The sequence below is a fragment of the Cetorhinus maximus genome, chromosome 16 (assembly GCF_964194155.1).
Source record: "Cetorhinus maximus chromosome 16, sCetMax3.hap1.1, whole genome shotgun sequence".
NCBI classification, from domain to species: Eukaryota; Metazoa; Chordata; class Chondrichthyes; order Lamniformes; family Cetorhinidae; genus Cetorhinus; species Cetorhinus maximus.
Window position 1 is genome coordinate 81,311,469 of NC_135894.1, and position 72,089 is coordinate 81,383,557.

General features: G+C 42.5%; 2 protein-coding genes across 6 annotated transcripts in view; both read left to right on the forward strand.

Moving 5' to 3' along the window:
* Positions 1-6,919: 6,919 nt before the first annotated feature.
* Positions 6,920-43,939, forward strand: LOC144691759 (interleukin-10 receptor subunit beta-like). Of its 4 annotated transcripts, XR_013579203.1 has the most exons (8): positions 16,577-16,748; positions 24,912-25,035; positions 26,091-26,278; positions 26,388-26,551; positions 30,304-30,448; positions 35,463-35,620; positions 38,227-38,283; positions 43,070-43,204. XR_013579203.1 is itself a non-coding variant. In XM_078560198.1 (7 exons), the coding sequence occupies exons 2-7, from the start codon at positions 24,947-24,949 to the stop codon at positions 43,229-43,231; spliced, it is 906 nt and encodes a 301-aa protein (XP_078416324.1). In that variant the 5' UTR covers positions 6,920-7,244; positions 24,912-24,946; the 3' UTR covers positions 43,232-43,939. The 4 variants fall into 4 exon arrangements, 3 of the variants coding, with proteins under 3 accessions (XP_078416324.1, XP_078416323.1, XP_078416320.1); XM_078560198.1 differs by lacking the exons at positions 16,577-16,748; positions 38,227-38,283 and adding an exon at positions 6,920-7,244 and having other exon boundaries at positions 43,070-43,939; XM_078560197.1 differs by lacking the exons at positions 16,577-16,748; positions 38,227-38,283 and adding an exon at positions 12,278-12,410 and having other exon boundaries at positions 43,070-43,939.
* An 8,917-nt stretch (positions 43,940-52,856) lies between these two features.
* LOC144691758 (interleukin-10 receptor subunit beta-like) overlaps positions 52,857-72,089 on the forward strand; it is a 23,343-nt gene continuing 4,110 nt past the window's right edge. The window contains exons 1-6 of one of the 2 annotated variants that reach the window (XM_078560192.1): positions 52,857-53,097; positions 59,501-59,624; positions 62,900-62,956; positions 64,359-64,534; positions 66,916-67,079; positions 71,266-71,401. In XM_078560192.1, the coding sequence (XP_078416318.1) occupies positions 53,043-53,097; positions 59,501-59,624; positions 62,900-62,956; positions 64,359-64,534; positions 66,916-67,079; positions 71,266-71,401 (712 nt within the window). In that variant the 5' untranslated portion in view covers positions 52,857-53,042. The remainder of the gene's footprint in view (positions 53,098-59,500; positions 59,625-62,899; positions 62,957-64,358; positions 64,535-66,915; positions 67,080-71,265; positions 71,402-72,089) is intronic. The other variant, XM_078560193.1, reaches the window with a different exon arrangement.

Here is a 72,089-nt window from a genome sequence, read left to right on the forward strand (position 1 = left end):
TTTTGGAAAGGGCGTTTAAACATTTGTATCAATTGTAATTTTCTTCAATAATAAGAAATACTGGTCCTTGTTATCTGATAACCCTTGATCCGGAAGCAGAACCAACAGGAAGGAATTTAAGATACACACAGCCATGTGCCCAGATACAGAGAAGACAGAAGAAGAAGCTCCTGCTGTAAAAGAAAAGGAGAGCTAAAAGCAGGACAGCTGGAGGGTGAACGCCATCAGCACATAGGTGCAGTCACAAAGAGAAAGCAGACAGAAAGAGGAACAAAGGATTCATGTGTGGAGAAGCCCCTCGTGTTAGTGTCACATGAGCTGGGACATGTCAATGAATTTTAATTTAAAAATTTACTTGATTTATAAATCCTTCATGAAACCTCATCCCGCCCATGGATGAAGTTTCATGATAAATGCAAAGACCGCCTGGGCTCTTCGCTTGCCCGCCAACTTTAAGGTTGGACAGGGAGCTCCGTTAATTATTTTAATTAGTTTTTAAATGGCCTTTAATAGGCCTTTGACAGTTCGGTGGGTGCACAGCTGACTCCGGTGTGTGCCTGCCGAACTGAAGATCTGAATGACGCGCGGTGACGTCGGGACACCGACGTCACTGCGCGTCATTTTACGCATCGGTGAGCGGGGCCCGGCCCCACACGCCAACCCGAAGATTCTGGCCCTGGAAAATTAAATCACGGGCGACCAGAAGAAAGTCACCCCCTGTATGTGGAAATGACAGATTCTGTCATGAGCTGCTCCCCCAATCACAGGTTATTTCTCTTCCGCACTTGCTGCTGATCAGCACTACTGGTGGTGAGTAAGGTCCAAGGACCGGAATGACGGCGGTGAGAGGGGTGGCTGGGCCGGGGGAAAGTGAGATGCAAGGCAATGCCACCGGGCCAGGGGAAGCTGCAAAGGGGGAGAGCAGAGTTTTGTGCATTGTTACAATCCCCAGCTGAGATTACGCCAGACAAGCCTGATCCCAGCTTGATAGATCCTAACTTTTATTTTGTTTGTTTAGATATGTGGAGAGTAGCTACTGAACAGTCACAGGAGTCAGCTGATGAACTTTTAACAAAAGAATAAAACATTTATTCAACAAGAAAAGATGAACTATATTATAATACCCCTTCACCCACAACTATGGCCTGTAACTTCCATGCTCCCCAGTGTCGGATTTGGGAGGAGTACCCCAGAGATGCATTGGGGAATTCCTCTGGCAAGTTCCCAGGAAAGGTTTGCACGGCAGTTGCCCAGGAGTGCCAACTTCTTCTGGACAATTGCACTGTGCTGGGAACCATCCAAAAATAGGATTTAAATCGCAAACTTTGGATGGTTCCACTAGGGAATAGTTACCCAGAAAAAGTTAGAAGAATTAAAACCTTTTCTAACTTCTAGGTAAGTATTGTAAAGACCCAGAATGACCCCACGGGACTCCTGCCATCGCACCAAAGCTCCGACAACCCCACCTTACTCCCACACCAACCTCATCCCTATCCCCCGACATTGGATCCCCACCCCCGACCTTTGAACCCTCCAACCTCCTCCAACGATCTCGGACTCCCCCACTCCCATGTCTCTGGACTCTCCCCAAACCCCCCGACCTCCAGATCTCTGGACCCCCCCCACCCCCGCACCCGATCTCCGGACCCTCCTGACCTCTGGACACCCCCGCCCCATGACCTCTGGATCTCCATACCCCACCTTTCTCTCTGCCCCTCATTCTTAACTTCACTTAATGGCCTTTTCCCACGTTCCTGTCCTTCCTTTGACTAGAACTTCTGCTTTGGACTTTCTCCTGTTCCACTCCCCTGGATTTTTGGGGTTTTTCTTTAGCATGGGACTGGCTATCTGTCTCCTTTATTCCAGTCTTAAGATTTTCGCAAGGGCCGCTTTTTGATTTTCGGTGACGACTTTTTGGTTTTCAGGGGCGCCTTTTTCGTTCTCATTAACTCCTTTAGTAGATGCTGCAGTTACGTAGTAACATTACCTCCTGTGTTTGTATTGGCATATGGGGTACAGTAAAGTCCCACATTCGCGGGGATTATGTTCCCATGAAACCTCGCAAACTGCAAAATCACGTACGATGAACATACTTAACAATGGGAGTCAATTAGATAGGTTCCAGCCTATTTTACATGAAGGATCAAAGGCAATAAAAACAATTTTTTTTCATAAATTTAAAGAGAAACCTATTGCAGCTATACAAACAGAGCTTAGACTTGCCGTCTCCACTCTAAAATGAAACTAGATCCCGGGTTTCACCTTTTTAAACCCACAAATGGAAAAAATATAAATTAAACTTAAACTTAAAGCTACAGCTTATCCCTAACACACTCAAATACAGTTCCTAACAGTATGTATGTTAACAGCAAATGTTGAGACAAATAGTACAAATGGGTTAGGGAGAAAAGTGAGAATGTTTCTTGAGATGGAGGGATAGGGGAAACATTTGTGAAACTAGGATACAACTCATCCAGGGAAGGCTATGCTTTTTGGGCTCCAGGCTTTGTCCTATGTCTCCTAAATGAATTCTGTGGCACCCCTTGACTATCAAATTTTATTTTGACCCATTTAACAGCAGCTTTTTCTGCTATCTTTGATTATTCTACCCCTAACAATGAAATACCATTACAATCGCCACACCTCATTTCAGCTTCCTCTCCCTAACAGCTGCTTAACTACAATGTTAAAAATGCCCCTAAATTTATCAAAAACAATAACATATCTGAAGTTGACTGTGGGCTTAGTGAAAGCTGTTTGTGGCTGAACACTAGTTAAGAAATATTTTCAAATCTCATTAATTTCAGTTCTCCATTTTATAATCAAATACTTTCAATATAAGAATTTGTAGAATCCACATTGTGCTCCTAAATTGGGCATGGTGATTAGTGACATTGCTTTCATTACCATAATCTACAGGGTTGTTCTCATGCTTTAAATAGTTTTCAGTGACAGAGTCTGTGTCTTTATCAGCTCTACAAACAATAGGCGGAATTTTCCGTGCATCATGGCGGCGGGCGTGAGCGGATAATATGGCGGGAAGGCCGAGAATCGGTTTCGCGACGTCGTGAAACCAGTTGGCAATTGTCCGCCCCGCCTGCCAGTGTTGGGCCGTGTTTCCTGCCGCTGCACTTTGGGAACTTCATTGTACTACATCTGCAGATCATTATAGGCCCAGCTCATCGGAATTATCCCCCCACGCTGGATCATCCGAGCACGTCGGCGACATGCTTCACAACTGAACAGAAGCGATGTGCATTTGGCGAGCTGCACTTCACTCAGGATTTTAAGGTTTTTTGCCTCCCTTGCTTCGGGCAGCATTTGCCATCAGCAGCTCCGGACTTCGCAGGCAGCATCGCATCACTTTCAGGGGGCTCGTGGTAGGTCTCTACTTACAGCCGTAAGGCCAGAATGGCTTTTCAACAGCTGCATGGCTATGGCTTGCTTGGGGAAAGGGGAGATGTCACATCAAGCAAAGGAAGAGGCTGCAGGGCTAGGGCGTTACTGGGGAAGGGGGGGCGCTATCCCAGGGTGTGTGTGCGGGCACATGTTGATCTGTGCAAGTGGCCTCAAGAGGGTGAGGGCTGAGGAGGCAGTCTCCAGAGGAGATGGGGCCAGATGGAGATGTGAGGGTGTGTGTGAGAGAGTAAGTGGTGATGTCCCTTGAGTTGGCAGTGAGTGAGATGAATATGTGATGGCCTTGTGCGTCTGTGAGTTTAGAGTAATGAGATGTTTGCCTCACCCTGGCGGCATGGATGAGATCATTCATCCTCTTTTTTCACTGGATGGCCAACCTCATCTGTGCAACATTGGCACTGACCACCACTGCCACCGCCTCCCAAGCCAGAGTGGGGTAGAGAACATCCCGGCAGGCCTCAACAGTGTCTAGAAGACGACCCAGGGATGCGTCACTGATTTGGGGGGTGGGGGGCTTCAGCCTTCTTGCCTTTCAGGGCTATGTCGTCTGTGCAGCAGTCCTGGGCTGGAAGCACTGAGAGGTGTGCATGTGGTTGCACTTTAAATATGGCACCCGGCCTGAGGAAGAAGTGAAGTGATGCTGTGATGAGTGAATAAGAGCCTGCCCACCATTGAAATGGCATGTTTCCTGGAAATGTGTGATTTATGAGGTGGGATTGGGACGATACGGCATGAAAAGCCGCCATTGCGGCCAGTGGGTAAAACGTTCTTTTTCCTGCCTGCTACCACACTTAGAGCAAATCTGGGATGATTCCATCCAATAACAATTCATCAAAATGTGGTTTCATCTGCAGATATTGCGGATACCAAACGCAGATTGACTGACCGCCTATTGGAACACCTCCGTTCAGACAGAAAGCATAACCCCAACCTTCCAGTGGTCTGCCATTTTGATTCTCCACCTTCCTCTCACGCTGATATATCTGTCCTTGGCCAACTGCACTGTTCCAGTGAAGCTCAACACAAGCTTGAGGAAGAGCGCCTCATCTTTCGATTAGGCACTTTAGAGCCTTCTGAATTAAACATCGAGTTCAACAGTTACAGACCAAAATCTCTGCACCATTTTGCCTTTCTTTTGCTTGATTTGTTTTTTTCCAGTTGGGAGCACACCTGCTCCAGGCCCGTCTTTTGTTTCTTTGTTTTTTTCTTGCCCCATCACCATTCTCTTTGGCCCTGGAAGACTAACTCTCCTGCCATTCAATTGCTCCTGCCTTTCACCCAGTCCCTATCCTCTTTGCCCTTATCCCACCCACTCCTTGCTCAAAATTTACCACACCTCTAACTTTCCCCAGTTCTGATGAAAAGTCACAGCCCTGAAACGTTAATTCTGTTTCTGCACTCTGTTTATGGCAGTATCTGTTAGAATACTGTTAACCTGTCCTATAATACCAAGTATATCCATACATATATGTTTAGTTTTACCTTTGTATTAATTAAGAGATCTTTATGCCTTGCAGGTGCAGATAAAATTAGGAAGGGGGTAGTAGGAGAAGTAGTTCAAGTAAAAGGTAGTTAATGGGTAATATGACTAGCTAAATTAAAAGATTGCAGAAATCAAAGAACAGAACAGCATGCAGAGGCAACAGTCTAGGTATCTAAATTGGAATGTGATTAGAGAGTAAGGGAGGACTGGTTAAGGTTGCGGTGAGGGGGTGGGTGAGGGCAGTCTTCATCCAGAATCATTAGGCCTTCACGGACACTACATGTCTACAGGGTAAAAAGTGCTCCTTTGTTTTGCAACAGCTGCACTGATAACAGATTTAGCAGTAGAAAATAAGTGATGTTAGAGGTTATTAGATCAGATGCAGCCATAACCTGCTAAGTACAGCATTTTCTGTTTTTATTTCAGATTTCCAACATCCGCAGTATTCTGCTTTTTGAATGATGTGTTAGCGAGTTCACGCACCTTAAACTAAATGTCTGGAAGGATTTTCAATTGAGTTAACAAACAGCTCTGAAGAGAAGTGAAAGGAGCTTCAGGGAATACCAACCTACATTTCTATGGTGATCCTCAGGTTAAGATAAACATTTCCGTGCACTTTAAATGAGGGAGATGTTTCTTCTTAAAGTCTGAAGGATAGAAGAAAGGCAAACAGAAATTCACTGGCGGCCAAAAATATTGTGAAAGAAAAGTGTTTTTTGAAAAATTTTAAAGCAGGCACTGAAGTAGCAAGATGGAGAGATTTAGGGAGCGGATCCTAGGGCAGGGGAATAGTGGCTGAAGCATCAACAAGAGGTGCTGCAGGATCTCACCAAGCCTCCTTAGACAGCACCTTCCAAACCCACAACCACTACCATCTAGAAGGACAAGGGCAGCAGCCACATTGGAACACCACCACCTGGAAATTCCCCTCCAAGTCACTCACCATCCTGACTTGGAAATATATCACCGTTCCTTCACTGTCGCTGGGTCAAAATCCTGGAACTCCCTCCCTAATAGCACTGTGGGTGTACCTACACCACATGGACTGCAGTGGTTCAAGAAGGCAGCTCACCAACACCTTCTCAAAAGCAATTAGGGATGGGCAATAAATGTTGGCCTAGCCAGCGATGCCCACATCCCATGAACAAATTTTTTAAATCTGCACTGATGGTGCACTGGGGAACAATTAATAATCTGGTGACAGAGGAGGAAAGGGTATCCTTGGGTGTGCACGCCTGGAGAAGATTAATGAGGTAAGTAGGCCATGGATTTGCAATTAATTGTCCAATTAATGGGATAGCATGTACTCAAGGCCTTGGCTATCTTCTAACATCATTTATTTTCTACTGCCAAATCTGTTATCAGTGCAGTTGTGGCAAAACAAAGGAGCACTTTTTACATTGTAGACATGTAGCATCCCTGATGGCCGAACGATTCTGGCTGAAGGCTCCCCTTCATCCTGTCTTGAACCAGGAGACCAGTTCCCCCTTACTATTTAATCACACTCCAAATGATACATTGGAACATAGCTGCCTCTGCTTGCTGTTCTCTTCTTTGATTTCTGCAGTTCTTTTAATTTAGTTAGCCATGTTACCCATTAATTCTCTTTCATTTGTCCCACTTCTACAAACTCTGTCCTAATGCTATCTTCTCCAGCTAGGCATCACAGAACAGTTACAGCACAGGAGGCCATTTGGCCCATAGTGTCTGTGCTGGCTTCTTGTAGGAGCAATTTACCTAGTGCCCCTCCCCCGTAGCCCTGCATATTCTTCTTTCTTAGATAACAATCCAATTCCCTTTTAAATGCCTTGATTGAACATGCCTCCATCATACTCTCCGGTAGCCCATTCCAGATTCAATTGCTCGATGTGTGAAAAAGCTTTTCCTCTTGTCATCATTCCTTCTTTTGCCAATGCCTTAAATCTGTGCCCTCTTGATCTCAATGCTTCCAACAATGGGAACAACTTTTCCCTATCTACTCTGTCCAGAGCCCTCATGATTTTAAATACCACTATCAAATCTCCTCTCAACCTCCTCATCTCCAAGGAAAACAGTCTAACTTCACCAATCTATCTACATAACTGAAGTTCCTCATCCCTTGGACCATTATCGTGAATCTTTTCTGCACGACCTGGGAATGGAATCAGAGCAAAGCGGAGACAGTCAGGAGATGGGAGCACCTTAAACACAGCCCGGGGATTGGAGCACAGCCTCACCTACCTGGGGGTGAAGCCGGAGTGGAGCAGAGACAGTCGGGAGTCGGGAGCAGAAACAGTCGGAAGCGCCCTGTTTCAGCTGCTGAAGAAACTGAGTGAAAAAACAATTGTGACATCACAGGAAATTAGTAAGTTGATTGGCCAATAAGTACTTGGTGTAAGGGACAGTGTGTTAATAGATAGCTTAAGACACCACAGTAGAGGTAGATTTATAAATAAAAAGAACTAAAACTTTAAAATAAAATACTTTTAAAATATTAAAATAATTAAAATAAATACCTAAAACACATACCTGTGTAATTAAAAAACATATAATTTTGAGTTGTAGGTGATACTATCATTTAATAAGCACAGTAAATTGTAGTATGCATAGGAATTATTCTAAGTTAATTAATTAAGAAAATAATTAAAGTATATTAACTAAATAACATAAGTAACAATGGCAGGACAGGTGTTATGTTGCAGCTGTGGAATGTGGGTTATTTTGGACACCAAGGCAATCCAGGACAAACACGTCTGCAGAATGTGTAAGCAGCTAGAGGAATTCCAGATCAGGATTATTGATTTGGAAATTGAACTGCAGACACTGAGCAACATAAGCGAGGGGGAGAAATACCTGGACACTTGTTCCAGAAAATAGTCACACCTCTTAGAATAGGATCGTCTCTTTCAGTCAGCAGTGAGGGACAGGAGGAGGTGATCGTGAGTGAGGCAGGTAAAGAGACTAAGCAGACAGCAGTGAAGGAGCCTCAGACTTTGCAATTGTCAAACACGTTTGAGGTGCTTGCAACCTCTGTGGATGAAAACAAGGTCTGCAGGGTGGATGTGTAGACTGGCCATGGCACTATAGTGGAGGAAACTGTTCAAGTGGGGTCCACAAACAGGAATGTAGTGGTAGTAGAGGATAATATAGTGAGGGGGATTGACACTGTTCTCTGCAACAAAGAGCGAGAGTCCAGGAGGCTGTGTTGCCTGCCCAGTGCCAGGGTTCGGGATATCTGCTCAGGGCTGGAGAGGAACTTACAATGGGAGGGGGAGGATCCAGTTTTTGTGGTCCATGTAGATACCAACGACATAGGCAGGACAAGGAAAGAGGTTCTGCATAGTCAGTTTGAGGAGCTCGGCACCAAATTAAGAAGCCAAACCTCAAAGGTAATAATCTCCACGTTATTACCTGAGCCACGTGCAAACTGGCATAGGGCAAATAAGGCTAGAGAGATGAACGTGTGACTTATAGACTCATGTGGGAGAAGTACATTCCGGATGGTGGGGCACTGACACCAGTACGGGAGAAAGCGGGGGCTGTACCATTGGGACGGTCTATACTCAAACCGTGCTAAGGCCAGTGTTCTTTCGAGCTGCATAACTAGGGAAGTAGAGAGGGTTTTTAACTAAATAGTGGGGGCAAAAGATCAACTTTGGGAAGATGTGATATATCAAAGAATAGAGACAAGGCAAGAGAGGAAGGTATTAATTTGGGAAATGATCATTTAAACCACGACAGGAAAGGACAGAGTACAAATCTAAGAGTAAATCAGCAGATAAGGCTAGTGGCTACAAAAATAATAACTTAAAACTCTGTATCTGTATGCACTAGCATTCGAAACAAAACAGATGAACTGAAGTGCAAATAGAGATAAATAAGTATGATCTAATAGCCATTACAGAGACATGGCTGCAGGATAACAGATTGGGACCTGAATATCGAAGGGCATGTGACATTTAGGAAGGAGAGAAGGCTAGGCAAATGTGGGGGGGGTGGCTCTGTTAATGAAAGATGATATTAGCACAATAGAGAAGGATGACCTACATTCAGGAAACCAAGATGTAGAAGCGGTTTGAGTTGAGGTGAGGAATGATAAAGGCAAGAAGTCACTTGGTGGAGTGGTATACAGGCCCCTAATGGTAACCATACTGTAGGGCGGGGTATAAAGGAAGAAATAATGGGAGCTTTTCAGAAAGGTACTGCAATAATCATGAGGGATTTTAATCTACATATAGACTGGACAAATCAGCTGGGCAAAGATAGCATAGATGACAAATTCATAGAATGCTTTTGGGAGAGCTCCTTAGAACAGCATGTTCTGGCACCAACCAGAGAGCAGGCTATACTAGACTTGGTATTGTGTAATGAGATTGATTAATTAATGACCTCATAGTGAAGGCGCCCCTAGGTAGCAGTGATCATATGATCGAATTTTACACTCAGTTTGAGGGAGAAGAGTGGGTCTAAGACTAATATTTTAATTATGAGGGCATGAAAGCAGCACTAGCGCAAGTGAACTGGCAATTTAGGTTAAGGGATAGGTCAATAGGGATGCCGTGGCGGATATTTGAAGGGATATTTCAGGATACACAGAATAGATACATTCCAATGAGAAAGGAAAATTCCAAGGGGAGGACCCACCATCCGCACTTTTAACTAAAAAGTTAAAGATAGTATCAAACTTAAAGGAAAAGCATACAATTGCGGGTGACCAGACGGAAGATTGGACAGAATATAAAAAACAGCAAAGAATGACTAAAAGATTAATAAGGAGGGAAAAATTAGAGTACAAGAGAAAGCTAACTAGAAATATAAAGACAGATAATAAGAGTTTCTAGAGATATTTAAAAAAGAAAATAGTTAACAAAGTGAGCACTGGTCCTATAGAAAGTGAACTAGGGAATTAATAATGCAAAAAAGGAGAGGGCAGATGAATTGAACCGGTACTTTGCATTGGTCTTCACTACAGAGGATACAAGTAACATCCCAGAAAAAGCTGTAAATCAGGAATTGTAAGAGAGGGAGGAACTCAAAAAAATTACAATCACCAGGGAAGTGGCACTGAGTAAATTGTTGGAACTACAGGGGCAGGAGGGTAGGAGCAGGAACAAGAGGGGTTGATTATAGCGTGTGTGTGTGTGTGTGTGTGTGTCTGTGTGGGTGGGAGAGCGGCTGATTACAATGTGTGGAGGGCGGGGGGAGAGGGGCTGATTACCATGTGTGGAGGTGGGGGAGAGGGGTTCTGATGGATTTCATCAGAGCTCTGAGATGCAGAGGGATCTGGGTGCCCTAGTGCATGAATCACAAAAGGTTAATACTCAGGTACAACAAACAATTAGGAAAGCTAGTAGAATGTTATCATTCACTGTAAGGGGGATTGAATGCAAGAGTAGGGAGGGGCAGAATCATTTGCGCTAAGTGTTGTAGCAGGTGGGTAAAATGACGTTTTACCTGCCAGCCATGATGGTGGGTTTTCACACCCAAACCCGCCGCATTATTTATGCATTCTTGGGAAACACACCATTTCCATGGCGGGTGGGCTCTCATTCACCCACTATGCCATCACCTCGCTGCTTCATCTCACCAGGCGCACATTTAAAGTCCAGCTTCCAGCCCACAATTACTACAGGAAAGATGTCTACAAGAGGCAAAAAGACTGCAGCCCCAGGTTTAATGACGCATCATTGGAAAGCCATTTGGACACCATGGAGGCCCACCGTGATGTCCTCTACCCCCACTCTGGCCGCAGGATGGGCAGCGGCATCACCAATCCAGCAGTGGCAGCGGTGGTCAGTGCTAATGCAGATACAGGATGAATGATCTGATCCATGCAGCCAGGGTATGGCAACCATCTCAGCACTCTAAACTCATGCACTCAAGCCCATCACACATTCACTGGCATCTCTCACTGCCAGCTCAAGGGACATCACTACCCATTCTCACACACATACCCTCACATGTACATCTGGCCTCATCTCCTCTGGAGACTGCCTCCTCAGCCCTCACCATTTTGAGGCCACTTGCCCCCCACCCTACCACACACCCTGGATTACCCTCCTTCCCCAGTACAGCTCTTATCCTGCAGCCTCTTCCCTTGCCTGAGGCCACCTCTCCCCTTTTCCCAAGCAAGGCCTTGCCAAGCCACCCACATATGGCTGATCTGGTAGGTAGAGGCCTACTCGTGAGCCCTCCTAAAAATGATGTTAAGCCTGGTGCTGATGACTGCGAATGCTGACCGAAGCAAGGTAGGCAAACAAACTTTGAAGTCCCGAGCGAAGTGCAGCTCGCATCCCATAAAATGAATTTTTTTTTCATTTGTATGTTCGTACTAATACACATCTTTCCTAAAGTTTGACACCCAGAACTGAATGCAATATTCCAGCTGGGGCTGAACCAGTATTCTATACAAGATTAACATAACTTCCTTGCTTTTATTCTCTAAGCCGCTATTAATAAAACCTAGGATGCTGTATGCTTCATATACCCAGATCCCTCTGCTCCTCCCTTTATTTTATTTTGTCTCTAGGCATTATAATGATCTATTAATTAATACAAAGGCAAACCAAAATATATGTGTATGGATATACATGACATTACAAGTTAACAGTATTCTAACAGATACCGCTCCTAATTAAACACACCTTGATTAACAACCAGTGAACATAAAGGAATGCCACCAGATACCCTAGCAGCAGGGAGAATCATTGTGGACCAGTCTCACATCCATAAGAACATACGAATTCGGAGCAGGAGTAGGCCATTCGGCACATCAGGCCTGCTCCACTATTCAATAAGATCATAGCTGATCCAATTGTGGCCTTAATTCCACTTTCCTGCCTGCCTGCCTCCATAATCCTGGACTCCCTTGTAGATCAAAAATCTGTCTAACTCTACCTTGAATAATGACTCTGCCACCGCTGCTTTCTGATGTAGCAAATTCCAAAGACTAATGACTCTCTGAGAGACAAAATCATTCTCATCTGTTATGAAATCCATTAATTCTGTGTGCTTTGTAAGTTAGCAGTCTGTGGAGATTGTAACAGTTAAAGTAGAGGGTGTTCCAATGCTTGTTACATTTGTTCTTGCCGAGTAACAAGGGCAGGACCCCCTTGAAATGTTTTGATAGGTCACCAGATCCGTTCAAGTGTCAGGGAACAGCACTTCTTGAACAGTCAGTAGGAGTCAGTTTTTTTAGTCAGCCAGGAAATGTCCCAGATGTAAAGGACAAAGACAGGGACAGGAAGAGGTCCCCGTTAAGTAAAAAAATGTGAAAAGGGCTACAATTAGCAGACTTAAATGAAGTGGGCCCAAAAGATCCATGAAGGCAGCCAATGACTGGTGACTCCATGCTGTTGGCCACTAGGGCAAAAGTACCCCTTTGCAGCTGTGGTGTTCTGCTTGGCACAGCTGAAGAGTTACAACTGTGCTTGTGAGCTAATGTTTGGGAATACTCTGGGATCCAGGGGAACATAATCTCGAAAGGCAAGACTAAAACCCCGCAAAATGGGCTGTCATTGAAGCCATCCAGGTTGGTGACTTTTTGGACAGAATCCTAAGGCAAGATCTTCAATGGTGGAGATTGAAAACCTTTGTGAGAAAGATAAGGTTTCAGTGAGCTTGGATGGCTCACAGTGTGACAAACATCTGGTGGGTTGTTAAGAAATCCATGGAATTGGGTTTGGTCGCATCTGTCATCTATTGTTTAGTGTGGTGTGTTCATCCACAGTTTGCCTGTTATTTCGCATGTAAGTCATACTTACTCAATGTTAGAGTATAAGATAGATATTGTAAATTGTTTTATCTTTCTGAACTTGTAAAGTTTATTTTTGTTTGTTGCAAACCCTTGGAATTGTGGCTTTATTCACTTAGTAAGCGTCTTGAAACTCAAACTTCATCCGCTTTAAACAAAACGTTATTGGTCCCTAACTGGATCTTCCCCCCACAACCTAGGGTCTGGCCACACTTTTATCTTAAATGGGAGACTTTTTTTGAAACTGTCCCTCCAGTTCTAGATTCCCCCATGAGGGGAAACATCCTTTCAGCATTACCCTGTCAAGCCCCTCAGAATTTTATATGTTTCAATAACATTATTTCTGATTCTTCCAAAGAGTATAGGCCCAACCTGCTTAACCTTTCCTCATAAGACAATCTCTTCATTCCATGAATCAACCTAGTGAACCTTCTCTGAACTACTTCCAATGCAAGTATATTCCTCCTTAAATAAGGAGACCAAAACGATACACGGTATCCAGGTGTGGTCTCACAATGCTTTGTGTAGGTTGCAGTAAGTCCTCCCTACTTTTATTCTCCAACTCTCTTGTAATAAAGGCCAGCATTCACTTTGCCTTCCTAATTACTTGCTGTAACTGCATGCTAACTTTTTCTGATTCATGAACAAGGACACCCAGATCCCTCTGCGCATTCTCTCTTCATTTAAATAATGCTTTGCTTTCCTATTCTTCCAACAAAGTTGGCTACCTTTTTCCCACATTGCACTCCATCTGCCAAATTTTTTGCCCACTCACTTATCTATATCCCTTTGCAGACTCTGTGTCCTCCTAACAAATTGCTTTCCTACCTATCTCTGTATCATTAGCAAATTTGGCTATAATACACTTGGTTGCTTCAAGAAAGTTATTAATGCAGATTGTAAATAGTTAAGGCCCCAGCATTGATCTCTGTGACACTCCACTAATCATAGTTTGCCAACCTGAAAATGACCCATTATCCCGGCTCTCTGTTTCCCGTTAGTTAGCCAATTTTCTATCCATGCTAATATATTCCCGCCAATTCTATGAGCCCTTGTCTTTTGTATTAACCAAAAGGTGTGGCATCTTATTGAACATCTTTTGGTAATCCAAACATTTATTTGTTCCCCTTTATTCGACTCAAAAGGTTAACCCTTTTTCTCTTTCCATCAATGACACCAAACCTGCAGAGTATTTCCCACACTTTGTTTTTATTTTGGATTTCCAACTTCTGTGGTATTTTGCTTTTATGCAAGAACCTGGAACCTGGGAATTAGACAAGTGAAAAGGCTAAAGCTCCTCCAGTGTGACTTTATGGATTCCCATACCTGCCTCACTCTGAGTCACACCCTCCTGTCCCTGACCAGAAACCAAATCTGAAGTTCTTAACCCAAGTGTCCAGGTGACTTTCTCCCTCCTTGATGCATCAGTGTCCTAAGCTCAGACTCTAGATCATCAACTCTGAGCCGAAGTTCCTCAAGCTGCAGTGATTTACTGCAGGTATGGATGCTGTGGATTGTCCACAAGCTCCCACATGCAACAATTATTTGTTATGTTAAATATCTAACTTGGTTAAGTTATAGATTCAATACAGTACTCCCCAGTATTAGTTTAAACTACTACTCTAGTTTAGAGAAGAAAAAGAAACCTTAACACTTACAACCCCCCCTACCTGCTTACCTAATGAATGCCTTTGGACTTCAGCTCTCAGGTCTCACTCTATCCTGCTCCCTCTCTCAGGCCACTGCTTCTACTGTAAAACACCAGAACAGCACCTCTTCCCTCACTCAACAAATTCCCATGTCCAGCAGTCCATCAAAGTTGTAGTCCATCAAGCTGGCCTTCAGCCTACTTACTCCATGCATTAGCAAAAACCTCTCTGTTTATATTGACTGAAATTCCAAAGATCCGAGTCAGTTCCTGCTGACTAGGGAAACTGTTTTAACTGGTCATCTAATTAACTGTGCAGCTAGCGCTAGCAGACAGCTTGCTTACCACCAAGACTGAATAAGACTACCAGTTAGTGTTAAATGCTAAATGCTACACTTGACTAGATTTTAGAAAGACATCAACACTTCAAACACTAAATTCTCAAGTTAAATTGAGCACATATCCCCTACTCACATCAGGGATGACGTTGATTAAGGTTTCAGGTCAGTTGCATGCCTTCAAAGCTGAAAGATTATGCAGCTGTATTGGGAGACTTTACGAACATACATTAGAAGCAAGAGTAGGCCACTCGGTCCCTCAAGCCTGCTCCACCATTCAATAAGATCATGGCTGATCTGAATGTAACCTCAACCCCACATTCCTGCCTACCCCCAATAACCTTTCACCGTCCCCCCCCCTTGTTAATCAAGAATCTATCTAGCTCTGCCTTAAAAATATTCAAAGACTCTGCTTCCACTGCCTTTTGAGGAAGAGAGTTCCAAAGGCTCATAACCCTCAGAGAAAAAATTTCTCCTCATCTCTATCTTAAATGAGCAACCCCCTATTTTTAAAAAGTGACCCCTAGTTCTAGATACTCCCACAAGTGGAAAAATCCTCTTCACAACCACCCTGTCAAGACCCCCCAGGATCTTAAAGGTTTCAATTAAGTTGCCTCTTACTCTTCTAAATTCCAGTGGATACAAATCTAACCTGACCAGCCTTTCCTCATAAGACAACCCGCCCATTCCTGGTATTAGTCCAGTAAACCTTCTCTGAACTGCTTCTGATACATTTACATCTTTCTTTAAATAAGGAGACTAGTACTGTACACAATACTCCAGATGTGGTCTCACAAATGCCCTGTGCAACTGAAGCATATCCTCCCTACTTTTGTAATCAATTCATAGAAACATAGAAAATAAAGGCAGGAGTAGGTCATTCGGCCCTTCGAGCCTGCTCTGCCATTCAATATGATCATGGCTAATCCTCTATCTCAACACCATACTTCCGCTCTCTCTCCATACCCCTTGACGCCTTTAGAGTCTAAAAATCTATCTATTTCCTTCTTAAATATATTCAGTGACTTGGCCTCCACAGCTTTCTGTGGTAGAGAATGCCACAGGTTCACCACCCTCTGAGTGAAAGAGTTCCTCTTCCTCAGTCCTAAATGGTCTACCCTGTATCCTAAGATTGTGACCCCTTGTTCTAGACCCCCCCCCAGCCAGTGGAAACATCATCCCTGCAATCAGTCTGTCTATCCGTGTCAGCATTTTATACATTTCAATGAAATCCTGTCTCATTCTTCTATACTCCAGTGAATACAGGCCTAGTCAAATTCCCCTCATAATAAATGATAACGTTCTATTAGCTTTCCTAATTACCTGCTGTATTTGCATACTAACCTTTTGTGATTCATGCACAAGGACACCCAGATCTCTCTGAATCTCAGAGCTCTGCAATCTCTCACCATTCAGACAATAAGCTTCTTTTTTATTCTTCCTGCCAAAATGAATGATTTCACATTTGCACACATTATACTCCATTTGCCAGAGCTTTGCCTACTTTAAATGGAAAAAGTGTTCAGTGGAATTTTAGCCTGGACTTTTTTCCCTTATTGGAACAGCTCCAGATCCATTCTGAAGTCCATTCATGTGGCATGGGCCCTTAGGGCAGGGTCTGTTCCAGGAACAGTCAAACACTCACCGCTGGGAAAGCACAAATTTGCATGCATCTTATTGTTCACCTTATTGTAGGTTTGAACTGCAACAAATACAATTTAAAGATTTGAGGCACAAGGTCAGCAGCCAGGCCACGGGCACAGATGAATGGGCTTCAACTTTGCTGTATCATTCTACGAACAATGATATCAGTTCTGCTTGTAAACATTTCAATAGATGATTCGCCTGGTGTTCCCACAACCATATCTTTATTTAACATATCTGTGGCTTTCCTTGTTCTAACAATTAGCTGACAAATGCATTAGCCAAAGGGCGAACTCTTATTGCGTAATTCGGGAAGTGCCGCCTAATGCAGATTGCAGGTAATCTCCGCCCAGTCAAATTTCTCACCTGTTTTGGAAGAATGAGGAAACGTATTACAGTAATCGGAAACAGAGCGACCAGAGAGAGACATGGCTGTGGTCAGAACCTTGCTTCATACCGTGTTCACAGCAGCTTTAATATTTACAGGTTAGTTGTATGAAATCTATCATTTTAAGGATTTAGACTGGAAAGAGTTTTAAACATTCTGGTGGTGTGTCAACGTGAAGTTAGAACCAAACTGAGCGACGAAATCTTGGAAATCAATAAAGTTGCGGAATGGGTTTCAGTTTTTCCCAGTCCTTGTTTTAAATTGGGTGTATTTTTGTTACTGAGTTTATTGAAGGCGTGGAATCCATAAACTCAACGCTGTGAGCCGTTTAATGGCAGGAATGGTTACTTCCCTTTTCAGTCAGATCCGCAGTGAATCCTATTTAATGGCCTGATAGGATGTTTGGAAAGCTTATTTAAAAATCTTACTAAGGATCGTATCATTAAGTCGCAGACAATTTACACACAAGTGCTCTGAGTTGATGCTAGTGGACAGGGACACAACAATTACTGGACGGCACAGTTGCCTGAAGTTGCCACTCTGAAAAGGCTGTCAGACTCCATGCTTTAAGCATGATCGAAATGACATCAATGATTATCGCCGAATAGAAAGTGTTATTTTACATAGGAACAGGAGGGAGAACATTAGGAATAGGCTCCCACAATTTAGGAAGCGGATTACTTAGGGCCGGGGAAAATCGATTCGTCCACCTATTTTGATTCCAAGAGGAATATTGGCCGATGGCCCAAATTTTTCTTTCTCAATAATAGACTGGCCCTGCGGCAGGTGGCGAGGGAAACACAAGAGGGAAAACAGTACTAGACCTTGCCCTCACCCAATCTACATGTCACAGATGCATCTGACCATGGCAGTATTGGTAGGAGTGACCACCAAACAGTCCTTGGGAAGACAAAGTCCCATCTTCACTCTGGGGACACCCTCCATCATGTAGTGCTATCACTGTGCTAATTGGAATAGATTCAGAACAGATCTAATAGTTCCAAACTGGGCATCCATGAGGTGCTGGGAGCCATCGGCAGCAGCAGACACATTCAACCACAATCTTAACCTTGTGACCCAGCATTTACTCCACTCTACCAGCCAGGTTAGCCAGAATGCCGAGTGGATGATTCATCTCAGCCTCCTCCTGAGCTCCCAAGCATCACATAGGCCAATCTTCAGCCAATTCAATTCACTCCATGTGACATCAAGAGATGGCTGAAGGTACTGGGTACTTCAAAGACTATGGGCCCTGACAACATTTCGGCAATAATACTGAAGACTTGTGCTACAGAACTTGCCGCACCCCCAGCCAAGCTGTTCCAGTACAGCTACAACGCTAGCATCCACCCGACAATTTGCACAAATGCCCAGGTATGCCCTGTGCATAAAAAGCAGGACAAATGCAACCCAGCCAATTACCGCCCCATAAGTCTACTCTTGATAATTAACAAAGTGATGGAAGGGGTCATCGACAGTGTTATCAAGAGGTACTTACTCAGCAATAACCTGCTTACTGATACTCAATTAGGGGTGGTTGCAGCTCCAACAACATTCAAGAAGCTTGACACCATCCAGCACATGGAGCCCACTTGAATGGGACCCCATCCACCAACCTAAACATTCGCTCTCTCCACCACCAATGTGTGTACTATATACAAGATGCACTGCAGCAACTCACCAAGGCTCCATCACCAGTGCCTTCCAAACTCATGACCTCCACCACCTAGAAGAACAAGGGCAGCAGGAGCATGGGAACACCACCACCTGCAAGTCCCCCTCCAAGCCACGCATCATCCTGACTTGGAATTACATCGCCATTCCTTTACTGTCACAAAATCAGAAATTCTGGAACGCCCTTCCTAGCAGCACTATGGGTATACCTGCACCACACAGGCTGCAGCATTTCAAGAAGGTGGCTCACCAGCACCTTCTCAAGGGCAATTAAGGATGAGCCTTGCCAGTGACACCTATGAAAGAATAAATTTTTAAAATGGCAAATGCTGAGACATTCATCTTTATTGTGGCTACAACAACACTGTAACTTCCAGTAATCTCATGCCAAACTCCAAAGTTGCAGTGTGCCTCAAGCCATTCTGATGCTTCAAGTGGCAGGGACCATTGATTTGAGAATTTTGCCTATTTGCCCATAACCTGCACAAATGTTTACATGCAAAGAGTTAGGGCTCAGAATCACAGGTGTAAGTTAGCGGAGATAGGTAGATGATTAGAGTATGTGAAAATATCAACAATGATGTCACAGTTCTTCGTGATTCACTACCACAAATAAAAACATGTCACAAATAAAGTCTGGTTCCCACAGCTTCTCTCCACTACTATCCCTGACCCCCACCAGCCTCCCCCCACCAGCAACCCCCCCCACCCCACCCTTAAGTTTCCTTGCTCCTCTAACCCACCCCTAAGCCCGGCCCCTCTCCACCCCATCCCAGCCCTTGTCAGGCCAATGTTGGAAACAGCACACCTTGGGGAGAACAGCAGACTGTTTCACTTAAGTAAAATCATTCAGTTGAAAGGTGACAGACCTTACATGTTAACTCTGTTTCTCTCTCCACAGATGCTGTCAACCTGCTGAGTATTTCCAGCACTTACTGTTTTTATTTCAGATTTCTAGCATCTGTAATATTTTGCTTTATACTACTTTACTTAGTCTATTTTACAAATGAGAAAAACATTTTACTCCAATTCTATAGTGTTCAGAATTCAAGATTTTACAGAGCAGTGATTAAAGCGTGTAATTAAAGCCACAAGAAAAGTGTAAACTTATAAAAGGTGATCTAGTCAATTTAAATCTATCGCTTTGCTACCTTAACTTTTCCAACTTAGCATCCAGTTGTATTTTGAAAGTTTGTCTGTTTACTATCCTGACTGGAAGATTATTCCTCAAATTTATCATCCTTTAAGTGAAATGTTTTCTTAACACAGTTTATGTACCTTTCATAAACTTATGCTTAAATGGTCTCTACTCCAATCACTGTTGCACTAAAATCAACCATAACAATTACTTAAACCCAAATGCAGTATAAGAGCTAATATAAGAAAATACATTTATCACAGAATTTAATTGATTTAAATCTGTAGTTATCAGGCTCAGACTTGTCTTTTTGATTCTAATGATTATTTATACCTACTTAAGACTGCAGGCAATACTTGTTGCTCTGTGTATAGTTATTGAATAAAACTATCTAGAAAACTGACTGCATAGTATTATCCAGCTGATAGAAGCATCACATGAGATGAATGGTAACTTATTGATGAGCATAAAAGGTACATGTGATTTGTGAATGAGGGGGAAATACCTACAGTATCCAAATACTGCATGAAATTTAACTTTGAAATGTTGAATAACTTTATTGTGCTGTGTAAATTAGCTTAGCTTTGTATTAGTTAATGGTGTTTTCATTATAGCCTGGATTATTGGATATTCAGTACTTCCTCTTTCTAAATATCATTCTCCTTTCCTTTCTATTTTCACTTCTCTTTTTAATCATAAATAGGATATTCTAGCCCGATTAATTGATTGATTTTGAGCTTTGATCCTCTTATTCTTTCACTGTTATATTTGGCTTTTCTCCCAAAGCTTTTAATTCATCTTCACAGTGGAAAGGCCATTTCTGTAAAACAGAGTCTCCTATCACCCAATACTTGTACCTTTATGCAAATAAGATGCCATATGTGACTAGTAATTACCTATTACCATGCTTTAACACCCATGGTACATCCACCAGAAAATACAGAATGTCACATCAATACATTCATATTAAATTAGTAATTTGAATTTATTTACTAGTGTAATATTACACAGAAGCAGGAAGACACAGTAAGAACTTAGTAGTATAATAGCAAAAAACTGCGGATGCTGGAAATCCAAAACAAAAACAAAAATACCTGGAAAAACTCAGCAGGTCTAGCACTCAGTTCTGTTGAAGGGTCATTCGGACTCGAAACGTTAACTGTGCTCCTCTCTGCAGATGCTGCCAGACCTGCTGAGTTTTTCCAGGTATTTTTGTTTTTGTCTTAGTAGTATAATATTTGACTGGCAGAAACTTCCTGAATGCTAAAAAGGGAGATGGTAAAGAAACAAAGATGGAGGTGTACATGGCGATAGCAGAAACTTTACCAACAATTCTGATCCAAAAAATAGAGGAAGAGTTGTGATGTGAAGTTGTTGAACTCGTGTTGGATCTGGAAGTGCCCAATTGAAAGATGAGGTGCTGTTCCTTGAGCACATATAGAAATTCATTGAAACAGCGTAGGAGGCTGAGGTCAGAGAGATCAGAGTGGAAGTGGGCTGGAGAATTAAAATGGCAGACAATCAGAAATTCAGAATTAGGCTTTTGAACTGAGCAGATGTGTTCAGCAAAACAATTGTCCCAATTTGAGTTTGGCTTCCCCAGTGCAGATGAGACTGTACTGTGAGTAGTGAGTACAGTATACTAAATTGAAAGAAGTACAAGTAAATCATTATTTTACTTGAAAGAGTATTTGGGCCCTGGATGGTGGGAAGGGAGGAGGTAAATTAGCAGGCATTGCATCTTCTGAGCTTACAAAGGAAAGTACCATGCAAAGTGGGTAGGGGTGCTGGTTTATTGGGGATTACTGAGAAGTGGACCAGGGCATCATGGAGGAAACGATTCCTTTTGGACTGCTGAAAGGGGAGAAAGAGGAAGATGGTGGCATCATGCTGGAGGAGGAAAAATGGTGGAGGATGATCCATTAAATACAGAGGATGGTGAAGTGGAAGGTGAGGACAAGGGGAACCCAACTATGATTCTGGGAGGGAGGGGAAGGGTTGAGAGCAGAAAAGTAAATGGACATGGTCAACATGTCAACCATGGTGGAGAGAAATCCTTATTTGAGAAAAATAGAAGGCAGATCAGAAAAGTTGTTCTCACAATCAACTCGGACCTTCCCCTCTCTGGCCCTGAACAATTGACTCTCAGCATCATCTCCTTACATGCCCAGCTGACTGAGTTTTGAGCTCAGCACAGTGCTAAGCTCTTCTTCCGTGTCCACTTCTTTGGCCAGCAGTCTTCGTGCCCCTACAGCCCCTGTCTTCAGGGGCTGAATTTTCCTCCCGTCAGGGGCGAAGTTGAAGGGCGGGCGCACACAGGCACACTTCCGATCGGGCGCCATTTTATGTGGGCGGCCAATTAAGGCCCGCCCAGCGTGACATCCGCACAGAAGCGCTTTGCGCTTCCTGTGCAGGTTGGGGGGGCGGAAATCCCAAAATTGAGAGTGCGCTCTTTCGCGCATGCACACGAAAGAGCACACTCATCTCCCTGAGGCTAAGTGCAGCCTCAGGGAGATCGGCTCTAAATGTTAAAAACCTAAAAATAGAAAAATAAAATTTCCCTAACATGTCCCCTCATGTGACAATGTTGCAAGAGTTGGGACATGTCCATAATTTTTACAAAAACTTTATTAAAATTTTTAAAAACCTACATGAAACCTCATCCCACCCGTGGATGAGGTTTCATGCTTTTTCTAATTTGCGCCGGGGCTCCTGGCCTGCCTGCCAACCTTAAGGTTGGACGGGCAGGTCCTTTAATTACTTAATTGACTCTGTCAATGGCCTCAATTGGCCATTGACAGGTCGGCGGGCGCACAGTTGATTTCGCTGCACCCCCGCCTTCCTGAAAATTTAAATGGGGCGCAGTGACGTCGGGAGTTTCGCCCGATGTCACCGCGCGTCATTTTATGCGTCGGCCCCGCTCGCCGTAAAATCCTGCGCCAGAAGTCTCATCCCACCTCGACCCCTCCCTCTGGTCTCTAACCTTCTCTAGATCTTTTAACTGGGGATTCAACCTGAGATTAGCAGGTCTGAACCTGAAACCACCGTCATGTATGTGACTCAGCTATTCACTTGCTTAACCAGCTAAGTTTTTATTCCCTATTATGAAATGAGGGTCAGACTTTAGTAGTCACTGATAGAACTTCATATTTGTGAAATTTCAACATTAACAAATGGAGCTCTGCACAAGGTTCACCATTATTTAATGAGGTATGTCCCTCAGCCAGTTTATATTTTTAGGGAAAAGCTGGAAGGATGGTTGGCTTTTTGCCATCATTAAAATTTTAAAAATTAAGCTCAAAGCACAATCTAGAAAGTTTTCAAACATTACTTTGCACCTATTGCAACTAATTTGGAGCAAACTTCCTTAATACACTTTCACATCAACTCCCTAAACTCAAAGATAAAAACAAAAAACTGCGGATGCTGGAAATCCAAAGCAAAAACAGAATTACCTGGAAAAACTCAGCAGGTCTGGCAGCATCGGCGGAGAAGAAAAGAGTTGACGTTTCGAGTCCTCATGACCCTTCAACAGAACTGAGTAATATTAGGAGAGGGGTGAAATATAAGCTGGTTTAAGGTGGGGGGGGTGGGGGGAGAGAAGTTGGGGACGGTGGTGGTTGTAGGGACAAGCAAGCAGTGATAGGAGCAGATAATCAAAAGATGTCACAGACAAAGTAACAAAGAGGTGTTGAAGGTGGTGATATTATCTAAACGAATGTGCAAATTAAGAATGGATGGCAGGACACTCAAGGTACAGCTCTAGTGGGGGTGGGGTGGAAAGACTAACAGGGCATTAAAAGTATAGATTTAAAAATAATGGAAATAGGTGGGAAAAGAAAAACCTATATAAATTATTTTGTTTTTTCCAATAATTTATATAGGTTTTTCTTTTCCCACCTATTTCCATTATTTTTAAATCTATACTTTTAATGCCCTGTTAGTCTTTCCACCCCACCCCCATTAGAGCTGTACCTTGAGTGTCCTGCCATCCATTCTTAATTAGCACATTCGTTTAGATAATATCACCACCTTCAACACCTCTTTGTTCCTTTGTCTGTGACATCTTTTGATTATCTGCTCCTATCACTGCTTGCTTGTCCCTACAACCACCCCCCCGCCCCCCACTTCTCTCTCCCTGACCCCCCACTTCTCCCTCCCCACCCCCCCACTTTAAACCAGCTTATATTTCACCCCTCTCCTAATATTACTCAGTTCTGTTGAAGGGTCATGAGGACTCGAAACGTCAACTCTTTTCTTCTCCGCCGATGCTGCCAGACCTGCTGAGTTTTTCCAGGTAATTCTGTTTTTGTTTTGTCGCTAAACTCAATTTAGGTAATCTTGCATTGGACTAGTTATAAAATTTGTTGTGGGACAAAGCTGCAACCACTACACATTGAAACAGAGTATGTTGTAAAACAGCTTATTACATAAACCAAAAACAAGGAGGTTGTTTTTTGGATGACTTCTTACAATTGATCATATTATATTGAGTCATCTAACCTTAGATGTAAGCTGCTCAGAAACTGGAGCACCTTTGGAGTGTTTCAGCACTAAGTGCCACTGGTTTACTGTTGCTTTTATGCCAGGTTACCAAAATGTCATAAATTAGACAGGAAATTTGTAACCAAGGCATATGTTCATAATGGCACCCACCTGATTTTCCATCCATTAATCTAAATGAAAAGTCCCAGCAGGAGTCTGCTATGGGCATACAATCTTTTCTGCCTGATTTTCCTTTCTGCGCTTCAGCAATACTTTGTGGCGAACACAATAACAGTAAAACCTGTCCTATAATGTCTGTATCACATTCAGAGCATCACATGCATGAAAATCTAATCTGTGCTTTCAGTTCTGTAGTAAAATTTACATTCACTATTTTCTCTCAATGAGCTCTTCTACTGATGGTGTATCAGGTTAAATCTTAGTATTCCTCTTCAGGACATCATCTAATGGGACACTTCATAGGAAAGCAGGAAAACATTATTATGGCCATATAAGTGTCAACTGAGAGTTTTGAATGGTGGATGTGAAGCAATATCAAATGTTAGGACATGAATTATATATTCATTATTCCATAGGGTGAGTTTCTTGATCGCAGCCAGTCACCAGGAAGGTAATCAGTGGAAGCAAAGAAATTCCTCATGGGAAGAAAATAAAAACACGCGATGCCCATGTATGCCTCCCAGCTGCTGTTTCCACAGTTGAACTGTCAGAAACTGGGGTGCTAATCACTTCATTTCCATCTCAGTAGTGTATGGCATTGCAAAAGCTGGGGGGAAAAAACTGAGGAAAGCATTTTATGTAGTTTTAAAAAAAAGATTATGTTTGACTTTTTTGCCAGTTGACCAAATACTTACCTATAGAAAAGTCCGATGGACAGGAAATCCAAAACAATATTCTCTTTAGGAAACGCACATATAAAACCTTTGTTTTATCATCAATACAGTTTTTGGAAAGGTACCTACACCTCAGAATTTGAGAATGCGTTCCATCAACTTTAAAAATCTACTTCAATGGAACCCAGTCACTTACCGCAAAGGCGATATCCATTATTCAGTAGAGTATCAAAGGTGAGTGATACAACATAGAAACTATATTATAATTATGGTATTAATTGGTTACTCTCTCTAAATCCAAAATCATTGGCTATAAATGGCTAACAAGTGTGAAGTGGGCAGATGGAATAAATAAAAAAAGATGCTTTCTGAATGCTTACTGCTTATATTTAAACTGCAATGAAGCCATACAGCTGTCAATATTGAATGAAAGCATGCTTACTGGTGTTAATCTGTTGTTGCCTCTTTAAGTGTCAGCCTTGGCTCAGTGGTAATACGTCATCACGTGTCATTTTACGTTCCAGCGTGTCGGGCCCACCCCCGCACACCGAATGTAAAATTCTGCTCCAGGTTACTGTTAATCAGTGTTTGGTGAGAAGGGCAGTTATCCAGATATTTAATTTGCTGAGGTATGAAAATAAAAATTCTGGAAACATATACCACTCTTTTACTTTCATTATGTAACATGCCTGCAATGTCCATCTAGGCATTTAATGAACACTTGCATTCATGTAGAGCCTTTCATGACCATAGGACGTCCCAAAGCGCTTTACATCCAACGCAGTACTTTTGAAGTGTAGTCGCTACTGAAATGTAGGAAACAGCAACTAATTTGCACATTGCAAGCTCTCACAAACAGCAATGTAACAATGATCAAATAATCTGACTTTCTGATGTTGGTTAAGGGATAAATATTTACCGGGCCCAATGGGATAATTCCGCTGCTCTTTTTCAAAATAGCAGGAACAAGAGAGGCCTCGAGCCTATTCCACCATTTAATGAGACCGTGGCTGATCTGTGACCTAACTTATACCCCCATACTAAAACACCTTTGCCGCATTTCCCTTAATATCTTTGACTAGTAAAAATCTATCACAGTTTTAAAATTAATCTAGCTAAATTGCTATTTATAGTTTCAAACTTTTACCTTTTGAACTTTCAACAATATCTTGATTTGTCTATAGGTCTGGAATGGAATTTGAACCCAAAACCAGAGGCATCCAACTGAGTCATCACGGGCACACCTATACAATGATGATGACTAATTTTATTATCCATTTTCTTTTTAGCTACTATGACATGCATTATAATAAACAGAAACCTTTTAAGAAAGGCTGCACGAGCATCAGAATCACAGAATGTGACTTGTCAAATGTATTAAAAAAGATGTTTGGTTATTGCCTCCGTGTAAGGGCTGAATATGAGAATGAGACATCTGAATGGGCTGTTATCAAGGAGTTTGAACCTCTTGCAGACAGTAGGATTGTTCCTTACTTTTCATATTTTTCATTTAATTTGCCTTGAAATTAAGTATTTGTCATGATTTTCTAAGTATACTACCAATGCAATGTGTCTTTGCGATACAGCTGAAATTGGACCTCCTTCGAAAGTGGTTGTGAAGCCAAGGTTGGATATGTTGGACATCGACATCTCTGAACCTGTAAATGAGAATGATAATATGTCTATGCATGAATATTTTTTGGACTTGGCTTACAAAGTGTCCTACTGGAAAGTTGGAGATGAAGAAAAGGTAAATTTCACAGGAAAGAGATATAAATACATTTTTTCATTAGTTTAAAAGGACAGCTTCCTTGTAATTGTAAATTCTGGTGAGCTAGAAAGCCATTAAAGTAGTCGGATCACTTTGTATTAGGTTGCAGTTCAACTGAAATGTCAATTCTGGCAAGTGTGTACAATCTGCCCAATATTTCAAAAATCATTTTGTAGTTATTTACAATTGTGTAAGGGAGAATTTATCAGAAATCCATTGATAAAAGTTATTAATATAATGTTGAATAATATCATCTTCCTGCAGGTTTTTAAAATCATTTTTAGACATTTTCACCAATGTTGTGTCACCCTTACTAAGAACAATTTTCCTATAAGATGTAAAATGTCTACATAACAGACCACAATAGTTATCTGAATTTACTGCTCCAATTAAAGCTTGGTTCTACTAACGATTGCAAACTGTTCAGTCTATTTCATAGAATCAGAATGATTACAGCAAAGAGAGAGGCCATTCAGCCCATCGTGTTCATGCCAGTTATCTTCCAGAACAATTCAGATGGTTCCACTCCCCCTGCTCTTTACCCATAGCCCTGCAAATGCTTTCTCTTCAGATAACTATCCAGTTCCCTTTTTAAAGCCATGATTAAATTTTCCTCTATCACACACTCAGGCAGTGCATTCTGAATCCTAACCACCCACTGCATGAAAAAGTTTATCCTCATGTCGTCTCTGGTTCTTTCGCCATTCATCATTAAATCAGTGTTCTCTGGTTCTCGACCTTTTTAACAATGGGAACAGTTTCTCCCTATCTATTCTGTCCAAACTCCTCATGATTTTGAACACCACTATCAAATCTTATCTCAATCTTTCCTTAGACGAACTTCTCCAATCTCTCCACGTAACTTTTTTATTCATTCAAGAAATATGAAATTTGCTGAAAAGGTTTGTATTTCTTACCTATCCCTAATTGCCGTTGGGAAGTTGGTGTTGAACCGCCACAGTACATGTGATGTAGGTATGTCCACAATGATGTTAGGAAGGGAGCTCAAAGTTTTTGACCCAGCAACAGTGAAGGAATGGCAATATGGTTCCAAGCCAGGATGGTGTGTGACTTGGAGGGGAACATGCTAGTGATGGAGTTCCCATGTGTTACTGCCCTTCTAGGTAGTAGAGGTTAAAGGTTTGGAAAGTGTTATCGAAGGATCCTCAGTGGGTTGCTGCAGTGCATTGTCTAGATGGTGAAAATTGTTGCCACTGTGTGTTGATGGTGGAGGCAGTGAATGTTTAAGTTACCGGATGGGGTTCTGATCAAGCAGGCTGCTTTGTTCTGATTGTATTGAAAGTCTTGAGTGTTATTGGAGCCACGCTCATCAGCAAAGTAGAGAGTATTCCATGACACTCCTGACTAGTGCCTTTTTGGATGATGGTCAAGTTTTGGGAAGTCAGGAGATGAGTAACTCGCCGTTGAATTCCCAGCCTCTGACATGCTCTTGTAGTCACAGTATTTATATGACCGGTCCAGTTCAGTTTCTGGTCAATGACAACCCCCAGGATGTTGATAGTGAGGGATTCAAAGATGATAATGCCATTGAACATCAAGGGGAGATGTTTAGAATCTCTCTTGTTGAAGATGACCCATCTGGTTCCGAACTTGTGTTGAATGGAAGGTCATTGATGAAGCAGATGAAGCTGGTTAGCCTAGGACACCGCCCTGAGGAACTCCTTCAAAGATGTCCTGGGTTTGAGAGGATGGACCACCAGCAACCATGATCATCTTCTTTTGTGTTAGGTATGACTCCAACTAGTGGAGAGTTTTTTCCTGATTCCTATTGACATCAGTTTTGCTAGGGCTCCTTGATACCATACTTGGTCAAATGTTGCCTTGATGTGAGGGGCATCCCTCTCATCTGGCTTCTGGAATTCAGTTCTTTGGTCAATGTTTGGACTAAGGCCGTAATGAGGTCTCAAGCCAAGTGCTGCTGGAAGAACCCAACATAAGCATCAGTGAGCAGGCTATTGCTGAGTGAATGCCCCTTGATTGCACTGACGACGACAACTTGCATCCCTTTGCTGATAATTGAGAGTAGACTGATGAGGCAGTAATTGGCAGTATTGACTTTGTCCTGCATTTTATAGACAGGACATACCTGGGTAATTTTCCACATTGTGGGGTAGATGCCAGTTTTGTAACAGTGCTGGAACAGCTTGGCTATGGGTGCAGATAGTTCTGGAGCACAAGTCTTCAGTACTACAGCCAGAATGTCATCGTGGCCCTTAGCCTTTACTGTATCCAATGACCTCAACCATTTCTTGATGTCAAATGGAGTGAATTGAATTGACTAAAGAATGGCATCTGTGATGCTGGGGACCTCGGGGGAGGCTGAAACTCAGTACTGATGTGCTGGGAGTCCCTATCATTGAGGATGTGGATACTTATGGAGCCTCCTCCTCTGGTTAGTTGTTTAATTGTCCACCAACATTAATGACTGGATGTGGTAGGAGTGAAGTCCCTCATCTCTGGAGCAATTCTCTTAAATCTTTTCTGCCCTCTCACTTATTCTTTCACATTCTTCCTAAAATGTGCCCAAAATTGGGCAGAATACTCCAGTTGAGGCCGAACCTGTGTGTTATAAAGATTCACCATAACGTCATTGCTTTTTTATACTTTGGCTGGATTTTCACAGCCTATTTTCCTTTTGTTTGCTTAACCTGCTATCCTGTGAGTCAATGGCTGCCCTGCTCAGAACATTGTTTGCTGTGTATCGTACAAACTCACAAATGGGCCAAAGGCCGCCATTTTCGGACCTGAAAAGTGCCTGGTCTACCTCAAATTATCTGGAGAGGCAAAGTATTTCAAAATTTGAGCAATAGGTTAAGCAAGTCATTTCACACTGCTACTATACAGTAACTACACGAGTGACATTTTCCACTAACAGGATGTTGCCGTAAGTCAAAAAAGACATTCTGCCCACCACACAATTGAGCAACATTGTGTATGAAGTTCAGTGTCAGTGTGATGCCAGGTACGCAGGCTATATGTCCCACTAATTGGCTGATTGAATCAAACAGCATATTCCTTCGATTGTTAATAATAGGCGGAGTACAGACAGTGTTCAACTAGCCTGCATTTGCAAAGCCCAAAACAAAATGTTTACTTGTGGATGTGATTCTGTGATTTGGAGGCACTCACTGAACAGTCCTGAATGCACTAATAGCTACACTAACACTCAATTTAACATAATCAGTTGGGCTTGTAACATGACTCATTTATACTTACTAGAAGCAACATATGTTCTCTGCAAACAAAAGGAATATGTTCAAGCCTTGTGCCTTTTTTGAATTATCCGGGAGCTAGGGGAGCTTACAGTTCTCGTTACTTTCTCCATGGCAACACCTTGGCTAATCAGAGTCAACTTACAATCAATACCCTTTTCTCCTGTAATATAAATTGTGTGATCATTTGAAATTTGGCATTCTTGTGTTTGTCCTGATGAATGCAAGATGAGAAGCTCTGGCAACGTGTCTCTCTTTTCAGCAATATTTATTAAACTGGTCAACCCAATGAAACAAGAGTTTCCATGATTTCATCAGTAGTGTCAGACAAGTATATTGAGAAGAATTATGTCTGTTGTGTGAGTCTACTAAGTAGTTTTATGAAAATATTAACAGTACTCCCTTCATAATGCTTCCATTTAATATGCTTCATTTTATCTGTCTTGCTTCTACTATTTGGCTCCTGTAACTATTTGACAGACCTTTTGAATTCCACAGACTGAGAGCGTTAACACTAATCAGAAGATGAAAACCCTCATAAATCTTAAACCTTGGACCACCTACTGCCTGAAAGTTGAACCTGTCTTACCTAAGAGAAAGACTCATCCTAGTTCAATTGTCTGTGAAACTACAATGGATAACGGTATTACTATTTTCTTCTATTTGCCCCATTACAATATTTACACTAATACAGTCAGCTCCTCTTAAAGGAAAGCTATCAGATAAAACCATTATACATGTGGGTACATTTTTTTCTCTTCATAGAGGAAGGGTCTGCCAGACACCGATGTTGGATTGCTAAATCACATATTCCCAGCTGCTCCTGCTGCTCGAAACTATGGGCTGGATTTTTGCAGAGTTCTGGAGACTCCAGGGGCCTTTAAAAAATGGCGCATGGAATCTGTGTCTTGAAGTCCCACCCCCATTTCTGACAAATCCAATTTTTGCTGGTAGGGGAAAGGGGGCAGAGCAGACTCACATAGGCAGGAAACTCAAACTCAGCAGGGTTGTTTAAACTCAATACTGGGCTCAAACAGACCCCATTTTTGCTGTAGAAATGGCCTTATCCTGCAATGTGAGAGTCGTGAATTTATGAAGAAGACATAAATGCTCAAGAAGGGTGGATAAGGTTTGTCGAGCTGTGAAGTTATTTAAATCTGCAGCCCTTTTATTAAGAATTGAAAAACTGCTGTGTCAGTGAGGGTTGAAAAAAATCTGTTCAGCTGTTACAAGAGCTGTTGTTTATTACACAAAGGTCTATTATTATAGCATTATTAATGGTTGGCTGCTTTCCACAACCTACAATTATCCCAGCAGGGGGGCAGGAAGTGTGTTAAATTTATGGCTTGATTGGCAGCTCAAAGAGATTATTAAAAGATTCACTGTATTTTATGTGTACATAAATGTACACATGAATGTGTACAAGTTATGTATACAAGTCTGTTTGTTTTGGTAAGAGATTAATTAATCTCTTGTACATGAGGGGCATTCAAATTTTTGAATGGGCTTTCATGAATGGGAGTGTTTTTATTATAGTAAAAGCTGACATTGATATTTAGATCTTTATTTCACCTCAACATGGTGGATACTGAGTGAGCTGGCATGGAGGGTGTAAGGGCAACATGAGTTGGCATTAAGTTGGCATGGAAGCTATAAGGGGCCATGGGGGCATGAGTTGGCATAGAGGTTATGAGGGGCCATGGGGTGGGTGGGGGACATGAGTTGGCATGGTGGGATGAGAGGGGTCATATGGGGTGGCATTAGTTGGCATCGATGGGGCATGTAGAGTGAGTGGGGGCTGATAGGGGGTGAGGAGTGAAGGCTAGACTGCCTAATATTTAACAACACAACTGGGGCAAAGGCCCAGAAAACCGAGCCAGGACTTTTCAAAAGCTCACCTCGGTACTCAGCATTCCCTGTGCTGCCTCCGATCTGCACCCAGGGGCGGTGGGCCTGACTCCAGACTCCATCACCCCCCAGAGTGAAAATTGGAACATTCAGGGCACTTTTTTCCCCAAGGTGGGTGTGCTGAGTGAGGAAATTTCTCAACTTGAGCCATCTGCCTTGGGAATGAAAAATCAGCCCAATGTATTTTGATAGTTTAGGTGGACCCCTTGAATTCTTAAAAAAGTAGTTCATCTGTGTCCTAGCCAATGTTTATTCCTGACCCAACAATATCATAAACAGATTAGTTAGAAATAAATTACATGTGCTTTTAGTGGGACTTTGTTGTACACAAAATGGATGAAAACAAAAGAAGTAAGAACAGGAGTAGGCCCCATGGCTCCTTGAACCTGTTCTGCCATTTGATAAGATCATGGTTGATCTTCAACATTAACTCCACTTTCCCATCCCTTATCCCACTTGGTACCCAAAAATCTGCCAATCTCAGTCCTGAATGTACTCAACAGCCATGGCCTCGGAAGTAGAGAATTCCAAAGATTCCCAACTCATAGAGTCATAGAGGTCTACAGGACAGAAAAAGGCCCTTCAGCCCATCGAGTCTGCACCGGTCAAACAAGTCCCTAACTATTCTAATCCCATTTTCCAGCACTAGGCCCATAGCCTTGTTTGCCATGGCATCGCAAGTGCACATCCAAATACTTCTTAACTCTCTGAATGAAGACATTTCTCATCTCAGTCCTAATTGAGGAAATGATCGGATAGACTGTGGTTGTTTTCTTTGGAACGGAGGCTGAAGGGAGATTTAATTGAGCTGTATAAAATTATGAGACACCTAAACAGAGTAGATTGGAAGTGCCTATTTCCCTCAGCAGACAGGTCATTACCCAGGGGCATAGATTGTAAATTAATTAGCAGAAGGGGAATTGTGGAGAAATGATTTCAACCGGGGCATAGTGAGCATCTGGAACTCACTGCCTGGAAGGGTGGTAAAGGCAGAAAGCTTTATTCCACGTAAAAGATACTTGGGTGTGCACTTGAAGGACTGTAACCCGCAGGGCTATGGACCAAAAGCTGGAAAATGGGATTAGGCTGGATAGCTGGCACAGACATGATGAGCCACCTTCTGTGCTGCAAATTTTCTATGGGTTTATGTGGACTGGGTTCAAGAGGCCGGCGGGGGAAGGTTTAAGGCAGGGAGAATGACCTTTTAGGCGGATGCCTTCAATGGGCCCAGGAGACCTGCAAAGGAGCTCCCCCCAACTTGCCCAATAGAAGCCCATGTATCTGAAGCTGTTAAGCTTCCCACATCATGTGGCCCTACCCCTGACACCAGTAAAATACCAGCGGAGGCAGAATGAGGCCCTTGAGTGGCCTTTTCCACATGCAGTAAAATGTCAGACAGGTCGGGGTGGCGGGTTGACTGTCCGCTGGATTTTACATGCTTCCCCACCTTCAAACCAGCCAGTGGGGGAATGTAAAATTCAGGCCCCTGTTTTTAAATGACCAACTGCTTATCCTGAGGCTATGACCCCTATTTCTAGACTTTCCAGCCAAGAAAACCAGCTCCTCAGCATCTATACTGGCAAGCCTTCTAAGATTTTTTTCCATTTCAACGAAACCACCTTTTATTCTTCTAAACTCCACAGAATAGGCCCATTCTACTCAATCTCTTCATAGGCAGGTCTCTCATCCCAGCAGTTAATCTAGTGAACTTTTGTTGCACCCCTTCTAAGGAAACTTAAGCATGGAGACCTAAACTATATACAGTGGTCTCACTAAAGCCCTATACAATTTCAGCAAGGTTTCCTTATACCCCAAACCCCTTGCAATAAAAGCTAGCATACTATTTGCCTTCCTAACTGCTTGCTGCACCTGCACATTAGTTTTCTGTGATTTGTGTACGAGGGCAACCAAATCCCTCTGAATACCAATATTTGCTCACCTTTTGTCTTTTAAAAAATATTCTGCTATCCATTCTTCCTACCAAAGTGGACAATTTCTCATTTCCCCACATTATACTCCACCTGCCACCTTTCGTTCAATCACTTAACCTGCCCATAACCCTTTACAGCATGTTTGTGTCCACCTCGCAGCTTACTTTCCCAACTAGCTTTGTATATCAGCAAACTTAGATATATTACCCCTGATCCCCTCATCTAAGCCATTGATATAGATTGTAAGTAGCTGAGATTCAAGTAATGATCCTCGCAATACTCTAGTAGCCATAATCTGTCAACCCGAAAATGACCCATTTATTCTTTTCCATCCATTACCAGTCTGCAATCTATGCTAATATATTATCCCTAATCCCATGAGCCCTAATTGTGTGTAACAACCACTTGTGTGGCACCTTATCAAGTGGCTTCTGAAAAGCCAAATGTACTATATCCATTGGTTCCTCCTCATTAACCCGTCAGTTGCACCTCTCAAAAACTAATACATTTGTCAAACATGATTTTCCATTCATAAAACTTTGTTTACTTTGCCTAATCATATTATGATTTTCTAAGTGCCTGTTAACACATGTCTTATAATAGATTTTACTCCTGATGTCAAGCTACCTAGCCTATATTTCTCCATTGTCCTTTTCCCTTCTTCCTTGATCAGTAGGGTTACATTTGCTAGCTTCTAACCCACAGGGACCATTCTGAATCTGTGGAATTCTGGAAGATCAAAATCAGTGCAGCGATTACCTGCAACCACCTCTTTTAAAGCCTTAAGCTGTAGGCCATCCAAGGGATTTGTCAGATTTTAGTCCCATTAATTTCTCCAGTTCTTTTTCATTACTAATGTTAATTACTTCAAGTTTCTCAGTCTCATTAGAACCTTGGCCCCCCATTATTTCAGCTGCTTTTATGTTTTCTACTGTGAAGATAGTTGGAAGATAGCTCTACCATTTTCTTTATCCCCATTATAATTTCTCCTGTCTCTGCCCCTAAAGCTAAGTATTACTTCAGCAATCACTAATCACTTCCTTTTTACATAAACGTACAATTTTTTACAATCTGACCATCGTTAGTTGGAAATACATCACCACACCTTCACTCAGAGTAAAAAGCCTGAATATTGAGTTCAACCATTTTAGATCATGAACTCTCTCCTCCATCCCCACCCCCTTTCCAATTCGCCCCCCCCACTTTTTTTCCCAATAATTTATATAGATTTTTCTTTTCCCACCTACTTCCATTATTTTTAAATGTATTTCCATCCATTGTTTTATCTCTACCTTTTAGCCTTTTTTGATTCCTTCATCCCACCCCACCCCCACTAGGGCTATCTGTACCTTGCTCGTCCTGCTTTCTACCCTTAATTAGCACATTCCTTAGATAATATCACCACCTTCAACACCTCTTTGTCCTTTTGTCTGTGACATCTTTTGGTTATCTCCACTTATCACTGGCCCTCTATCCAGCTTTACTTGTCCCACCCCACCCCCCTTAAACCAGCTTATATTTCACCTCTCTTCTATTTTTCCTTAGTTCTGTTGAAGGGTCATTCGGACTCGAAACGTTAACTGTGTTCCTCTCCGCTGATGCTGCCAGACCTGCTGAGTTTTTCCAGGTAATTTTGTTTTTGTGATCAGTGCAAGACTTGTGCCAACTAACAGAATCCATTCTTGCAACACAATTTGTGCAATATGTCTTTGGCCTCATATGTTTTATCTTCATTACAGTAGTTTTAGTTTACAACAGCGGTGGGATTTAAGATGTGTGGCCATGATGCTTTTTACCTACAAATGTTTGTGCTTACAGGTAGAGTTCCAGTGTGGCAGATGATTGTGCTTCTTCTCGTGTCACTTTTTAGTGTCTTCAGTGTAACAATGGGAACTTTCTATGTGTCACTTCATATTTACAAGGCTGTCAGATATGGTTTATTTCCTTCCTACAACCTCCCTGAACACATAAAAGAGGTATGTGTTATTCCAACCATTTATCTCCATTCCTGATTTACAAGCTATCAAATTTAACCTCACGCAACTTGGCAAATGTAAGCAAACTTCAGCTATCCTTTTCCAGGTGGGATGTATTAAGGTTTACAAAGCGAGGTTAACATGAGAGTGCAAGGATGTGATTTGCTCCAAATTACTCCCACTTCGCTGCCTTAGCTTAGCCAGAAGCCCCATTTATGCTCTGCACTTCCCACCAAGTTACGGCAGCAACTCCGTGGAAATTCTTGTCCAAAATTGCCTTGTTAGCTGCTAGTAAATTTTGCATCCACTTTAATAAGCTCGAAAGTTTAGAAGTAACATGGCTGTAATGTAAAAGTTCCCACTGTCACCATGATAAACAGCACTGTGATGCAACAGTGGGTTTTACAAGCTGCTGATGTGGGGGGTGGGTGCTACAGGGTGAGGGGGTGCCAGAAATGCCTGGCTGTCACAGGACAAATCTCCCTAAAACTGTCAGATAAAACTAGCTATTCCTTACCAGATTAACTGCTATTACTTTCTAGTCACCTGATGGCAACAACACGTAAGGCAGTACTTAATGGAGGCGACTTGGGGGATCTCATCTGCCAACTGGGGAACTGGCAAGAGCCCCATATTCGCCTCCTTTAGGGAAGGCCTGCAGCATCATGTGCCTCTCAGGGACTTGTCAGGGCAACGGCAGGCCTACCCTTGGGATCAGCAAATCCAGGTTGGAAGTCCCGCCTGCCAGGAGCTGCTGGCCAATCAGAGGCCGGCAGCTCTATTGAATGACAGCACAATCGGGGAGGGGGTGGCTGCTGCCAGTACAACACCTACTCAAAGCCTAGTGTCGTCGCTAGATCCCAAGCCACAGTTGAGTGATGGTGAGAGGAGGGCATCATGGGCTGGGGGTCACAGGAGAGGGGGATGAGGGGGTTGGGATCAAGGGCGAGGGAGTGACTCTCAGTGGAACCCCTGCACCCTCCCCACCGATGCTGGGATCCTCAATCAGGCACTGAGTGCCTTTGAACAAGGCCTATCCCACCCAGAAGCCCTCACACAATCCCGCACGGCTTTGCTTTTCATGCTCTCTGCATGGCAAGCCCTCCTGCCCACCAAGTTAATACCCATCGTATGTATGTTCATTAATTGTCCACTTAAGGGCCTCAATTGGCAGTAGGGCCTGAAGGCCATCTAAGGGCTTTTCCATTCCAGGCTTAATCAGGGTGGAGGCAGGAAGGCAGTGTGGTCCCCACCCACCACCCGCCTGCCTGATTGAATGATCAAACCACCAAACTTGCCATGGGGATGGGCATTAAATTCCACCCATAGTTGTTAACTGCATGCTTTCTAAGAGAACCCTCCACTTTTCAACCTTCACTTCATGCTATTTGGACAGTAGCCCCAATATTTGTTATTCAGGGGAGTTTAAATTCCTTCCATGACTTTGCACATTATCTTTTCTGTGAATGCTTGATATTTCAGCACGTACACAGAGCAGAGATAGGGTTGGATGTTGGGTTTTGAGTCAGGACCTTGATGTTGGGATCAAATGGGGGTCCCAACCCTGCACTGTGTCAGAAGCAGTCACCCAGCAGTAATTTTTCCTGAATTGGCCAATTAGTGGCCAGAGGGCGCTCTTGCCATCCAAACAAAGACCGTTGGCAAGCTCTGGAAGCTGGAGCACCAATAGGAAGCCCCCCAGTACAGAAGGAGCTGCGGACTATAGTTGCAGGTAAGGAAGAGAAATGGCGCCATCTCAGTAACTTTTAAAATTTTTGATTTAAAAAATTGTTATGTTTTAACTAGGTGTCGCTTTGCTCAGGAACCGGTTGCACACTTACCTGTTGACAGGCAAATCGATTACAATAAATGTCAGACTTAGGGACCATTATGAAATGAAGCACATATCGTTTATTTACACAAATGCCAGAGCATTAATATGCTGTGTGCTTCTCCAGCCAGACCCTACTCTAGACTAACATTAACCTGGTAGCCCACGCTACACAGCTATTGGGTCTTACAATAATGTGGTCAATCTGCTCACAGTCTCTTAAAGGTGTATTACACCTCAGATTACCACATCCCTCCCCATTTACTTGAAAGTACATTTTACATATATTAACTATTTACAAAAATGAACTATTTACAAATTTAGTGTCTCAGAAGGCTTTGTCAAACGTGTCGACCGACGTAGTTCTACGACTTCGGATGGTTTATCTGAGGCCTCCCTCTCAGGAGTTATCTGTCCACTAGGCTCCCCAGTAGGAACTTCCAAATTTGCCTCTTCGACTCTCTCAGGCTCAACGGGTACTGCAGGTACTTCCAAAGTAAGAGGAGTTCCTTCTACCTGTGGTGTAGGCTCGAATGGGAATGTTCTCACACTCTTTTGGGCCTCATCATATGCACTCCTACTGCTCCTGCCCTCCTAATTCAACCACATGAAAAGCAACTGTCAGGCAGTTTCTGAGAATTAGGGTGTTGGGCAAGGCTAAATGCAACACAAAATGATCGGCCTCCTGTTGTGTAAAAAAAAAAATCAGGAACTTGTTAGCAATTTCACTTTTTCTTCCTACGTGTCTTCTTTTGATGGGTTTTTTTCTTGGCAGCACTGACTTTCATCTCAGCTTCCTCTTCAACTTCCCTAGTGGCCAGACTAGGCTCAGGTATGAGCTCAACTTGAGTGAACTCGGTGGTTGAGTCTTCCAGCATTTCCTCATCTGTCAGCTCCTTTGAAAACTCAGGGGTCTCTATTCTTACGGCTTCTTGGTTTCCACGGAGTTGGTTCTTCAGTTCTTCCATTTCTTTTTTATATTTTTTAGTTGTTTCCTGTAGAATTAAGTATTGTTGTGCTTTCGCAGCTAATTGATTCTTCATCTCGGCCAGAGATATGCGGAATTCTTTCTGTTCTTCCTCATACCTTTTTAATGATGCAAATTGGGATCTGAGGGAATCTTGCAATATGCGAAAGTCCTTCAGCAGCTTTTCTTTTTCTTTTTGGAGGTTCTGACTTCAACTTGAACTCAGTCCTGAAGCATCAGCCCTACGAATTCCTTTTGTTGAGTCTTTACATGCTCCTTTTTCCAAACAGCAATATTTCCTGCTTCTGACTGAGAACTCAGTAATCTAAGATTGATCTCTTTTAACCAGTTTCTTCCAAGGAAACTCAGCCCTCTGCCTTCTATCACCATGATGGGCAGATTTACAGACTGGCTTCCATATTGTACTGGAGCCTTGCATGCACCTTTCACTCGTATGTTTTTGCCAGTGTGTGTCTTTAGTTTGGCATCTGAGTTTTCCAGCTTTAGTGAGAGGCCTCCTCCGTTCAGATACTTAAACATGTGTTCCCCAATGACTGTCGTGGATGCGCCTGTATCCACCTCCATTCAAAGGGGTTTTCTGTTGACCTCTACTGTGTTTAACCCATTTTTAAATTGTATAGGAAGTAAGTATCTGACTCTCAAGCCCATAGAACCATGGATGACCAGAGATATTCAGGTTACGATGAGAAGGAAAAGAGAGGCTTTTAGCAGGTACAAGGGAAGCAAATCAGCAGAAGCATTAGTGGAGTACAGAAAGTGCAGGATGGAGCTTAAGAAAGCAATTAGGAGAGCAAAGAGGGGATATGAGAAAGCTCTCGCTGGTAAAAGGGAAAATTCCAAGATATTCTATAACTACATCAATGGGAAGAGGATAATCAGGGAAAGAGTAGGGCCCATAAGGGACCAAGGGAAAGAGTAGGGCCCGTAAGGGACCAAGGGGGCAATCTATGGGTGGAGCCAGAGGACATCGCTAGAATGTTGAATGAATAATTCACATCCGTCTTCTCCCAAGAGAATGAGAATGAAGGTATCGAACTCAGGGAGAGAGACTACGAGGTTCTTAAGCAAATTGTTATAGGGAGTGACAAGGTATTGGAGGTGTTGGCAGGCTTAAAAGTGGACAAATCTCCAGGTCCAGATGATTTGTGTCCCAGACTGCTGAGGGAGGTGAGGGAGGAGATCGCAGGGGCTCTGACCCAAATTTTTAATTCCTCTCTAGCCACGGGGGAGGTGCCAGAGGACTGGAGATCAGCTAATGTGGTTCTGCTATTTAAGAAGGGTCGTAGAGATAAGCCAGGGAACTACAGGCCAGTGAGTCTCACGTCAGTGGTAGGGAAACTATTGGAGAAAGTTCTGAAGGAGAGAATCTATCTCCACTTGGAGAGGCAAGGTTTGATCAGGGATAATCAGCATGGCTTTGTCAGAGGGAGGTCATGCCTAACAAATTTGATTGAATTTTTCGAGGGGGTGACCAGGTGTGTAGATGAGGGTAGTGCAGTTGATGTAGTTTATATGGATTTCAGCAAAGCCTTTGACAAGGTCCCACATGGAAGACTTATAAAGAAGGCAAATGCACATGGGATACAGGGTAATTTGATAAGATGGATTCAAAATTGGCTTAGTTGTAGGAGGCAGAGGGTGATGACAGAAGGATGCTTTAATGACTGGAAGCCAGTGTCCAGTGGCGTACCACAGGGATCTGTGCTCGGGCCCCTATTATTCGCCATTTATATAAATGACATAGATGACTATGTGGGGGGTAGGATTAGTAAGTTTGCGGATGACACAAAGATTGGCCGGGTGGTTAACAGTGAGGTTGAGTGTCTTGGGCTACAGGAAGATATAGACAGGATGGTCAAATGGGCAGATAAGTGGCAGATGGAATTTAACCCTGAAAAGTGTGAGGTGATACACTTTGGAAGGAGTAATTTGACAAGGAAGTATTCAATGAATGGCATGACACTAGGAAGTTCTGAGGATCAAAGGGACCTTGGCGTGTGTGTCCATAGATCTCTGAAGGCAGAGGGGCATGTTAGTCGGGAGGTGAAAAAGGCACATGGGACACTTGCCTTTATCAATTGAGGCATAGATTACAAAAGTAGGGAGGTCATGTTGGAGTTGTATAGAACCTTAGTGAGGCCACAGCTGGAGTACTGTGCGCAGTTCTGGTCGCCACATTATAGGAAGGATGTGATTGCACTGGAGGGGGTGCAGAGAAGATTCACCAGGATGTTGCCTGGGATGAAACATTTAAGTTATGAAGAGAGGTTGGATAGACTTGGGTTGTTTTCATTGGAGCAGAGAAGACGAAGGGGCGACCTGATCGAGGTGTACAACATTATAAGGGGCATGGACAGGGTGGATAGGGAGTAGCTGTTCCCTTTAGTTGAAGGGTCAGTCACAAGGGGGCATAACCTCAAGGTGAGGGGCAGGAGGTTTAGGGGGGATGTGAGGAAAAACTTTTTTACCCAGAGGGCGGTGACGGTCTGGAATGCGCTGCCTGGGAGGGTGGTGGAGGCGGGTGGCCTCACATCCTTTAAAAAGTACCTGGATGAGCACTTGGCACGTCATAACATTCAAGGCTATGGGCCAAGTGCTGGTAAATGGGATTAGGTAAGTAGGTCAGGTGTTTCTCACCTGTCAGTGCAGACTTGATGGCCGAAGGGCCTCTTCTGCACTGTGATTCTGTGATTTCTTCAGGCTCCTCCATTATATAAATTTCACAACTTCTGCCTTTTTGTTTGAACTTTGGCCTCAATCTTTCTTTTTACAATATCGCATCATGTGCCCATTGCGATGGCAGTAGAAACACTCGGTTCTTTTGAATTTTCATTCGTTTGAAGGCTGTCTGTTTCCAATTCTGCTATTATGAATGTGGTTTTCATCCATTAAGCCATTGCTTTTTGCTGGTCTGTTAATAGCAGCTATTTCCTGCCTTTCTGTGCAGCCCTGCCCTTCTGTGCCTTTTCTAACCGGTGCCTCCCTCATGACGTGAAGAACGGTGTCATTTTGTGCTCCCTTGATTTCTTCTCAGTCACTGACAGCGCTTTCCATTGCAAGTGCCAACTCCAGGGCTTTGCTGAAATCCAAATCTGTCTCAGACAGCAACCTTTTTTGAATGGCATCTTCGTTAATCCCACACACCAATTGGTCTCTTAACATGTCATTAATCAATGTCCCAAACTCACAGTGCTCTGTCAATTGTTTTAAGGCTGCTACATAGCAAGCGACTGTCTCTCCAGGGACGCGACACCTCAAATTGAATTTAAAATGCTGCGTTGTTACTGAGGGTTTCGGTTGGAAATGGCCTTTCACTAGATTCACCAACTCATCAAAGCTCTTGGAATCTGGGGTGTTGGGTACCGTTAGACTACGAATTGGGCTGTACATTTTACTGCCACATGTTGACAAGAGGACCACCCGCCTCTTCTCCACCCCCAATATGTCATTGGCCAAAAAAGAAAAACGCGAGGCATTCAATATAATGTGACCAGTCACCGGTGGTCTGATCAAACGGTTCAATGTGCCCAAATTGTAGCATACTGGGGGGAGATAACTTCGACTATGGTGAAGGTTTGCAATTGTAATGTACTTACAATTGGCCTGCAGGCATGGCTACTTCAGTACAGTTGAGTTTTCACGGCTTTCCTTGGTGTCATCGTCTGGTGATGTTTTGCCTATGGGTCGCTTTGCTCGCAAACCGGTTTCACACTTACCTGTCAGCAGGCGAGTCTATTACAATTGACGTCAGACTTAGAGACCAATATCAAATGAAGCACATAGCATTTATTTACACAAACGCCAGAGCATTAACATGCTGTGTGCTTCTCCAGCCAGACTAACTACTCTAGACTAACATTAGCCTGGTAGCCCGCACTAAACAACTCTTGGGTCTTACAGTCACGTGGTCAATCTGCTCACAGTCTCTTAAAGGTGTATTACACCTCATATTACCACAAAAACGTACAAAGCTGCCAGGCGATCATTGTGGAAGCTCTTTGTTGAAAAGTTCCAGTCGGTCTCTGATAATTGGCCTTAATTAGCCTTTTACTTACCTTAATTGACTGCCTGCCATTTGCAGGCAGGTAACCCTTCCATGCCTCCGGGAAAATGGTTTGGCAGTGAGGATGGTGCCTAGGGTGGTGATCAAAATTCCAGACATTAGGTTATAATACGTTGTGCACATTAATTGATATTCAGAGGTCCTTCATGAAGGCAGATAAGAAGTTTAATGTGTCAGCAATTCTGTGCCAGCAACATCCCACAAATAGCAATGGATCCCTGCCTTCTACTTCATTTAGCTCATCTAGTTCAAATGGAACCCTATACATACGATTAAGAGAAATGAGTAGATAAAATTAGTAACTGCCAAGGAAATATTCCTTAAGTGTACATCATTCTATATACCAGTCTTCACTTTAGATGTGGGCATCTTTGCTTTCCGGACTCCCAGCTTCCAATTTATTGTCAGGGTTTCACTTTTTTTTTTTAATACCACCAAAATACTCGCCATGCCAGGAAAACACCACAAAAAATGAAGTGCAACACTGGGTATATGTTATGGAAGATTCTCAATTACACTGAAGTGAGAATGATTAATCTCAAATACTTGATTTTTTTTTTTGTACAGTACCTGGAAGAACCTTCATTGAATCGTCAATTCCTGCTACCCCAGACTAATAATCTATGTGAAGAATCATTTGACAAACTAAGTATTATTACAGACATCCAAGGAAGTTTTGACAACACAAATGTTGCCCTGAATACAAATATGGAAATGATTGAGAAATAGCCCAGGAAGGAGGAAAATCAGGCCATTGAGGGTGAAGAGGAAGACAAAGGCCTGCAAAATAATAATAACAACCTTTATGGCAGAATGCAGACACGGCCAGATAGTGCTGCTTGAGTGAGTCAAAGCTGGAGAGCTGCTTGAAGGCGATGCCACACACAACTTCCTCTCTTTTCTGGGATTTTTGTGACACACATAGGATTTATTTCTGTACATTTCTTTCAGTTGTACATGAAAATAACATCCTATGTGGTCTGCGTTGTTTTATCTCACTTCCTCTTCAACGAACCATGAACATTTATCGCCGGTCTGAGTAAAACTAGGAAATTGGCTATAATTTATTATATTTTAACAGTAAAATGATGATGTGAATGATCTTGGAAAGATTTTTGCTGAGATTTTTGTAACTTTCAAATTTTGCCAGCGGTTTTCTCTGAGAAATATGTTTTGTAATTAATATTCAATCCAAATAAATATGAATTACATGTTTTTTTAAAACATGGAACATTCCCACAGATTAAAAGAAATGAAAAGCAAAGGACCCCAAATGCATCTACTAATTTATTACAATTCTTATATATGTATACATTTCCCAAGGGAACCATAACTGTTCGCAATATTCCCAGGTTTTGTACAACTGGACGGAGACTTTTTTGCCCCCTAACTCCAATCCCTTTGTAATAAAGGCCAGCATACCATTTGCTTTCCTAATTGCTTGCTGTACCTGCCATGCTAACCTTGTGTGATTTTTGGACAAGGCCACCCAGCTCCCTCTGAATACCAGCGTTTCCCAGTATTTGTAGCCTTTTCCGTTATAAATTCCTCTGCCCACATTTATAACGTAAACTGCCTATGTAAACTTGCCTTGTGAATATATATTTTTCCTGCAATTGGAAGTGCTGCAGTGTCAATACAAGCTGATGTGTGCAATTACAGTGTAAGAGGTTTACATAGGCATTTTCTATTATAGGTGCATAATGTATGGTTTTAAAACGTGGCCTGAGTTATATAGAAGTTACACAGAAACAAGCAATTCAGCCCAACCAGTTGACATTCACCCTCCATGCTAACAAATTGCTCTATTGATGCACCTTCGTCCTCTTACCCTTCATCTAACTATCCAATTGAATCCAGATTCTTGACATAGATTCTGCCTCCATACAGTAAAGTCCCACCGTTTCCGGTTACGCAAAACCTCGCAAACGGTGAAATCGCGAAGGATGAACATGTTTTTCAATGGGAGTCAATTAGATAGGTTGAGCAATGCGACGGCAGCATTAGTTTGTGCAGTTACTGTGCAGCAAATTGTAGTACCTGTATACGACAGATGGGGATGGGGGGAGCCTCTGAGCAATTCAAGGCATGTATTGAAAATTTTAAAAAGAGACAATCCCGAATTAAGGAAAAAATAAATCACCTCAAAACTGGCAGACAAATCCGTGAACGTTTCGGAATTGAACAGAACCATTATTGCAGCTCTGGACCGAGAGATTCGGACATTTCCAGGTTTATTTCTCCGTTTGGGCTGCACTTCAGCTGCAAACATTCCAGGCACCACTTCTCACCCCTGTCAGAAAGGTACTTAAAAAAATAAAGAGAATTAAATGTCCACAGCCAGGACTAATGGAGGAATCCTCTTCCAAAGGCTTCAGCACCATCTCCCTGTTAATAGCTGTTGAGGACTCTGCTCCATCATGGGCTGCTGTCTCCTCGGGGAAAGAGAGAGGGAAAGAAAACGCGGATAAGTGAACAATTGCTCATGCCATGGGTGATGCGGTGTACAAAGACTTTAGCACAGGTAGGCAAATACACAAACAGGGAAGTCGCGAAAGGTGGGACTTTACTGTAGTAGTCCTAGAAGTGAGTTCCACAACTTTCTGTATAAAGAAGTTTCTCTTACTCTCTATCCTAAATTTCTTCCATTTAACCTTGTACCTCTGGCCCTTTGCTTTAGACCACTAACTACTTGGAACTGCCTGCTTTTATCAATCCTTCCCCATCCCATGCCTGTTTGTCTGGTCCAATTATCCTTTGCCTCTAACCCCACTTCACCTGAAGGCTACACGAGCTCTTGATTCCCAGTGTGCAATGCCAAAGAAGATTGACTATTGTTTCATTAACATTTTGGCCTGATTTTTCAGCTTGGCGGTCGGGAAAGGGACCGCCCGCAGACTGTGATCAGCCCCCGACTGTGATCAGCCCCCGACTTTGATTTCACGCTGGACGGCCAGCCAGCATGAAACGTGCGCTGAAATGCTCAACACTACCAGGGCGAGCGCTGAGAGAAATATCTCTGAAGGCCAGAGAGCTGCCTCAGGGGGCTGCAGATCCAAATATCATGACATGAAGTTTTCAAAATCAGGAAAAAAAATGTGCATCACAAATCAGGCACCTGAACATATAGATGATAAAAATGCTGTCCATATATTTTTATTTTTATTTTTATTTTATCTAATAACAGAAACCTCATCCCGCCCTTGGATGAGGTTTCATAAAAATGCAAGGTCCGCCTGGCCGATTTGCCCATCCGCCAACCGCAAGGTTGGACGGATCACAAAAAATCGGATTCAATTGCTCCATTAATGGGCTTAATTGCACTCTTAATGGTCAGCAGGCGCGCTTCCGACTTTTGCGTGCGCCCGCCGATCGAAATATCGCGTGAGTGCGGGATGACGGGACTCACGACGGCATCTCACGGGATTTCACGTCCAATCGGGTTGGGTGCACACCCACCCGATCAGCATAAAATTCTGCCCTATGTGCTACATCTAGGATACCAAAAAATCCGGATTTAAGGCAGAACCAGAGAGGAGATGAGGAGAAATTTTGTTTTACGCAATCCGTTGTCAGTACCTAGAGTGCACTACCCGGAAGTGTCATGGGAGCATATGCAACAGCAACTTTCTGAAGGGGGATAGATGAATATTTGAAGGGAAAACATTTTTTCAGGGCTACAAGACCTGGGGAGTGGGACTAATTGGGTGAATCAAAGAGTTGGCAAAGATATGATGGATTGAATGGTTCCCTCCTGTGGTGTGTGATTCTCTATCATGGATATAGGGGTTATATCAAGCAAACACTTTTTTTTTTATTCGTTCATGGGATGTGGGCTTTGCTGGCTGGGCCAGCATTTATTGCCCATCCCTAGTTGCCTTTGAGAAGTTGGTGGTGAGCTGCCTTCTTGAACCGCTGCAGTCCATGTGGTGTAGGTACACCTACAGTGCTGTTATGAAGGGAGTTCCAGGATTTTGACCCAGCGAACAGTGAAGGAATGGAGATATATTTCCAAGTCAGGATAGTGAGTGACTTGGAGGGGAACTTCCAGGAGGCGGTGTTCCTATCTATCTGTTGCCCTTGTCCTTCCAGATGGTAGTGGTCATGGGTTTGGAAGGTGCTGTCTCATGAGCCTTGGTAAATCCCTGCAGTGCATCTTGTAGATGGTACACACTGCTGATACTGTACGTCAGTGGTGGAGGGAGTGAATGTTTGTGGATGTGGTGCCAATCAAGCAGACTGCTTTGTCCTGGATGGTGTCAAGCTTCTTGACTTCAGTACTAGCATATTTATCTATGCTCAAATTAGGGGCATATCGGTGGAACTGTGTGAAAAACAAGTAGCTTATATTTATTGTGGTATTCCACCTGATGTTTCCAAGTATTTTTTTTATCATACCTGGCTAACATAGAACATGGCTCAGATTCTCACTCCCGGGTCAGGGAGCGGGGAAATCTCCCGACTCGCCACACCATTGGAAATACTCCCCTGAGTGGTGGGTCTTTGTTTCAGGGGTGGGGAGGCAGGTGCATGATGGAGTGGCCCTGCTGCCCCCAGGCACAGATGGAAGGCAGCCACAAGGGCTGCTGAGTGCAGAGGCTGGCTGGTTCAAAGGCCAGCCTCAGTTCTCTGAGACTTTGTCCCAGTTGTTTTCTTAAATATTAGGTCCTCCATCTCTCACCCCCAAATACCCTCACTACCCCACCCACTCTTCATGCCCCCATACATAGCAACATGCCAACCCATGATCCCACTCAACCCCCCCACCCATGGCCCCTTATAGCCCCTATGCCACCTTACTGCCAACCCATGCCCCCCCACCCACCCCATGACTCCTTACAACCCTCCTGGCACCTTAATGGCAACCCATGCCTCCCACCCACGCATGGCCCCTTATAGCCCCCATTCCACCTAATGCCAACTAATGCCCCCACCCACCCCATGTCCCATAATAGCCCCTATACCACCCTAATGCCAACCCATGGCCACCCCCATGGTCCCTTATAGCCCTTATGTCACCTTAATGCCAACTCACCCAGTATCCATCATGGGCAGACCTCAGGAGCTATGCTGAGGTGAAATAAAATAAAGCTGTGAATATCTATTACAGACTTCACTACTGTATATAAAAAAAAGCTCCCATTCATGAAAGCCCATTCAATACAATTAAATCCCCTCAAGTACTTTATCCCTTATAAAAACAAACAGTTGTATTCATAACCTCACATCAAAGGCAGCTTTAATAACCTCTTTGAGCTGTCCATCAGGCTTTGAACTTACAGCCCCCTCCCCCTAACATGATAATGATAGGTTGTGGAAAGCAATCAAGCATTGAAAAATGAGATAATGATAGCCCTTAGGGTTATTTCAACAAACGGATACAGTAAAAGTTAGAGCAGATTTTTTTCAGCTCTCACAGACACGGGCAGCCTTTTTTTTATTTTTTAAAAGGATTGGGGATTTTAATAACTTGACTGTTGAGTTTTTTTACTTCTCACTGACACAGGCAGGCCTTTTGTATCAATTTTTAAAGGGCTGGGAATTTAAATAACTTCACAGCTTGATGGGTCTACAAACTTTATCCACACTTCAAGAGTTGTTATGACTGCTCTAAAAAGTCCTAACTCCCACACTGCGGAATTAGACCCTTGCTACAGCGAAAATGAGGCCTGTTTGAACTCAGCATGTCCCACCCACTTCCCCCCAATGGTGAGTCTCCAAAACTCCGTGAAAATCCAGGCCTATATATTTTGCACCTGTATCTGCGGCACAATTGAAACTCTCCAATGTATTAAGAACATGAGAACATAAGAAATAGGAGCAAGATTAGAACATTCAGCCCTTTGAGCCTACTCTGCCATTCAAAACCATCCTGACTGATCATGGCTAATGCAGGCACAAGATAGAAAATTGTTGGGACTGTAATGGAAAAAGAATGAAGGAAAAGCAAGAGACAGTAATCATGATTTGAGAAAGAGGTAAACTGCTTTTGATGAAGTGCAATAAATAAAAGAGAAAAATTTAGACCTCTTCATCAGATGAAACTTATAGAAAAAAACAGATGATCCCATGCAAAATACCATCTTTTGCATGAAATTTGTTAAAGAGAAATGCTCACATTTGTGGATGACATGTAGCAAGGGAGAGAGGTGGAGGATTGTCTCTTACTTGTCACCTACCTTTCTTTCTCATTTAAGCATTTGTACAGTCTGTCCCAGTATAAACATACCATGAATAATAAAACTTATCTCAAATGAGGAGAATGATGATTTGGTTTATTTATCTTTGTCTTCCTCTGCTACCCATATGAGCAAAAAGCACCAGCTTGGCTCAGTTTTTAGTCACAAGTTTGTGGGTTCAAGTGCCAATGGGATTTGGGCCTATAACTTAGGCTGATGCTCAGCTGCAGCAATGAAGGAGTTCTGCATTGTTGAAGATACCGTCCTTCAGAAACACTAAACAAAGGCCTCATCTGCCATTTCTGGTAGATGTGATAGATCACATGCTGCTATGGAAAGAATGTCCACACAGTTGATTGATTGCTTCCTCAACCAGCATCACCAAAAGAAAACAAATTAACTGGTCATTTGTCTCATTTCTAATTGTGGAATAATGTTATGTGTATAATTATTGCTATGTTTTCCTACATAGTAAAAGTCATCGTATTTCAAAACACCTTGTTGAATTTGAAGTGTATTGAGATGTTTCTGAAAAATGGGATGAGGCAATATACAAATGCATGTCTTTTTATCATTCCTTGACAATTAAGATTTTGGAAGGTAGCCTATACTCTGGCTTCTCTTAATGCTATTCTAAAGCTAGTCACTAGGAGGTATATAACTTTGTACCTTCTTATGGAGAGGTGCTTTGTCTTCTCAAGTCTTCCATTCCTTTACTAAAGGTGCTGACTGCTTGCTAGGATATGGCTCCAGTGGTACCAGTAGCCCCATTGAAAGAAAAAAAGAATTGCATTTATATAGCACCTTTCACAACTTCAGGACACCCCAAAGTACTTTACTTCCAATGGAGTAATTTTGAGTTCAATCACTGCTATAAATATAGGAAGAGCAGCAGCCAGGTTGGGCACAGCTAGGTCGCACAAACATGAATGTGATAATAATCAGATAATCTTTTTTTTAATGTTGTTGATTGAGGGATAAATATTGGGCAGAACACCAGGGGTAACTCCCCTACTACTCTTTAAATAGTGCTACAATTTCTTTTCTGACAACCTGAGGGATTTTCTTTTTATTCATCCACGGGATGTGGGCGCACTGGCTAGGCCAGCATTTATTATCCATCCCTAATTGCCCTTGAGAAGGTGACGGTGAGCTGCCTTCTTGAACTGTTGCAGTCCATGGGGTGTAGCTACACCCACCGTGCTGTTAGGAAGGGAGTTCCAGGATTTTGACCCAGCGACAGTGAAGGAATGGAGATATATTTTCAAGTCAGGATGGTGAATGGCTTGGAGGGGAACTTCCAAGTGATGGTGTTCCCATGTGACTGCTGTTCTTCTAGATGGTAGTGGTCATTGGTTTGAAAGGTGCTGTCTAAGAAGCCTTGGTGAGTAGGTGTAGATGGTACTCACTGCTGCCACGTTGCGTCGGTGGTGGAGGGAGTGAATGTTTGTGGATGGGGTGCCAATCAAGTGGGCTGCTTTCTGCTGGATGGTTTTAAGCTTCTTGAGTGTTGTTGGGGCTGCACTCATCCAGGTGAGTGGAGAGTATTCCATCACACTCCTGACTTGTGCCTTGTACATGGTGGACACATTTCGGGAGTCAGGAGGTGAGTTACTCCACCAGCCAAAAGATGGCACCTTCAACAACACACCACTCTTTCAGTATTGCATTGGAGCATCAGCCTAGATTTTTGTACTGAAGTCCAAAGAGTGGGACTTGAACCCACAACCTTCTGTGCTACCAACTAAGTTACAGCTGACACTATTGTGTCTTGCCTACATAGCCATTCTTTATGTGTGAGCTTAGGCATTGACCATCAGGGAATAACAGGCAAGCTCAACCCTGTCCTTGCACAAAGGCCACAAACATATACTTTCAACAGCAGTTCCAGAGATTCTGCATCCTAATCCAGAAAACACCAAGACCAATTGTAGTGACCCTACATCCTAATTGAGATCACCAAACTTAATATGGACCTGGGATTGAATTTATGATCCACCCTGGCCTGAATTTTACCCTTGGCGCGATTGCCAGGCCTGGGACCAATCAGGAAACGAGCCCCCGCCCGCAATTAGCCCAGTACTGCGACTTCACACTGGCTGGCCAATTAATGCCCGCCCAGCATGAAACACGTCTTCCCAATGGTCGGGAGGGGCCAGGTGGGGGCAGGCACCTGTCGGGCGCCAGGCGGTTTAAAAACAGCACAGGCAGCTCCTTGAAGGCTGCCAGGGAAGAATATATCTTCTGCGTTGCTGAAGACCGAAGCTATGGCATCAACTGCGGCTGGAGGCGCCAGGTGGGAGGGCAGGTCGGGTTGGCACTTGGAGTGTCTCACGGTCCTTCTGGAGCAGGTGGCCGCCAGGAGGGACTCCCTCGTCCCCAGAAATGGAAGGAGGACGCCACCGCACCTGAGAAAAAAGCTTGGAATAAGGTAACAGCCCTGGTCAGCAGCCATGACGTTGTGTTCAACGACCTGCTGCACTCGGGAAGGGTGAGTACTGTGTTGGCATGAATCAGTGAGGTGAAGTGTTGAATTTTCCCTGCTTTTTGTGCCCAGGACATACCTGGGCAATTTTCCAAATAGTCGAGTAGATGCCAGTGTTGTAGCTGTACTGGAACAGCTTGGCTAGGGGCGCGGCAAGTTCTGGAGCACAAGTCTTCTCTACTATTGCCAAAATATAGTCAGGGTCCATAGCCTTTGCACTATCCAGTGCCTTCAACCATTTCTTGATATCACGTGGAGTGAATCGAATTGGCTGAAGACTGACATCTGTGATGCTGGGGACCTCCAGAGGAGGCCGAGATGGATCATCCACTTGGCACTTCTGGCTGAAGATGCTCATCCAGTGAGTTAACTGTCCACCACCATTCACAATTGGATGTGGCAGGACTGCAGAGCTTAGATCTGATCTGTTGGTTTTGGGATCACTTAGCTCTGTCTATTACTTGCTGCTTATACTGTTTGGCACACATGTAGTCCTGTGTTATAGCTTCACCAGGTTGGTACCTCGTTTTTAGGTATGCCTGGTGCTGCTCCTGACATGCCCTCCTGCACTCTTCATTGAACCAGGGTTGATCTCCTGTTCCTCCAGGAGCAATGAGGACAGCACCTCATCTTCCAACTAGGCACTTTACAGCCTTGCGGACTGAATATTGAGTTCAACAATTTTAGATCATGAACTCTCTCCTCCATCCCCACACCCTTTCCGATTTCGCCCCCCTTTTTTTCCCCAATAATTTATACAGATTTTTCTTTTCCCACCTACTTCCATTATTTTTAAATGTATTTCCATCCATTGTTTTATCTCTACCTTTTAGCCTTTTTTGATTCCTTCACCCCACCCCACCCCCACTAGGGCTATCTGTACCTTGCTCGTCCTGCTTTCTACCCTTAATTAGCACATTCCTTAGATAATATCACCACCTTCAACACCTCTTTGTCCTTTTGTCTGTGACATCTTTTGGTTATCTCCACCTATCACTGGCCCTCTATCCAGCTCTACTTGTCCCATCCCCTCTTAAACCAGCTTATATTTCACCTCTCTTCTATTTTTACTTAGTTCTGTTGAAGGGTCATTCGGACTCGAAACATCAACTGTGTTCCTCTCCGCAGATGCTGCCAGACCTGCTGAGTTTTTCCAGGTATTTTTGTTTTTGTTTTGGATTTCTAGCATCTGCAGTTTTTTACTTTTATTTTAGTCCTGAAATGAAGCCTGGAAATGCTAAGAATGAAGCTCAGAACAGAGATGAAGCTGTCAAGTTCAAATAAGCAACCAGCAGCAAATTATCTCCTATACTCCTCACTACTCACAATGGCATGGTCCAGTCATTTTTCGGTTAGAGGTAGCCCATGGGATTTGAATGCTGAGGGATTCAGCAATGGTAGTACTGTTGAGTGTGAGGAGGAGATACGTTAAATTTCAGACTGTTAGGGGCAGTGTGAGTGGGAGTGTCGCAGCGACTCAGCTGGGCCGCTAGGGGCAGATTGACTCGCTGGCGCAATGACTCAGCTGGGCCGCTAGGAGCAGTGTGAGTGGGAGTGTCGATGGCGCAGTGACTCAGCTGGGAGCAGTATGATTGGGAGTGTCGATGGCGCAGTGACTCAGCTGGGGCCGCCGGGAGCAGAGTGTCGATGGCGCAGTGACTCGGCCGGGCCGCTGGGAGCAGTGTGAGTGTCGATGGCGCAGTGACTCGGCCGGGCCGCTAGGGGACGGGCGGGGCGGCTGACCGATGTTTTGCCGGTGGTGGTGAGACATGAGGTTAGTTTGTGTCGCAGTGTTTCCTGTAAATCACATGGAAGCTGCAGAAAACCTGCATTTAGATACTGGGGGAGCGAGCGAGGGCAGGAAGAGGAGCGTAGCATGGCAGCGGCGGCGCCGACCTGGGCCTTTCTAACGGCAGTGCTGACACTCCAAGGTGAGGCCTGACTTTCCCTCCCTCCAGCTCTAGGATCTTGGCTTCAGGCTCTGGCCGCCACTCCCCCCAACTCAGCTGTGATCAAACTCTGAGCTTCCCAGCCTGGGAATCAAGTGGACGGCACCGCCTCTTTTTATTAAGCTGGTGTTTGTCATTTTAATTTTTTTTACTCAACCTAGTGCTCAACTGCTAAAAGGATTGTGGCTTCTGGGGTTTTTCTTCCCATTTGGAGTCAAACGTGTATTGAACACGGACCTGTGATTAAGGACAGAAAAATGCGAGGCTAATCCCCACCCCACCGTGTCAAAGGTGGGTTTGGAAATAGACCCTTGTTCAGACCTGAAACCACCTCTGATGACAGACCTGTTGTGTATTTCTAGCTTTTTTTTGGCTTTAATTTCAGATTTCCAGTAGTTGCGGGGTTCCTTTTTATTGCGTATTTACTTACTAGCCTTAGATGAAGGGTTTGGAAACGATTGCTCGGCAAACATTTCTGTTCTCTCGCCTACAATTTTTCCATCTGCCCTTCAAGTGATGCCACAGTCACCTGGTGCCTCACCGAATTGTCCATTCTTCAAGTGTGTGTCAATGTAGAGTAGAGGGGCAAACCCAATTAATCCCCATTTAAATATTGGCTTTGACTTTACTAGAGCAGGAGTATCTTGTGTTGTGTGCTGTGAGACAGACCGTTTTCCCTGCATCCTTCCACTCAAGACTTCTCTTTTTCCCGGAAAGTTTTTGTGTGAGATGACAACAGCATGGGCGATAGCATGGGGGCCAACAGTTTATCCCCTCAGCCAGTGAGATTTAAGGATTGAGAAAGAAACGGAGTGAATTATCGAGTGGGTGAAGTAGATTCAGATCAGCTATGGAAAGTGAAATAAAGAGAGGGACAGAAATATTGGATTCAGAAAGAAATAAGAGACCGAGGGAAAGTAGTGAAAACATCACTTAAAAGATTATAAATCTCAGGAGAATTTGCTTCGTGTGGGACTGAAACCCCACGGTTAAGGCCATTCAAAAACTACAAAATAAATTGATGAAAATATTTCGGGTAAGAGTGTGAAATTTTAATAGGGACACATTTGAAGTGCAGCAATGCCAGTACAATGTGAGTGGTGTTGAAATAGCTCAGGCTGAAATTGAGAGAGCTTACATTTTTAGTTGACCCAACTTGCCCCATCACAGCAGAGCATTGATCAACAAAGCAAACAGAAATTAGATCCACTTGGCTGGAATGGAGAACAAGATGTAGAAAGTCATGCTAGAATTATAGAGTGCTGTATCCAGTTTGCATCACCATGACACAAGGAAACCATTCCAATCCTAACATCAGACAATTGAATCAATTGGAAACTCTGGAGAAACTTTAGATTTTTGGCTTTGAAAGGTGATTGAAGGTCCAGAGATACATGATGGTGTTCATAGTGGAAAAGCTATGACAGTAAGACAGCAGAATATGGATTCAAACTGTTAAAAGGCAAATTAGAATTGATGTCAGGAAGTTTTCACGAATGGAATCAACTTCCAGGTAGGGTAGTAAGGATGAAAAGTTGGAATCATTTAAAAACACCATGAATTCTAGATGTTAAAATAGGCCAAGTGGTCTTTCTCATTTTTACTTGTTTGCTGACCACTGTATCACTCACTTATGGTACATTTTAATGTAACTCAGTCATGCATTTATTTTGTTTCTCTTTATAGATTTGGTAATGCTGCTGATCTTACACAGTTTATTGGTGGAGATCTTAGTTTTTATGGATCAGCCTATTTATGACCTTTGTAGAAAGAAGGTTGTTCATTAGGAAAATTAAGTGAAAAGAGAAAATACTAGGAAAATACAATGGGTTGCTCTGAGAAATTGAGATTTTGTATGTAATCCTTCATCAAAATTAACCTCGAATTCTGTTGAGAGAGAATCTTTTTTCAGATGCTGATTGGTCTGTTATGCTTTTCCAACATTCTATTTCTAATCAAAGTTTGCAAGGGTTTTTTAAAAATCCCTACAGTTGTTATTTATTCAAATACTGTTAAGCTAGCTATCATTGAACTGAACAGTTTTGAGTCTACATACATAAAATTAGTCATGTGGTACATTCTGACTTTGAATCCTTTGTAGCAACACCATACTGCCCATATCTTACACTGTGGTTAATAAGGGATAGATTTGCTTTAAAAGCAAACTACTATATACTATGAAGCAATGCTAATAATGAAGTTAAAGCAGTATTGCAATCTTGAGTTTCTGCTGATATACATGCCACAAATCACAAAAGTGAAGTTATGTATCACAGCAACTCCAATTACTTCTTGTAACTCATTACCAGCCGTTGAATGTTCTGGTTGAAATTTGTTCTGTATGACACCTGTCAAAAACTAGAAGCAGTTTTTTTTTCAGTCTGCTTGTAATGCTGAGTTTGACACTTGCCTTGGTTTCTGACACTCAGGGGTTGAGAGTTCAGCATAGAAATCTTTTTAAAGAAATACTTGGTAAATCTGAAACTAATTTCTCTTAGTAATGAAATTGCAAGCACCTTCGCTGTCTGCTCCAAAGTCATCCTTCTCAGTCATCCACTTGAATCTTTGCAGAGCAAAGTCATGCATGAAACATCTTATTCCACCGCCCACTGATCTCATGTTTGACGTAAATCAGCCGAAGAAGGTTGCTTTCATTACTTGTATTGTACTTGTTTTCACTTCTGTGCCTAAAGAACTGCTGTACAGTACATGTAAAGACTAATGTATGTAGACTCAGCTTGTACACTAATTTCAATTCCGCTAACAAGGTGTCCTTTGTTATTGCATGTCCACTATAAATAACAGGGAGCACGATGTATTTTTTTCCCCCTCAATTCTATAGCTATTAACTTGATCACTTCACCCATTATAATCTGTTTCAGGTACACGAGTTTATATATTTGATATTGAGCATGAACTGCAGTCGTGGTACTTGCATTTAATCTAGTTTTGTTCTAAGGCAAAATAGATAGATTATCAAGATTGAGCAATACAACATCAGATACCATTATCAATGTAATGTTTTGTGTGTTTTCTCCTTGGCACATGCAAGAACTGTAGTCAAAATTCAGGCATTTTGGTTGCATTTTGCAGTAGCAGTAACAACGAAACTACAATTTATACTCGTGTAGTAGTCAATCTCATGTGAAAGTCAACCTGTGATTTGTAAAAGTCGACGATTGTTACCAGAAGGCATGCGGAGTTGGGAAGAGAGAAGCCATTGTTTTAAATGTTAAGGCTACAATTGGAAAGGCAAGAGTGAAACCAATCAAATACTTCACAATGTGAGTAACGATCATAAAAAATAAACCCTGGTTGTCATTAAAGTTACAAAGAGATAATTACAGTGATGGGTTAGTAACAGATTATAAATGTTGATTTATTTTCCTTTTAAAAAAGGAAAGTCTGGAACTTTCCATAGTGCAAGGCTAGAAGGTGGGCTCACTGAAAAACTGTAACCAAGGAAGGATATTTTATAAAAAGCAGTAGAAAGACAATTTCAGGCTAGGTTTTTTTTTGCCAGCAGTATATGGTTAAGATTAATGAGCAGAGGATTGGGTTTCAAAAGTTTATATAACAGACTTCAGCTCCCTTTTATGATGGGTTGAAAACTATTTAAATGAATTTAGCAATTCATGGTATTGGAGGAGCATTTTAGCGATAGGGACCACAACATGGTACAGTTTAAGTTCGTTATGGACAAAGAAATTGACAAGTTGCAAAAAAATGTTTTGAATTGGAGGAGAGCGGATTTTAGTAAGATAAGACAGGACCTGCCCAAGGTAGACTGGGAACAGCTACTTGTGAGGAAATCTACAGAGGAGCAGTGGGGGGCATTCAAAAAGGAAATGGGGAAAGTACAGGCTCAACATGTTCCCTCTAGGGTGATAGGAAGGAGTAAAAAGCCCAGAAAACCATGGATGACCAGAGATATTCAGATTACGATGAGAAGGAAAAGAGAGGCTTTTAGCAGGTACAAGGGAAGCAAATCAGTGGAGGCATTAGTGGAGTACAGAAAGTGCAGGGTGGAACAAGCAATTAGGAGAGCAAAGAGGGGATATGAGAAAGCTCCGGCTGGTAAAAGTAGGGAAAATCCCAAGATATTCTATACGTATTTCAACGGGAAGAGAACCAGGGAAAAAGTAGGGCCCATAAGGGACTGAGGGGGCAATCTATGGGTGGAGCCAGAGGACATCGCTAGAGTGTTGAATGAATACTTCACATCTGCCTTCACCCAAGAGAATGAGGATGAAGGTATCGAACTCGGGGAGAGAGACTGCGAGGTTCTTAAGCAAATTGATATAGGGAGTGACAAGGTGTTGGCAGGCTTAAAAGTGGACAAATCTCCAGGTCCAGATGATTTGCGTCCCAGACTGCTGACGGAGGCAAGGGAGGAGATGGCAGGGGCTCTGACCCAAATTTTTAATTCCTCTCTGACCACTGGAGAGGAGCCAGAGGACTGGAGAACAGCTAGTGTGGTTCCGCTATTTAAGAAGGGTTGTAGAGGTAAGCCAGGGAACTACAGGCCACTGAGTCTCACGTCAGTGGTCGGGAAACTGTTGGAGAAAATTCTGAAGGAGAGAATCCATCTCCACTTGGAGAGGCAGGGTTTGATCAGGGATAGTCAGCATGGCTTTGTCAGAGGGAGGTCATGCCTAACACATTTGATTGAATTTTTCGAGGAGGTGACCAGGTGTGTAGATGAGGGTAGTGCAGTTGATGTAGTTTATATGGATTTCAGCAAAGCCTTTGACAAGGTCCCACATGGGAGACTTATAAAGAAGGCAAATGCACATGGGATACAGGGTAATTTGATAAGATGGATTCAAAATTGGCTTAGTTGTAGGAGGCAGAGGGTGATGATAGAAGGATGCTTTAATGACTGGAAGCCAGTGTCCAGTGGCGTACCACAGGGATCTGTGCTCGGTCCCCTATTATTTGCCATTTATATAAATGACATAGATGACTGCGTGGGGGGTAGGATTAGTAAGTTTGCGGATGACACAAAGATTGGCCGGGTGGTTAACAGTGAGGTTGAGTGTCTTGGGCTACAGGAAGATATAGACAGGATGGTCAAATGGGCAGATAAGTGGCAGATGGAATTTAACCCTGAAAAGTGTGAGGCGATACACTTTGGAAGGAGTAATTTGACACGGAAGTATTCAATGAATGGCATGACACTAGGAAGTTCTGAGGATCAAAGGGACCTTGGCGTGTGTGTCCATAAATCTCTGAAGGCAGAGGGGCATGTTAGTGGGGTGGTGAAAAAGGCATATGGGACACTTGCCTTTATCAATTGAGGCATAGATTACAAAAGTAGGGAGGTCATGTTGGAGTTGTATAGAACCTTGGTGAGGCCACAGCTGGAGTACTGTGTGCAGTTCTGGTCGCCACATTATAAGGAGGATGTGATTGCACTGGAAGAGGTGCAGAGGAGATTCACCAGGATGTTGCCTGGGATGAAACATTTAAGTTATGAAGAGAGGTTGGATAGACTTGGGTTGTTTTCGTTGGAGTAGAGAAGACTAAGGGGCGACCTGACCGAGGTGTACAAGATTATGAGGCGCATGGATAGGGAGCAGCTGTTCCCCTTAGTTGAAGGGTCAGTCACAAGGGGACATAACCTCAAGGTGAGGCGCAGGAGGTTTAGGGGGGATGTGAGGAAAAACTTTTTTACCCAGAGGGTGGTGACGGTCTGGAATGCGCTGCCTGGGAGGGTGGTGGAGGCGGGTTGCCTCACATCCTTTAAAAAGTACCTGGATGAGCACTTGGCACATCATAACATTCAAGGCTATGGGTCAAGTGCTGGTAAATGGGATTAGGTAAGTAGGTCAGGTGTTTCTCACATGTCGGTGCAGACTCGATGGGCCGAAGGGCCTCTTCTGCACTATGAGATTCTGTGAATTCCCAGCTTCCTAGCTACTGGAGGTCACCTTGTCCATTCACTGTGACCCAAATCAAACATGCATGTCGACCCCTCAAACATTAGCCGTGTAATAGACGACCCATGACTTTTGTCCTTAAAAAGTGGTCTTAAAAAAATTTGACTTTTACACAAGTATATACAGTTTCAGCTTTTTGCCATCATTACTGCTCTGAAACGAAGAACCACCTCGGGAGTTCGCACATGCGCTGGAAGCTCAGTAACCGGGAGCTAGGGAGTGAGTACGCCTTCACTTTATCAGTGCACTATTGCTATTAATCTTGGTTTTAACTTGATCCTTTAGAAAAAGAGGAAGAAAGGGAATGTTTCTTTTTATTTGAAAATCTTGTTAATAAACAAAGTCTTTGCTTGTTTAGGGAAGATCAAAACCTTTGGAGTTGTTTAGTGTTTATTACTTTGAAGTACATATGAGACTCAGTGCCTTTTATTTATTTTTGACAGCATTTGGAGAAATACGGAGTCCTACAAATATACAGATTCATGCTTTTAATCTAATGTATCTGCTTAAATGGGATGATGTGCAGAGAAGCAATTACAGTGTGAACTATACTGTACAGTACAAAAGGTAAGCCAAAAATTATGACTATTTCCAAGTTGTCTTTTTACACCCTTGCATTTCTGTAACAGTTCTCAGATATAGAAAGACATCATGCAGCACTCTATGGCGCAGAAGCAAAGGTGGAAATATGTCCCAGGGAAGAGGGAAACAAACATGAGTAGGGACCAAAGGATATTGAAGAGATGGGTTTTCCAAAGGGCGTTTGGGGAGAGGGATTAACAGAGGGAGTTCCAGAGACCAAGTGATTAACAGATATCAGTAGCAAAGTGAGGTCAGTGAGGAATGTGGTGTAAACTGCTTTGGAGGAGCATAAGCCATGAGCACATGCATATGGCTGAAATGATCATTGAGCTGGGTTAAGGTAAGTCCATGGAGGGATTTGAAAACAATAGAGAAAATCTTTAAAAATTTATTGGGGCACATGGAGACAGTGGAATTTGATCAGAGCAGTGCTGATGGGAGTGCACAACTTTATGCAAGTTGAGGATATTTTATTTAGTGGGTGAAGGCAAGAAGAGTAGGAAGAAGAAACTGAAGAAGTTGACCTTTCAGGTGATAAAGATGTAGTTTAGGGTTTTAACTGAGTGGGAAAGAAGCAGTGATGCAGTTGTTTGTACCTCAAGAATATGTGAAGAGTTTTCTATTGTCTGTCTTTCTATTGTCAGGCACAGCAGTTTGCCTGTGTTGCCTATGTAGTAAGATATTTATGCTGCAAACTATTTCAGTTCATTGACAATGCTAAGGATTGTCCTTCCTGCTTTGAAAGGATGCATTTAAGCAGGCCTTATGAATGCAAAATTTATGAGAGCTCACAACTTGACAGCAAAAAGAGCACATTTGTTAAATTTTTCATTTACAACTTAACTGTTTTCTTCCTAATTAGTACATCTCTTAATGGCCAGAATCAGATCTACCTTAGGCTTTGCTGCAAAGTAGTACAGCTAGAATGGAAATACCAATAAACCAAAGGATGAGACCCAGTAGATTCTGGTGATGAGAAAAACCACATGGCAAACTCTGATTTATGTTGAAAGAAATTTTTCCTCTATACAACCCAGTGAAAACTGATGACATCTCATATAGGCAGTGGTCAGACAGTTCTAAGCAAATGAGGATATGAAGAGCTAGAGAAGTGAATTAGAACAGCTATGGTGTCAAGCTCAAATCTCTGGTTTCTCATCATTAAGTATTCTCCTTAGTGTTGGGTGCGTGGGATTATTATGAGAAATCACTTGCTTCCCTTACTCCCTTTGCACCTAGTAAGCCCAATGGGAGTTAGTGGCATAGTGGTAATGTCACTGGCTTAGTAATCCAGTGACTCGGGCTAATGCACTGTAGGCAACAGGTTCAAATCCCACCGTAGGTGGTGGAATTTAAACTTAATTTGAGTATTGCTGAAAAAAGACACACATTGTCGAAGCTTTTCACCTTGCCCCCATCAGGACAATTCACAAGAACACCAAATATAAAGTGAACAACTATTTATACTTCATGAGAAGAGAATACTGATTGGTAGAGGCGTTGCCATGGTGAATGCACCAGTTAACTGATGACTGACAGTTAACTGTCAAGCTTTGTTTAAGTTCAAACCAGTCAGGTTGACTCTGGTCAAGGCAATCCCCTGGGGGTTTATTTAGTTGAAACAGGCGCAATGTGTGTACATGTTCTTTCTGTCTGCGAAGAATGGGGCCCTGTGTATTAATATATGTAGCACATAGCATGTGTAAGTGCACCACACTGCAAGCCTGACTGATTATTTTAAATTGGTCATCAGCATAATTCTTAGCACATTCAGGGTTGTTTAGCAAATGTTGTCCAATAGCGGAATCACATCTAATGTTGGACACTGTTTTGAGTTTTGCAAGCACGAGCTGGCTGGGAATGGTCGGTACCTTCCTGTTGCGAACACCTGAAGGAACATGCTGTTAGATACAGTATGCCAGTCTTTGGGATGTACGGTCTACATACCTAGCATCACACCGGCACTGAAATTCATGACTGGCAGATTTGCTAGAGCAATACTGGAATAAATGGGAATAAGGGGGAAAACACTACGCTGGTTGGAGCCATACCTAGCATAAAGGAAGATGGTTGTTGGAGGTCTGTCATCTAGGTTCCAAGATATCACTGCAGGAGTTCCTCAGGGTAGTGCCCTAGGCCCGACCATCTTCAGCTGCTTCATCAATGACCCTCCTTCCATCATAAGCTCAGAAGTGGGGATGTTTGCTGCTGATTGCATAATGCTCAGCACCATTCACAACTCCTTGGATACTGAAGCGGTCCATGTTCAAATGCAGCAAGACCTGGACAATATCCAGGCTTGGGCTTACAAGTGGCAAGTAACATTCGTGCCACACAAGCGCCAGGCAATGACCATCTCCAACAGGAGAGAATCTAACCATCGCTTTTGGACATTCAATGACATTAACATCGCTGAATCCCCCACTGTCAACATCCTGGGGGTTATGATTGACCTGAAACTGAACTGGACTAGCCGTATAAATACTGTGGCTACAAGGGCAAGTCAGAGGCTACGAATCCTGCAGTGAATAACTCGCCTCCCGACTCCCCAAAGCCTGCCCACCATGTACATGGCACAAGGCAGGAGTATGATGGAACACTCTCCATTTGCCTGGATGAGTGCAGCTCCAACAGCACTCAAGAAGCTTTACACATTCCAGGACAAAGCAGCCTATTTGATTGGCACCCTATTCATGAACATTCACTCCCTCCGCCACTGTTTACCATCTACAAGAAGCACTGCAGGAACTCACCAAGGCTCCTTAGACAGACCTCCCAAACTCATGACCGCTACCATCTAGAAGGACAAGGGCAGCAGACGCAGGAACACCACCACCTGGAAGTTCCCCTTCAAGCCACTCACCATCTTGACTTGGAAATATATTGCCATTCCTTCAGTGTAACTGGGTCAAAATACTGGAACTCCCTTCCTAACAGCACTGTGGATGTACCTACACCACATGGACTGTAGCGGTTCAAGAAGGCAGCTCACCACCATCTTTTCAAGCGCAATTAAGGATGGGCAATAAATCCTGGCGTAGGCAGTGATGCCCAAATCCCATGAATAAATTTTTTTTAAAGGACCAAACAGCACAAAAGGTTGTCTGTTTTTGCTGTAATGCTCCCAGGCTAGCATCTAGATCTGTTTTAATTCCTCTGATTTTTACATCTGTGAACCTGCCTGTCAGCATATTCTATTACTGAATATAAAAGGTTTGTGTAAAATATATTTTCAATTTATTCAAACTTGTGTCCTCTAGTCTTGTTAGACTACGCCATGTCACAGAACAGGTAAACTACACAATGAACACAAATACGTAAGTATGTGTGTAAAACTATGTGAGCATGCTAAAAACTTAATCATGATAGTAGAACTGACCTTTCATAATGGTGTGGATATAGTACTCAAACTGTAATTTCCTACACTAACTTGCATGCCTGCTTTTTCTATGCTGTACCCTTTTCCAAATCTGGAAGTGTATTTGCTATCTCATTCCTCCTCCTAATTATTGGGGTGACTTATTCTGGCTCTGGTCCTGACCAGCACCTGTAAGGTTCACCATGAGCAACATGAGATTGGCTTGATGCTTGGCATTGCTATTTTGCATGTTATTGAATGAGTTGTACTTGCCTTAATGTTTCTTCAACTTATCCGAAAAGAATGCTAGCCTTTATCCATTAAATATAATCAAGTTTATCATTTTATCATGATCCCCAAAGAGACCATAACTAACTATAAAAAGAAAGTTGAATTCTCATAGACCATCTTAAAGGATCAGCTGACAAGATTTCAAGGTTTACAGCTGTTATCCAAACAAACTAACTGAAAGCAACATTGATTAAACACTATTTTAGTGGGCAACTTAATACTTTAAACTACAAAACAGAACTTTACCCTTTTACTTTTAAGACAACTGAAAATCCCATGATCCATGGTTACACTTCACTCTGCCCCTTAAGTAGACATTCGCTTCTCCCAGAACAATTCCAATATGATTCTAAGCTCCTAATGCTTTCTTTCCATTCTTTACCTTTCCTAGCCTGATAACTTTTTATCCCAGATCTGTCTTTCACAGTGAGTGTTTCTCCTGGAGATTCTTCCTCTAGCGCAGGCTAAATATTCCAGCCTTGTTTCAAATCCTCAAGAACTTGGTCTCTTCGATCCAAGCACGAGCTACCACACGCATTCCTGCGCAATGAACCATAGAGACTTTTAACCTTTAACTGTTCTCTCTCTCCCGATCCTGGCAGACTGCCTTTGTATTAGAGTTTTCAGAAATACCTTAAAAACCCTTCCCCTCTCAAAGCTTATCTCCATGGCAATGTGAATCACAAGGACCTTGTATCCAGGTAGAAATGCTAATTAGCTATTCTTTAGACCCCAACTCTATTCTATCTTGGAAGTAAATGGACAATTTAAAGTATAACCATTTAGAACCCAACATTCTCAAGATCTTTCTGGGATTTTTGGAGACTAGCAGTCTAACCACTGTAAACACAGACACTGCTGTGTTACACTTTCTTTCCAGCAAAACAACCTGGGCCTCCCTTTAACTTTGAACAGCCAAGTCACACAGGCCTGTTGTTAGGCAAAGTTCAGAACAGGTTACATAACCCCTTTCATTTTTTCCTAAATTAAAAACACAGCCCCAAAACATCATAATCTTTTAAACATCATATTTGTAGCAATTTACAAAATTGTTCTTTGTTTCTTCTTAGTACTGTTAGAAACTGGACAGATGTGAAGGGATGTGAAAGCATCAGCCATACAGAGTGTGATTTCACTAAGACAGACATCCTCTTTTTTGGACAATATATCCTCCGCCTACGAGCACAAAGAGGGAATCAAACATCGACCTGGTTGACTTCACCACCCTTTATTCCCTATAAGCACAGTAAGAAACTTTTTAAAAATTCAAACCATATTTGGCCCCCCGTGGCTTTTCACCTCTAGGATCTGAGTTCAAGACTAGACAATTCTGGTGGGATGCAAACCTCTCCACTAGCTTCAAGGATCCTATATCAAGTGCGTATTCAGTATAAGCCAACATTTTTTTGTTTTGTATCTAAACCAACAAAATTGTCTGTGATACTTAAAGATGTTTCAAAATTATTTAATATAGGATTTTGCAGCATAACACATTATGTAAAGTGTATTTTTATAGGTTCCATCTGTGAATGTTTAAGCTGAACGCAAGTAAATTATTCAATTTACAGTTCGTTAGCATGTGATGTGAGGATAACTTGGCATGCCATGTGTTGCTTTTTAAAATTAATTTTGTGCTCATCAAGGTTGAGGAATACTAACCTTTTTTCGATGTAATACGAACACTGTGCCCTAATTAAAGTATTATGCGCTATCAGCTCAGATAAATTATGATTAGATGCAAAGAAAAAGTTCCTTCAACCTCCAAAGATACTGCATCAGTATATTGTTTTTCCATTTGCTGCACTGTCCGTTCTGTGACCTCTCTGAGTAGGATTGACAAATTAGGAGTACTTTGGGTCCAAAATGATTTACCATATTCATTTCACACCAGAACCTTTGAAACCATCAGACTTCCTTGTTGGAAGGTTCTGAGCAACACCAAATGTCACTCAACCTCCTAGTTGAGGTGGGCAGATTTCTTTATCAATGGCCTTTTCATGAGAACCTCAGAGTTGGTCAAAGGTAGATCTTCAACTCAGCTGTTGTTTGTAATGCTTTCATTATGTTGAAAGTTAAATGTCTTCTGGAGCACTTGATGATAAATGATAGCTACTGGAAGCACACAACAACGTGGGCATGGTAGATTAGCCTGACTAGCCTTTGACCTCTGTTCACCCCAACATTTCTGCAGTTACTGATTTGCTTAACCACACCCTCATCTCTACCCTTGCCATAGCCCCTTCTAAAGGCATTAACCTCACTTACCCTGGCCATTCCCCCAATACAGCCCTTATCTCTGATTCCTTAAGTTCAAGGCACGCAGTTTTGAACACACATGGTGGACAACTGGTTTAGCCATTCACTGCCAGATCTGTCTGACCACATAAAGCATTATCGAATCCTGCTTTCTCCTCCTGGCACCCATGTTACCTGATATTGTTCATGGTTCTCTTTCTTCAGGTGTTGTATCTCTCTCCTATGAATCTGCCATCATCATCCCTCCTCAAAAAAGAAAAGCCCACTGTCCTTGCAAATATTCAGCCCATCTCCAACCTTCCTTTTCTCTCAAATCCTTGAATGTGTTGTTGCCTCCCAAATCCATGGCTGTCTTTCCCAGACCACCAATCCCTCCATTTGCGTTTCTGCCCTGCCACAGTTCTCATCAAAGTCAAATGGCATCCTATGCAATTGTGACAAAGGTAAAATACCTCCCTTTGTCCTTTTTGACCTGTCTATAGCCTTTGGCACTGTTGACGATACCATCCTCCAATCCCTCTCCACCATCGTGCAGCTGGGTGAAACTCCACTTGACTGGTTCCATTCTTATCTATAGTAGTCAGAAACTATCTGCAACTAAGTCTGTCCTTGGCTTCTCCTATTTTTCATCTACGTGCTGCCCCTCGGCAACATCATCCAAAAACAGTGTCAGTTTCCACGTATATGCTAACGACATTCAGCTGTACCTGACTACCACGACCATCAGGAAATGGTTTACATTGTTCATTTCACACTGGAAACAGAAAATGTTGAAAATACTCAACAGGTCAGGCAGCATCTGTGAATAGAGAAACAGTTCATGTTTCAGACCAATGACCTTTCATCAGAAAGTAATTCTGACTGTGGGTAGATCTGAAGTTTTGAACTTCTGACTAAAATGGGTAATCAGCTAGGATCAGGTTGTAAATAATAGGCTTGTGAAAGTTTTATAATAAGATTTAACATTATAGAATGGTTGAATAATTCATGTTCATTATTCATGAGAGAAGGTGCTGATTTTTTATTTAAAATAAAAACAGAAAATGCTACAAAAACTCAGCAGATCTGGCAGAGAGAAACTGAGTTAACGTTAAGAGTCTGTATGACTCTTCAGAGCTCAAGAGAAGTAGAAATATGATGGGTTTTATACTGTTTAAGAGGGGGTGGAGAAGGTGGAACGAGATAGAAGGTCAGGGATAGGTGACAGCTAAGACATTGACAAAGATGTCACAGACACACAACAAAGGGAGTGTTAATTGTAGTGGTAAAGAATAAGAGTTATTTTAATGTTTTATTTACCTGTTTTATATGTGCTAACTTATTGTAATTCTGCAATTGATCATTGAATTAAAACTTCTCTTTAAATTACAGATGAAATTGGTCCTCCATCAATAAAGGTGGACTCAAAAGGCCATTTTCTTAATGTCTACATCTTGGACCCCGAAACGGAAAATCATCAATCCATACAGGAGGCTTATAAAGATATTAAATACAGGATAATTTACTGGAAAAAACATTCTCATGAACTTAAAAAGGTATGTTCCGAGAAGCAAAATTGTATTATAACGTGTTAACCTTGTATTAGAAAAGTGAACAGTTCTCTTACCCACATCCATTAATGAGTTATGGTGCTTGGAACACAAGCAAAGATTCTTTATATTAAAAATATACAAATATGTATTTATTCATGTTTGAAATGTAGGATGTACCTTTGTTAGAGTTGTTCCCTTTGGGGGAGGAGTGGCAAGGCAGAGCAACAACAATTTGCCTTTTATTATATCGTGCCTTTGAAGGTACTTCACAGGAGTGTTTAAAGGAAAGAGAGACAGAGAGGTATAAGAAAGGAGTTCCATTTTTTTAGCACCTCAACAGCTGACAGCACAGTTGACAATGTGGAATAATTAAAATCAGGTATGCGCAAAAGACCAGAATTGGAGGAGTACAAAGATCTTGGAGGATTGTAGGGCTGGAGGAGATTACCGAGATGGTGGAGGGCGGAGCTGAGGTAATGGAGGAATTTGAAAGCACACGTGAGAATTTTAAAATCATGGCATTGCTCAACAAAGAGCCAATGTCATTCGACAAGCGCAGGGGTAATGGCGAACGGAACTTGGTGCAAGTTAGGATCCAGGCAGCAGAACTTAAGTTTATGGAGGGTGGAAGAAGGAGGGAAAATTTGGCCAGCCATTATCCTAAAACAGGATGGAATAGTTTGTTTGTTATCTGGAGTGATAATTGAGCTAAATAAAGTTGATGGTGCTAAAAAAAAAATAGAACTATTGTTCTCCATCAGAACTAATATTTTATTACGGTATTAAAGGAAGTAGCTACACAAGTAGTGGATGCACTGGTAGTAATCTTCCAAGAATCCTTAGATTCTGGAAAATTCCCAGAAGATTGGAAAGCTGCCAATGTAACGCTCTTATTGAAAAAGGGATGGAGACAAAAAACAGGTAACTATAGTTAGCTTAACATCCATCACTGGGAAAATGTTAAGAGTATTATAACGGATGTAATAGCATAACATTTAGAAATGCATAATATAATACTGCACGTAAGGCTACTTAATAAGATAAGAGCCCGTGGTGTTGGGTGTAGTATATTAACATGGATAGAGGATTAGCTGACTAATAGAAGACAGAGTTGGGATAAGGGGGGCATTTTCAGGATGGCAACCTGTAACTAGTGGAGTGCCACAGGGATCAGGGCTGGGGCTGCAATTATTTGCTATATAAATGACTTAGATCAGGGAAGTAAATGTACTATCGCCAAGTTAGCGAATGACACAAAAATAGGTGGGAAGGCAAGTGGTGAGGATGGCATAAAGTGTCTGCGGAGGGATATAGACTGGTTAAGTGAGTGGGCAAAATCTTGGCAGATGGAATATAATGTGGGAAAGCGGGAGGTCGTGCATTTTGGCAGTAAGAATAGAGGAGCTGAATATTATTTAAATGGAGAAAGCTGCAGCACAGAGGGATTTGGGAGTCCTTGTGCATGAATCCCAAGAAGCTAGCATACAAGTTCAACAGGTAATAGGGAAGGCAAATGGAATGTTGGCCTTTATTTCAAAGGGAATAGTATATAAAAATAGGGAAGTCTTGCTAAAACTATACAAGGCACTAGTTGGGCCACACCTAGAATACTGTGAACAGTTTTGGTCCCCTTATCTAAGGAAAGATATACTGGCATTGGAGGCAGTCCAGAGAGGGTTCACTAGGTTGATCTCAGATATGGAGAAATTTTCTTATGAGATGTTGAGTGCGTTGGGCCGGTACTCATTGCAATTTAAACAAATGAAAGGTGACCTTATTGAAATATATAAGATTGTTAAGGGGCTTGACAGGTCAGGTGCGGAGAGGTTTCCCCTTGTGGGAGATCCTAGGACCAGAGGGTATATTCTCAGCATAAGAGGTCTCCGAAGGTAGTGAATCTGTGGAATTCTTTACTGCAGAGGGGTGCAGAGACTGGGTCATCAAGTATATTCAAAGCTGAGATAGATTTTTAATCAGTAGGGAATCAAGGGTTATGGGGGAAAAGCAGGAAAATGGAGTTGAGGGTTATCAGATCAGCCATGATCTCATTGAATGGCGGAGCAGACTTGATGTTCTGAATGGCCTACTTCTGCTCCAATGTCTTATGACCTAATTTATTTTTAACAAGATCAAGGCAATTGGGCCCATAAGGCCTGCTTCATCCAGTCAACAGACTTTCCAAACCCCAGCAATGCTATCTCTTGAGAGGCCAAATCAGAAAAAAAAATTCATGCCAATTTCCTAAAACAGTTCAGTAAGCTCTAGGAGATTGTGGCTGCTCATAACTCCTACAATTGCAGCTAACTAGCAACTTAGAATAATTCTCCATGGCCACTGTCTGAAGCTGAACCAGGCTATTCACAAACTTGGCATCCTTTTTGACCAATATGAGCTTCTAACTCTATCCCATCACCAAGACTGCTTACTTCCACAAACATAACGTTGCCTATGTCTGCCACTGTTCTAAAGCTTCCCCCTGCCCCGCCCCCGCCCCCACCAGCTGGCCTTCCATCCTTCGCCCTCCGTAAACTTAAGCTCATCCAAAACTCTACTGTTCATAATCTAACTTGCACCAAGTTGCATTCACCTATCCCCATGTGCTCATTGACCTAAATTGGATTCCAGTCTGGCAACCCCTTAGCATTACAATTCTTTGTTATCCTTGTTTTCAAATCCCTCCATAGCCTCAGCCCTCTGACTTAATCGTAACAGTAAGAAATTTGGATTTTTAACTTAAAGGAAAAACAGAGAGCGCTGGAAACACTCAGCAGGGCAGGAAGCTGTGGAGAGATAAAGCTAATGGGCCTGATTTTAACTTTGTGTAAGTGAATGGGTTTAGAGTTAAAACCAGTGTTTCAGGTTGATGACCTTCCATCGTGTTTAACCTGTCTAATCTGAAAGTAGTCAATCATGCCATTTTTTTTTAAAACTTCATTCAAATAACCTCTAAAGTAAATAACCTAACTATTTGGAACCTATCCAAGTAATTAAGAGATTTAGATCATCCTGGTATCCCTCCTGTGTCTCCTCTCCAGAATCTCAGTATCCTTCACTATGTGCAAGAATCAAAATTGGACTTTGTAGCCTCAAGTGCAAATATTGCCTGAGCCTTAAATAGTTTAAGTTTACTTCTGCTATGGTTGATTGTTGTTCCAAGTAATACAAACTAAATATAATTTTCTTTCCCTCTTTCCAGCTCATGCTACTTTGGTACCTTTTAAAGAGCCATCAACTACAACCCCCATATTTCTTTCTTAGTCTTTTTTTTTGAAGTGCAGTCACTGTTCCTATGTTGCAACAGTCACTACACTTCAAAAAGAATACTTCATTAGCTGTAAAGTGCTTCCAGATATCCTTAGATTGTGAAAGATGCTATGGATGTGCATGTCTTTCATATTGGTATAGACATACCTGTTGTTTCCTAACTTCAAGTGCATATCACTGAACTTGTCTGCATGAATTGATAAATATAAACATATTTTCAAGACCACGTAATTTCCACCAAAACTGCTCACTTCTAGCTCTGCTGTTTGTGTTGACAGGATTGGACCTAGCTGTGTCGTCCTGCCGCCACTCTTGAGATTAAGAAACATGTTAGCATTCACTTTATAGTTCCAGCCATTTTATAAATTTCATGGGTATATTTTCTGTTTTATTTATTTCCATACAATAATTTTACTCTGACTGCATTCCCCCCTCGGTTTTAGCCCCCAAAAACATTGCTAAGGACTGGGTTAAGATGATGCAAACTAATTTCACTTGGAAACATTCCAGCTGTCAGGACATTACCCATTAGTATGTCATAGTGATGTGATTGCTCACCAACATGCCCTTCCATTTTTCTGTAAAATAAACTTGATAATGCCCTTTTCTTTCCTAGTTATGAATGCTGTGGGTTATACAATTTTGTTTTCTGGCCATACTCCCTATAGGAGAACACAGTATTTCTGTTAATGTGTCAGTTTAGGCCCTTATCTGTTGCTATATGCACTACAGTGCTGACTGGTTGGAATGCAAAGATATATCACTCTCAAAAATGCTGCACTAAACAGGAAATTTATTTAAATAAACTTTGCAGGGTCAAATACTTTTAACCTAAATAATGTATTAAACTAATCCTTTGGAGAGGTAACATAGCAAACTGTGTTAAAATTCATGTATAATGCTGTATTAAATTACTTAATTACAGATGAAAAACAGCACTGGTAAATTGGTATCATTGAAACTCGAACCTTGGATCTCATACTGTCTGCATGTTCAGGTTGTCGACGTTGTATGTGGTATTGAAGGACAGCTTAGTCGTGTTGTATGTGAAAAGATTAAAGGTATGCTTTTAATTATTTACATTTTAAAATATTAGTGGTAGGTTGCATTGCCTAATGGGAAAATCTCCCCTCCCACCTCACCCTTTTACCTTGAGGTGCAGTTCATTCTCTTACTTTTCGTACTTCCGTACCAGGTTTCATCCCCTGGCTAAATGATTGAGCAGGCCACTGTTCTTGTTCAATAATTTCATACTGTAACTTTTTTGAGCTATCGTTTCGTCCGGATTCATGAAAGAACATACTGGCTTTGTTATGACAGTGAAACATTCTTTTCAACTAAATCATATGATCTTCCCAGTTGAAGGGGAGGCTTTGCTGGGGATTGCCAAATGAAGGTGGCCTGGTAACTCAAAAATTTGTTTCAAAGGATTGGCACTCGACTTAGTCAGCCTTGGTCAGATTGTCAGCTGGAGTATTAAAGAGAAATTCAATTGGAAAGAACAAAAATTGATTATTTCAGCCTCCTTGAATCATCCAACATGCTGGCAGATTACTTTGTTACCATTCGTATCACTATTGCTTCATATGCTGCCTAGACACTCTTACCCTCCATTCTGAAGGAAAATCTCTCATGTTGAACTATGCATCCAGTGGTAGTGGAGTGTTTTGCCGTAACATAATTTGATGATACATTATTGTCTCATATGCTATTTTTGCCTCTGTAACATCACCCGACTTCGCTTTCTTA

Excerpts from the sequence above, each read along its gene's own strand:
- LOC144691759 (XM_078560194.1), top strand. The coding sequence starts at position 16,691 with ATGGCTGTGGTCAGAACCTTGCTTCATACCGTGTTCACAGCAGCTTTA. Across the intron at positions 25,036-26,090 it reads TATTCAGTAGAGTATCAAAG|CTACTATGACATGCATTATA; the intron begins GTGAGTGATACA and ends TTTTCTTTTTAG. Across the intron at positions 35,621-43,069 it reads TCCCTGAACACATAAAAGAG|TACCTGGAAGAACCTTCATT; the intron begins GTATGTGTTATT and ends TTTTTTGTACAG.